The sequence below is a fragment of the Hakea prostrata genome, chromosome 1 (assembly GCF_041222555.1).
Source record: "Hakea prostrata isolate BN-2017 chromosome 1, UWA_Hpros_2, whole genome shotgun sequence".
NCBI classification, from domain to species: domain Eukaryota; kingdom Viridiplantae; phylum Streptophyta; class Magnoliopsida; order Proteales; family Proteaceae; genus Hakea; species Hakea prostrata.
The window spans coordinates 39,823,887-39,895,975 of record NC_142600.1 but is presented as its reverse complement, the minus strand read 5'-3'; the positions used below and the strand labels follow the sequence as shown (position 1 = coordinate 39,895,975).

Genomic DNA, 72,089 nt, shown 5'->3' with positions numbered 1-72,089 from the left:
GTGTTCCTCCCAAATACCACATAATATACACAAGAGTTGCACCCTTTCTGAATTTACATGATCTCGGTTGCTGCATTTCCCCAAAACTCAAGACGAGCTCAGCAGCATCAGTTGTAACTACTATTAATGAAATATAAAAAATAAAAAAACAAAAAGGAGAGAGTGAAGGACATGTGATAAAAGAGAAAACCAACCTACTGTGAGATCTACAGCAATCATGTTACATTCCAACCAACTCTAACGAAGTCACTTTCCTCAAATTTCATGGCCTTCGAGGTGACGGGGTTGACCTCATTTAAACTCACGAGTCAGTCTCAAGATGGAGTGGGTCTTGCTAAGGATGACTCACCCAATGAGACAGAGGTCAGAGACGATGCCCATACACGGGCATTCTTCGCACCATTCTGGAAGTTCCTAGTCTTGGATAGCCTCAGCTTGCTGAAAACCCTCTTCACATCAATCATATGTAGAGCACGACCCAATAACTGGCTTGTCTCACCAAAGATGCCCAAGTTCAGGTGGGGGATGTATGAAATCCAGAAAGCCTTGAAACGAGACAACATTGCTGGGAAGACGTGGATCAATCCTTTTAAGCAGAGGAATAACACACCTAACAACACATAGGGCTCCCTCTTCAGGATTTCCTTCACTGAAAATCCTTCCTGAAGTTGAAGGATTGTTTCATCACCTCCAGATCGACTTGGTTGATCAACAGTGAAATATCCTACTGGTTTAATTCCTGATTTTGAGGCAGCAAATTAAGGATTCCTCCAATATAAACTGAATTAAATACAAAATAAACATTCATTTCAGAAGATCCCAACCTGTTGTTCTCATACAGAACTCTATGAGAGAGGACAAATCTTTTGGACCACCATATCGTACCCTCATGGTCTGGTTTACTAAAATTATTGCAGGCAAGCTATGAATTCCATACCTAGAAAACAAACTATAATAACAAAAGCAGATAGTGAATCAGTACAACTTTAAAAGTTTTAATCCAAACCACTAACATAAACAACAATAACTATAAGTGGAAACTCTAGTCTTTCTTGATGGCCCAAATATCAGCCATGTCACAGACCTCAGCTTGCAGGATTGATGGGAATGTTGTCAGAGTCAAACATCTCTGTTTGGTAACTGGTAAATTTCAGCCAAACCATATTTTATCACATTTATTTGTTCTTTTTTGAGGTGTGCATCCTATTTTCCCAAGTGGGAAAATAAACCTTCGCAAATTTAGTATTGCATCTTTAGAGCAAGCATTGTTCAACCATGAAAATACAAAGGCAAAAATTCTAACATGGTGGTACCATAGAGATGAGACCCAAGAGTGCAAGAGAAAGAGGGGGGGGGGGGGGTGAGTTTCCATTCAACTGTTGGTAGACAGAGTTACAGTTCAACAACTTGAGCAGCAGATGCAGAAAGAATCAAAATATCTATGAGTCGCCAATCAAAGTGCCGCTTTATCCAAGTAACTGTTGGATTCGCCCATATCAGCTCTCTATGTGACTCAGGCTTGAACCACTATTGGACTGATCCGCCAGACTAGGAACACTACCATTACTAAGCAATGAACCCTATAATACCCCAGACACACATTTTGGCTTTGGACGCTCAATGAATCCCCCAATAAGTGTTTCCAGTTCAGATTTCTACTCAACAATATGCTGATTTAATTGGGAAAAAAATTTAAAAAGCATTCCTTACCATGAACCAATCAAGATAACCTAATGATTGTAATATTCGTGCAATCAAATAAATTTACCTCAGGTATATTATTAGTGGATCTCATCGAAGAATCAAACTCGACTAAAAACAGAGCATAACAGATTTTGAGGCATAATCCTCTTACCTTGGCGAGGCCGAAGATTGTTCAACTGCCAAGTGTTTAATTTGAGGAAACATGGAACTGAGAGCATCAAATGTGGGTAGCATTTCATGTGAAAAAGGACACCAGGAAGCATAGAAGAGCACAGCAGTATTCAGATTCTTTTGGCTGGAGCTAAGAGCTTTGTCAAGTGATTCTCCATCCACCTTGAAATGGAAACCAGCCATGTTAAATTAAAACAAAAAAAAGTTCCTTTACTAGTAACCGAAAGAAAATTAATTCAACTGCATTGTGAAGCCAACACAAGGAACCTTCACAGTTTTATTACAACAAAAAATTTCTCAAGGGAAGACCTAATGCTGAGTGGATACAACAAATGCAACAGCTAACCTAAATATAAATCCAGATAAAATCTTCAAAGAGCAGAAGAAAAGCAACTAGGTACCGGCAAGGATTTTATGTGTATTACTGTAATTTAGAATACTCTGGCATTTAAAGGAAACCAAATTAGTGCTATTTAAAAGAAATTAGAGCACATGCACAAAGAGTCTAACTCCAATTTCCCGGCATAAGACCAATAAAATTAAAAACCAACCAACACTATTACGAAATGGGATAAATAAAACCCCACAGGACACATAAAACTCACCAGTCACCAGTAAATAAAAAAATAAAAAAAGGACCAAGAACAACAACAAAAGGCAATCGAATCAACCCACTCCCCCCACCCCCCAACAAAAAAAAAAAAAAATTAAAACAAGCAGACAATCACCTCTTATAAGAGTGTGATATGTGATGTATAGATAACAAAAATTCCAATGCAAAATGTCCAAGGACCAATTACACAAGGTTCATAACATAAGCAGCCTTAAACCTACTTTCGCACAAAGGCTATTTCCAAACTCAAACCCATGACCATGTGGTCAAAATAGACCAACCTTCACCCTTGCACCAAGGCCACACCTAATTACATATAAAGCATCCTATAATTAAAAACAGCAATAGAAAATATTTAAATCCAATAACCCATTAAAATAGGGTCATGCTTGGTGTAATCACAGTCAGTTACAGTGAGCATGTAACCATTTTTCAATAATGAAATTGCCCTCCAGACTCCCTGGTTCTACAAGTGGCTGTATTTGTTGATGGTACTAGAGATTAGAGAATTGAGGGAGAAATCTGGAGCAGGGTCTCAAAATATTCCTACTGCTAAGAGTGCTCACAGTTATAACCGAAGAGGATCACTGGGAGAGCCCATCCATGACCAGAGTGACTTCAGTGAAACTGAGTGAAGATTCGAACCAGCTGACGTTGAAAAATTAGCAGATGAATTGTCATTATGGATGAAATGCTACAAGAACCCAAAGACCAGACCTAGCAGCCTCTCCCTGATATGCCCATGATCATACCCCCTGAGCAATGTGCTTTCGTTCAAGGGATGTCAAAATATGACCTATGATGGGGACATCACACCACGACCACCGCCCACCACTCATTACTATCAGAAGTGGAAGTGACAGAACCTTTCATGTGATCGGCTACTAGAGAGGGTCATCTAGACCCTTAGGCTCGTGGTCCTGACCACGTTTATTTTTGCGTATTAGTATTTAATATTTTTGGGTCATTTTGTAAGAGTAGTTTAGTGTTTTCATTCCACAATTTGGAGTCATCAAATTTTATTTTATTTCCTTGTGTTATTGGGGGTATTTTTGGAAGTTCCTTTTTTATTTTATCTTTAAATATGTAACCACCAAAGAAGGGCATGATTTATGAAAGAATTAGAAAGATACAACTGCTGCTGCTGCTCTCTCCCCTGGCGGATCCAGCTCTTCCCTATCACTCACAGGTAAGCTTCTTCGCCCCTTTCACCCTTGTTTCCCAACAGAAAAATTCCCCTTTCTTTCCTCTACAAAGATCTACTGTTATTTTCTTCAAAGAAGCCATATTTTCTTTCCTGGAAATTTTTTTCTTCTTCCCCAAACCTCATGGCTGTTCTGTGTTTCTGCAGAAGTTTTTCTCTCCTTGTTTCTTACTTATCTTCTGCAGTTCTTCCATATGTTACGCTGCATCATATCACAGTCTGTTTTAGCATAATACCTGCTATACTGCCTTGCTGCCTATTGCTCTCATTTCATCTTACACTCTTGCTTTGCTGCTAGTTCTCCTTCCCTCTCTTTCCCCTTGATTTCTATTCTTCTTAAATTTCTACCGCAGTTCAGTGTCTTCTACTGTTAGTGCTGCCATTCATACTTGATTGCTGGTTACATATTTCATATTTATTGTTTTAATCTTATAGATGCTTTCGGATAGGTTTAGTCCTGGTTTGGGTGAGACTATGATTGTCTATGTATCTTGAACCACATTGGATTAATAAAGTGTATCACTTGTTGCTGAAATTTTTATTTTGTTGAATGTAACGCCACACCCCTCCTTGCCTGGTAGTGTGGATTGATCTAGAAAGGACTCCCAATTGTTCTCCTAAGTCTTTGGTATTTGCATGTTACTTACGATCCTACTTGCTGAATTTTAATTCCATTATTGTTCTCGAAGTGTGAGGTCAGATATGTAATGTGCGAACACCTCCCCGCATGATTTAGGATCCTGTACCTTGTAGAATACCCGTCTCTAGGGCTGTCCTACACCAACCTAGGCCCACAAACTGGCAGAGGAGTTTCCCATGTGGCTAGCCTAGTATAATGAGCCCCTATTGAATCTTTTGAACAGTGCAGGAATTTTCAACTTATCAACTGGTTGGGGGGGGGGGCGGTTCCCTGAAATTTTAGGTCAAAATCACTTTTGGGAGGAGAGAACAAAGATAAAAAGGATAAAGTTAGCAAAAGACTGCGGCACTGTGCAATCCCATCATAATTACTTTTGTTTTTTCTAGTCAAATTATGGTGCAGACCCTGCTATGGCGGCCTCACAAAGAGGAAGTAGAGGAATAGAAAGAGGAAAAGGGAAGGGAAAATGCCACTCAGAAGCAACCACACAGGACACAAACTCAACTTATTCCACTTGAATTGAAAATAGATCCAAATGCAAGCTAACAAAGAAAACCTGGTCAATTAAGAAACAAAATTTAACAAGGATCCTCTAAGGTTCCTAAACAACTCCATCTCTTGCACATGTATCCACTACCTAAAATTGACTTGAGGATATATCATCTTCAAAATAAAGTAGATTTCCAAATATCCTATGTTCATCTCTATCTGTACACCCAGGAGGGTTTGCGTTGGTCCAAGGCAGTTTCTCTTGCATCAGTTCCACTGGTGTTGAGGAAAACTTCCCCATGAGTTTTGTAAATCAAGGAATTGAAAGCTCAAGGGGGCTATCAGCTCTATATCTACAAGCTGAAGAAAATCTGAAATATGAAGCTTTGTGGCTGCATTGGATACCGTCATCACTAGATCCATGATCTTCTAGTCTTCTTTGGCCACTGTGTGGTTCTGATTGAGGATGCATCACCAGTGCTGCCCTTTTAAGCTTAGAACAAATGTCACCAACTAACTCGTGAAGAATTTGTGTTTAGGGCATGTGAAAAGGATGTAGTTGCAGATCAATGAAGTTTTTCAGTCTTCTAGCCATTCACGACCCAACTTAATAACACGTCAAGGACAATAAACACTCCACAATGAGCACATATTCAGAACAAAAATTTGACAAATCAATAATCTTGTGAGTGAATAATGATCTAGCCATTCTTTCATAACATCTCTACTACATATTTTTATGATAAAAAACAATAATTTGCCTCTCATCAATTAACAATATAGCATTTTTCCATTGAGCAAACAAACTCTAAATTTGCACACAAAAGAATCCATTCCCATGGTTTGTATTTGGAATCATTATGGACCCCAAAAATGCAAGAACACTCAAAAAAAAAAAAAAAAGGTGGTAAAACAGTAAATAATAGGAATCTAAAAGGGAATGGTACAATGGTTAACAATGGGAAACAGAATAAATGACTTCAATGGGACACATGTTACATAGGGAGGGTATTCTGGTAAGAAAGGAAAAAATAAATAAAACTAAGCAAGTTAGCATAACTGGGGAGGGACAAGGTGGGAAATTGGATTAGAAAAGGAAATAAAAGAAAAGGATAGGGAAGTAAACAGGGAAATAAGTTAAGTGGAGGGACAACGGGACAAGGGAAAAAAGATAAGGCAGTTTAAGAAAAATTATAAAATAAAGGAAAGAAAGGGAACAAATACAGAATCGCGGGTGGCTAAACATAGGATTTAGGGTTCTCTAACTCGAACAAAGGAAGAAGATTGAGAAAATGGCAGAAGTGGGGAAGAAGATGAAGCTGGATTTTGACCTTGCAGTGAAACAAGTAGCACTAGCACCTTCATATAACAAGCTTATAAGGAAAGACAATGAGGCTTCAAACCCTGGAGAGAAATCAAGCTGCAGTCCACATTCGATGGGAATATTGCTCAGTTCAAATGATTTTATTTGTTCACAGTGAATGATGACCAGAAGTGGTGTCAGTTGTAACCAGGTACTAAACCTTTTCTTTTTGGATATACCTCTTGCTTCTCTTCTTCTTCCTCTTCCTCTTCTTCTTTTTTTTCTTTTCTTTCTTTTCTTGGGTGGGTGGGTGGGGGGGGGTCAACACAATGTTCTCAGCCTGAGACCTCCCCAACGATGTTGGAACTTGTTAACTATGACCGGGAACAAACCTTCAGATATCATTTAAGAAATTTCATTTCATCACATCTCTCTGTCTTATTTTTCTTTGGTACAAGATCGACACATTTAATTTTTATTGTAGATCTTTCTGTCTAAAATGATTTAAATTGCATGTCAGAATCTATAGTTTTATCAAGCACGCAAAATCACAACAAATGTGAAACTTAAGAGGCAGAACTAGTGCATAACAAAGGCAAATGCCCTGCTACATATTTGATCTATCTCCATGGGATCTTTCATAACTCCATGGAGACAAAAATAATGACCAATTTCAAAATTAGACTTTCCCATAGCTGTAATATCCCTTGCAGCTACATGAATGCTGTTTATTCTAGCATTTAAAAGCTACAAAATCAAAACCATATTTTCTCGTCAAACAATCAAATCTGAGTCATCTTTGACCTGCTCCTTGTCAGTTGACCACCTTCAGTAGGCACAAGATCACTACTTAACGGTGCACCTTGGCAGTTGAAAAAACACATGCCAAACCAACTCAACAAACATTCCCATTGGTATTGGTGCAAGAACTGACTGGGGTTTTCAGCAGTTTCTCCATTCCAAATTAGGTTTGTGGGTTATTTACGACTAAAAATATAGTCTCACATCACTTGCATCTTTTAACATGTGATTTCAGGAAATAAAGAGCATAGACATACCCTGCCCAATGGCAAAGCCTTTCATCTAATATTATCCCCCACTAAAAGAAAGGGACCTGTTCTCTTCTAAGCTGCATTCATTTTATAACTACAGACCTAACATTTTTCAGTGACTCATTCATCTGATTCATGGACACAAATATTAAGGGGATAGAGTAGGGAGATGATGATGTATATCCCTTCACACATTAAGATTACGATTGTTCCCAACACACATGAGAAATGAATATATTCACACATTATTGGTGTTTTGTATGATGCATACGGTTAGGCCAGTCATGCCCAAGTGGAAGATGTTGACCAGTGTGAATCAGGTTCTCCCAACATCACACCCAACCTGAGCCCCAACGCCACTCTAATGTTTCATCTGATCCTGCACAATCATTTTCTACTAAAACCCAGCAATGATCATTTCCAAGTGACAGTCCAATTATACTCTGAAAAGTATTTAAGTACAACAAGGTAATGCATGTCTAATGCGAAGTAATTAAAGAAACGCCAGTAAATCTATTCACCTAAACAATCAACAAATGAGAAACAACATGATAGTTGAGAGCATCTCTTCTAACCTCGTTCAAAACTATCAAGCGTGCTGTACTTGAAGCCTTGGCTGCAACTTTTGGAGTCTCGTCAACAACTCATGGCATGAGATATTCACTCCTTTTGATGCATCAAGTGAAAAAGTGGGGAGTGATTCTATGATCTTGTGATTTTCTTCATCCGTACAAAGACAATTCAATATAGAAGATATTAATCCCATGTCAAGAGCAACACCCTTAGTTGCCATCTGATTAAGTAAGTTGATGACTTCATCTTTATCACCCTTGGCACTAAATCCATTTAACAGTGAATCATATACAATGGCATCTGGTGACAACCCACGAGCAATCATGTTGCTGAACATATTTTTAGCCTCATCCAAGAACCCTGCCTTTGAAAACCCATTTATCAATGTGGAAAAAGTCACCAAATCAGGAGCTAAACCACTTTGAAGCATTTCCAAAAGCAATTCCTTTGCTGCTTGAAGATCCCCAATTTGAAGCGTTCCATCAATAATGGTATTAAATGAAATCACATCAGGTTCACACTTTGCGTCCCTCATTTCCTGGAGCAAGCTCCTTGCATTCTGTAGATTACCTTCCTTGCACAAAGATGCCATCAACGTGTTGTAATCAAACAAAGTTGGACATAAACCCTGACCTCTCATTTCAGAAAAGAGCCCTTTTGCAGCACCAATCATTCGCATTTTGCATAACCCATTAATCATGATACTATAGGTGAAGGAGTTTGGGGAAAATCCCAAGCCAATCATCTCTTGCCAAAGCTCCATAGCCTTACTGGCATTTTGTACCTTCAAAGACCCGCCAATTAGCAGGTTATAAGTGATCAAGTTACTGAGATTCTTCTTCTCCACCATCTTCTGATGAATCCCGATGGCCTCATCAAAACGGTGTGCATTACATAGCCCCTGTATTAGTAAGTTAAAGGTCATAATCTCTGGCTTAACATTAGGCATACATTCGACCATCTTATTGAGTAGATCCATTGCTTCATCCATCCTCCCTGTATCACAAAGCCCTCCAATTATTGTGTTGCAAGTCACTACATCAGGCATTGTTCCCCTTTGTGTCATTGTGTCAAACAAATTCAATGCATCAGACACCAAGCCTTCTTTGCAAAGTCCATTAATTAAGACATTATATGATACAACGTTGGGCTCTTCACCCTTCTCTATCATGGAAGCCATCACTTCCATAGCTTTGGTAACTCTCCCATCCTTGCATAGGCCATCAATCAAACCAGTATATGTTATGACATCTGGACCAATGCCAGATTCCATCATGGAACCTAACATTGTTGTAGCCTCTTCCCAGAGTCCCATTTTGCTAAGACTATGCACCATGCAACTATAGGTAACAACATTTGGAGAAATTCCTTTGTCCAACATCACATGCAATAGCTTCTTAGCCTCACCCACTTTTCCACTACGACAAAGGCCATTTATAGCTGTAGTATATGCAACAACATCTGCACTGAGACCTTTTTGAAGCATCTCATATAAGAAGGCCACTGCCTCATCAACTCGTCACAACCTTAAATAAACCATTCATTAGAGTGGTATATGTAACCACACCTGGGCAACAGCTCTCTGCCTCCATTTCAACTTTCAACTCCAGAGCTTCTTCCAACTTGCTTGCCTTGCAAAGCCCATTGATAATCGTGTTATAAGAAACCACATCGGGAGACACCCCGATTCTCCCCATTTCCCGGAAGAGTTCTATCGCCCAGGGGACCTCACCACTCCAGCACAGTTCCTTTAGTACGAGGTTCAACAAGTAAACATTTATGGTGTAGCCCAACTTTAGGACTAACCCTAGGACTCCAAAGGCGAGTTTGGGCTTCCGAGCACGAAGAAAACAGTCAATTAACGCATTTAAGGATCGATAGTTCGGCAATATCTCCAAGTTGGTCATCCGCTGATATGCCGAAAAAGTCAGGTCATACTCTCTAGACTTTACGAGGGCATCAACAAGTGAATTACAGGTTGAAGGTGAGGGATTTAAGCCAGAATCAATGGCACGATTGAAAAAGGCAAACACTTCCGCAACCTTGGAATGGGGATTCTCACGTAGGGATCTGATACCAGTCTCCAGCTCGATTCTGGGATCACTGGAATCGAAATGAACGTTCCGTGCCAGACCTGAAATGAATGAAATGCGAACGCCAAGGCCATGGCAGCCATGAGGGGGAAAATGAAGATGACAAAGGATCGATTTTACAATCATTGGTCTCTATAGAATAACCAGCAGAGATTACCCACACACCATCACCCTAGATGGAGAAGAACAGAAGAAAGCATGGAAGTTTTACTGCTGCTTGCTTTCGAACTCGTGTGAATCCAATTTCTGCAAAAGAGCTGTGACACTGTTTGCCGTCGACGCTCTGAAGAACAAGCCAAATTTTAGAATAAAATGAAGAAAGAAAGGGATAATTATTGTTGCCCGCTACTAAAAAGACGTTACTCTTTTATGAATTTACTGTTAGCTTCCCTAAATTCTAACGGTATTAAGGCTCTTTTTTGTATCAATTCTCATTCTCTATTATGACTATTTAAAAGAAATAAGTATACGAATTCATTATTGGTCAAGAATGAAAAATGGTTTGGTGATATTTGTCGACAATAAATTGTGGAATGAAAAATAAGTTTGGTATGTCAAAATGAAAAATTGCTAGAAAATTAATACAAAAAAAATCCAATTGTTAATCAAAACACATCAGTTGGTACTTTTCCAGATTGTTAATCAGCACCTAAATTGTTAGGAAGTTAAAACAATGACCGATGAAAAACTATCAGATCATTATCTTCTGGAAATACAATGAAACAATCGTGAAAAATCACAAAACAGCCACTCTACAAGATGATTCAACTCTAGAATCATAGTTATATTGTCATTGAAATAAAGATTTTTCACGAAGAATAGAATAGCAATAAATCAAACCGCCATGGCAGCATGCTAGGAAAACATCTGTTAGCCAATTAATCCGTTTGAAATTAGAAGTCTAATTGAAAATACCAATCACTATTTCACTTATCATTTAAAGCACATGATTCAGTGTGTCCTTTCTTTCACTTACCTTAGGAACGGTCAACTGAAACTCGAGGCTTTTGCAGGGGAGAAGTCTTTGAGGTCAGTCGATCCTTGAGGCCTGCTTAGTCTGCTAACCGTTGGAATTGCTGATGAGCTTTTGGGCTGTGAAGCTTCAGGTAAACTAAATCTGTTCATTACCCAAACAGTTACAAAATAAGATCAACATCGATTAAGGAAACAGAGCTGAACCAAAAAATTCGAAAACCAAAAGAAGCGATTATCCAAAACGTGAATGACATAAATCGAGCCTGTATCACCATGACCAGACAATCAAAATAAAAGAAGGTTTGAGAAGCCGCCGTAGACTTGAGAAGAATTTTTCCAAGAAATGTAAAACTGCTCAACGATTCCAGTCCAAAAAGAAATGAAATAAAATTTTAAAAAAAATCCTTTCAAAACTCCGAAACAAGAAAATAGAAAGAACTAGAACAGAAATTCATAAATGTAGATCCACCTTCGAAGTTGAGAAAATTTTCTGCACGAATTGAGAGCTTCGAAAGAGGGTTTGAGAAGCAGCCGTAGCCTTGTGAAGAATTTTTCCAAGAAATGAGAGCTTGCGGTAGGGTTTGAGAAGTGCGTTTACAAAATAATGTACTTTTACCGTTATATTTTGAAAGTTTTTCTACTATTTTAAATAAAAATAAAAATGATAATGGATGCCAAACAATTTAAATGAATGAAAAAAATCTCATAACAAACAATAAGAATTGATACCAAAAAGAACCTAAGGGCCTGTTGATTACATGAATCCAGAGAGAAATCTCAGGATTCGTGAATCTGAGAATTATACCCGTTTGGTTGTAAAAATCTCTAGATTGATGAAATCTAGAGATTCACCTTTTTACACTAAGGGCCTGTTTGGTTACATGAATCTAGAGATTTCAAATCTCTGGATTCATGAATCTGAGAATTTTACCTGTTTGGTTGTAAAAATCTCTAGATTCATAAAATCTAGAGATTCACATTTTTACACTAAAAACATGAATCTGTAGATTTATGGGTAAGGGGTGAAATCCAGAGATTTCAAAAAAGCTATACATTTTTACATTCACAAAAATCACGTCGATCAAATATTTTTTTAGGATGAATCCACAAATTTCATTCCACAACCAAACATCTAATTTTATAAATTATAGCTCCATAGACTTGAAATCTATAGATTTGAAATCTCTAGATATTTGAAATCTCCAGACTCATGTAACCAAATAGGCCCTAAAAACGTGAATCTGTAGATTTATGGGTAAGAGGTGAAATCCAAAGATTTCAAAAATACTATACATTTGCACATTCACAAAAATTACGTGGATCAAATAGGTTTTTTATGATGAATCCACAGATTTCATTCCACAACCAAACATTTAATTTTATAAATTATAACTCCATAGATTTGAAATCTATAGATTTGAAATCTATAGATTTGAAATCTCTAGATATTTGAAATCTCCAGACTTGTGTAACCAAACAGGCCCTAAGAGAATGTCTATTTCATTTTTTTAAATTATAAAATTAAAAGATAATAGTATCCTTAATTTTTAAAAAATAAAAAATAAAAAGCAAATGTAATACTAATTTTACACTAGTATTATTATTTTTAGGGAACACTAGCTTAAAAAGTAAATAATAAAACCTAAAAAATAACACCAAATAAAAAATCAATAAATAAAAGTTAAACAACATATATAACTGATATGGAGAGTTTATGATCTGACCGAGTTCATACCTGGTCCGACCCTCGACCCCGGTCGAGACGGAGAAAATAGAATCGCTCCCGAGCGAACCGGAGCCGGAAGATGGCTTGTTGAAGAAGAAAGATTATTCTGCTGCAAGCGTGCCCTAATCTTACTTATGGATTAGGGTAATCACCCTGATGACAGCAGACTCAAACTGACGGCTGCGGATAATCATCATCAAAGGGATAACTATCACATAACCTAACGGTTATCTCAGGAGTCCTCTACTAGCCCAAACTAGTAGAAGTCTATCGCTCAACGGATCTTATTGATAAGATCCAACGACTACCCGAAGAAGGCTCGAGTGCATCCAACGAAGGAGATTCGAAGGTACACTCTATATAAACCTCACTACCATACAAGGTGAGGGACGGATCAATCAATCAAAAAGAATACTATCCGAGACTCGGGTTCGGATACATACCGATAGATCCAAACTATCGGCGTCTCCGTTATCTAGATCACCTTTCCCGTTTCTTCATTCATTAGCTCTGTGCTTCTAGCAGAGCCGTTTGTGATTAAGTTCATCAACCGACTTAGCCTTCGGAGGTGGACTCCCGACCCCGCCGGTCGGGCCACATCCGACGCTTTCGTTTTGTAGGACATCACGTGGAGATCCAAGGGCCGAGCAGATTTTGGACGCATCATTTGGCACCGTCTCGTGGGAAAGACTTGAAAAAGCCATGGTGACTAGATCAGCAGCCGCCGCACAACGCAATTCCGGTGTTCGGATACCCGGGGTGAATAATCCAGATATTCCCAGGAAAGCCAAAATCCTATCGAAGTGGATGATGGCCAGGGAGGACGTAATCCTCCTCCCCGATACAATCCAAGATCAATTGGATCAAGTAAAGATTCAACTCTTGGAGGTGAGCCAAGCACTCCGCATGCTCACCAGACGAGTGGTTTACCACAAGAACCTGATCAACACGATTCAGGGAGACGTGCATTGCCACGTGATCAAATACCACGTGACCAAAGAATGGTCGAAGACCGGAATGTTGATCGAATTTCCGTGAAGGAGACCGAGGACTTCGGAGGATTGATGATCAACCAAGGCGAGGCGATCGGTTCGACAGAACCGCAAGAGAGTACAACCGATTCAAATACAAGGTTGGATACTGGGGTAAGAACTCACTCACCCTATCGTCGAAGAACCGTTCGTGATGATCGAGCGATTCGTGACGAGAGAAACGTTCGTGAAGGACGGGCTGTTCGTGATGATCGAGTAGCACGTGATGATCGTGTTAATCGAGGTCGTGATCGTATTGTTGAAGATCACCCGACCCAGATTGGTCGGAATTGGCCAACATCAATGAGAAGTTAGGGCAATTGGCTAAGGGAAGAATAATCGAGGATATTTACTCGGTCATTCGGAAGACTCCTTTTGCCTGAGCCAATTGCGGGATATCGGTTTCCCCATAACTTCCGTTTGCCTACCTTCTCAACATTCGATGGCTCCGGAGATCCAACAGCTCACATCGGCTATTACCAACGAGACCATGGCGCTTTCGGGTAATTCGATGAAATTTTATGCGGGGTTTTCGGTTCATCTCTAATCGGAGCGGCACAAAAGTGGTTTTCTAACCTCCCCTCGGGAAGGATCGTAAACTTTGACGAATTGGCGCGCCAATTCATAGGGCGATTCCGAGTGGGATACGGGTCAAGAAAACGGAAGAAACCTTGTTTACCGTCAAACAAGGAAAGAACGAATCGATTAGAGAGTTTCTGAAAAGATTCAACAAAGTGACGATGGAGATAGAAAACTTGGATGAACAAGTAGCCGAACCGCTCTATTCACAGGGACTCACAAATCGGAAACTCCCGGAGTTATTACTACAGGATATACCCACGACTTATGCTTGAGTTGGTACAGAGATGCCGAAAGCAGGCTGAAGTCATGGAGATTCTAGATGCGCGCCAAGGAGATAATAAAGTCTCCTATAAGGAACAAAAGGCTCCTCGAGCATAAGCAGAAGCCAAAGAAGAATGTTCGTGATCGGGTTGGAAGATCCCAACCTTGGCGCCAAAGATCCCCCGATAGAAGTGAGTACACTCCATTGAATGCTCCTCGGGCTGATATTTTGAATATCCTCAAAAGAAAAAATATTTTGAAGTGGCCACCTAAAATTCTTTTGAAACCCGGAGAGCAGCAGGATCGGGAAAAGTATTGCCGATTCCACAAGGACTATGGTCATTACACTAATGACTCGTCGTCGTCATCCGAAGGCGGATATTGAGAGATTGATATCTCGGGGACATCTCATCCAGCTTTGTTAGCGAGGAGAAGGGAGGAGCCACATGGGCCACGTGCGGCTGCCCCTAAAAGGAATCGTTCGGTTAGTTCAGAACGATCGAAGGAGGCCCCGAAGTCTAAAAAAGGCAAGGAGGTGATTGAAGCTGCTACTCGGTCACCGATCCTTACCATCATCGGGGGTCCAGAGCCCGAATCATTCCGGAGTTTAAAAACCAAATCCAAATTTGTTGGAGCCGGAGAGGCGCAGAAGCGGAAGAAGCTGAATGGTGAAGATTCTATCACCTTTAGCGAAGAAGACGAAAGAGATGTTTGTTTACCTCATGATGATGCTATAGTCATCAAGGTAGAGATTGCACGGCGGGGAAGTGCATAGAGTTTTGATTGATACGAGGTCTGCAGACTGACCTAATTTCTTACGAAGTGTATCAAAAATTGAAGGTGGATCAAGACTTGATGAAACCTTCATCTACACACCTATATGGCTTTGCAGGGTCATCTGCAGTAGCGGAAGGATCGGTTCAGTTGGATCTTTCCATTGGAAGTTTTCCTAAAGAAACAACTGTCCGAATCAATTTTTTGGTGGTTCGAGAACTACCAGCCTATAATATGATTCTCGGGTGACCATCTTTATCCAAGATAGGTGCTATTGTTTCGACAAAGCACCTAAAGATAAAATTCCCGACCGATATGGGAATCGGTCAAGTCTCCTCTCGACCGTAAGATCTCTCGGCAGTGTTATGTTGCCTATTTAAAAGACAAGGAGGGTCCGAAGAAGGTTACTGCCCTCCCCATAGAAGTTTGAGATGATCGGGAAGAGACAGAGATGCAAAGGCCCGAACCAGTGGAGAAACTGAAGCAAATCCAGCTGTGTACCGAGGATGAGAAAAAGATTACTTATGTCGGGTCTGAACAGCTAGAAGAGTTTAAAGATGAGTTGAAGTTATTTCTTCAACAGAATAAGGATGTATTCGCATGGTCCGCCGAGGACATGCCGGGGATCGATCGGGCCATTGCAGAGCACAAACTCGGATAGACCCTAAGGCGAAACTAGTGATACGTAAAAGAAGAAATTTCTCTATTGAAAAGTATGAAGCCGTTCGGAACGAAGTTGAAAAACTTAAGAATTCTAGTTTCATAGAACCAATCGAGTGCCCAACTTGGTTGGCCAACGTGGTGATGGTGAAAAAGGCGAATGGGAAGTGGAGGATGTGTACAGACTACACAGATCTTAACAAAGCTTGCCCAAAAGATTGCTACCCGTTGCCTCGGATTGACCTCTTGATAGATGCTATCTGCAGGATATGAAACTTTAAGTTTCATGGATGCCTACTCAGTGGTATAATCAGATCCTTATGAATAAGGAGGATGAGAAGTATACGGCTTTCATGACTGATCGTGAAAGCTATTATTACAAGGTCATGCCTTTTGGCCCGAAGAATGCAGGAGCAACATATCGAGGGCCGTCAACAAGATTTTCAAAGAGCCGATAGGAAAGAATGTTGAAGCATATGTTGACGACATGCTTGGTGAAAAGCTTTACAAAAGCAAATCACATTGCAGATTTGATCGAGGTTTTCTCGATCGAGGAAACATCAAATGAAGTTGAACCCCGAAAAATGTGCCTTTGGAGTCTCCTCGGGCAAATTCTTGGGTTTCATGGTATCACGAGGGGAATTGAGGCAAATCCTGCCAAAATACAAGCTCCGATTGATATGGAGGCTCCCAAAACCGTTCGGGATGTACAATGTTTGACAGGAGAGTTGCTGCCTTAAATCGATTTATCTCCAAGTCTCAGAGAAAAATGTTTGCCTTTCTTCAAGGCACTTAAAGACCTGAAGGGCAGTAAGGAAGCAAAGTGGATTGAAGAGTGCCGAAAGCTTTCGAGGAATTAAAAGAAGCACTTGGACAACCACCGATCCCGTCCGGACCGCAGAAGGGGGAAATATTACAGCTATATCTAGCGACATCCCTTTCGGCGGTCGGTGCAAGACTTGTTCGGGAGAAAGATAAGAAACAAGTGGCCGATTTACTATGTAAGCCACGTGTTGCTAGATGCGGAGACGAGATATTCGCAGATTGAGAAGCGTGCTCGCTCTCATGATGGCTGCCAGGAAGCTAAGGCCATATTTTCAGGGCTCATCCAATTGAGGTATTTACAACTTTTCCTCTTAGTAAAGTTCTTAACAAACCCGATTTGTCCGGAAGGATGGTATCCTGGTCGGTTGAGCTAAGTGAGTTCCAAGTGAGTTTTAAGCCCGGAACTACAATCAAGGCTCGGGCATTAGCCGACTTTGTAGTAGAAACTACCGCACCAAGTGGAACCCACCATTGAGGATCCCATTATACCAACCACTTGGGAGGTATATGTGGATGGTTCGAGTAATAAAGATGGAGCAAGCGCTGAAATTCTATTAAAAAGTCCAGCAGGATTTATTATTCGATATGCTTTGAGGTTCGCATTTGATGCAAGTAATAACGAAGCGGAATATGAGGCCCTCGATAGCGGGACTTCGGTTGTCAAAGGCATTAGCTATTGCAGATGTTACTATTTATAGTGACTCTCAGCTTATAGTCAACCAAGTCCAGGGGGAGTATGGCATTAAAGAACCCCGCTTGCAAAAATATCGGGAGATAGTGCAGGCATTTCAGAACCAATTTCGGAATTTGAAGATATCTCGATTTCGAGGAATGAAAATTCAAGGGCGATGAGCTATCCCGACTAGCCAATGCCAAGGAAAAGAATCTAGACCCTTCGGTCTACATTGAAGAGGTAACTTTTCCAAGTTATCATGAGAAAGAAATTTCTTATATTGAAGCAGAACGTTCTTTGGATGGATCCAATAATCCAATATCTAAGAGATGACAAGTTACCCGAGGATCCAAGAGAGGCAAGGTTGATCAAGATTCGATCAGCTAGATTTGTCATTCGGAATGGGAGACTATACAAAAGATCTTATGCTGGACCCCTTATGAGATGTATAGGCCCCGAAGGAGCAAAATCAGCTTTGGTTGAGGTTCATGAAGGAATTTGTGGCGCTCACATGGGTGGCAGAGCCCTGGCCCACAAAATTCTAAGACTTGGGTTATATTGGCCTAAGATCCAAGAGGCTGCTATGGACTACGTTCGTCGATGTAGTAACTCACAAATTCATGCTACAAGATCGAAGCGCCCGCGGAAATTATGACTTCAATTCTAAATCCCATTCCCTTTGCAATGTGGGGAATTGATATCATGGGCAAATTCACCAAGGCATCGGGCGGACGGGAATATCCGATAGTAGCAATTGATTACTTCACAAAATGGGTAGAAGCCGCTTACCGGCGACAATTAATGAGAAAAAAGTGGAGAAATTTGTGCTTGAATCAATCATATATCGCTTTGGGATTCCAAAGATAATTGTCACCGACCATGGTACTCAGTTCGACTGTCCACAATTTGAGCAAGTCTGTGGAACATATATGATCGAGCATCGTATGTCCTCAGTGGCATACCCCCAAAGCAATGGGCAGGTAGAGGTTACTAACTGAACACTACTGGAAGGAATAAAGAGAAGACTCGAAGCTGACAAAGCTTCTTGGGTTGAAGAACTACATAATGTACTGTGGGCTTATAGAACTACGGTTCGAACACCTACAGGAGAAACTCCATTCAGGTTGGCATATGGATCCGAAGCATTGGCACCTGTGGAGATAATGGCGGGGACATTACGGGATCGTGAGTTCGAGGAAAAAGCAAATGAGCAAGGACTGCTTGATAGTCTTGATTTGTTGGACAAAGTTCGGGCAAAGGCAATAGCACGAACTCAACATTATCAAAGAAGGATAGCGTCTCATTATAATACTCGAGTGAAGAATCGTCGGTACTTAGCCAGAGATTTGGTGTTGAGAAACACCCTAGCTTCCGACCCGCGTCACCAAAGAAAGTTGGACCCTTCCTTGGAAGGACCTTATATGGTTGTGAAATCGGTCGGTTCAGGAGCTTACAGGCTGAAGAACATTGATTCCCAGAAAGAGTTGGATCGTTCGTGGAATGCTAGGCATCTCAAAAAGTTTTATCCTTGAAGATGATTTCAATTTTGTTCGCGATGTAATCATTTTCAACTAAATCAATGCAATTTTTGGCTTTCAACAAACTATCTTTTGATTGGGGGGCATCATACACCACATTCAAGAACAAGATCCAACTATAAGGCATCGGATGAAAATTCGTGTGGGTCCTTCAACACTTCAACACTTATGGAAAATCTTTCGAACTTTCTTAAGTCGGGGCATCGGATGAAAATCCGAGTGAGTTCCTTTTGCAAGGCGTCGGTTTGATACCCGAGTGAGTTCCTTCAAGACTTATTGAATTTTTGAATTATCCTTAAGTATAAGGCATCGGTTTAAAACCCGAGTGAGTTCCTTCTCAGACTTATTGTATTTCTCCGGAAATCCTTAAGTATAAGGCATCGGTTTAAAACCCGAGTGAGTTCCTTCTCGGACTTATTGTATTTCTCCGGAAATCCTTAAGTATAAGGCATCGGTTTAAAACCCGAGTGAGTTCCTTCTCAGACTTATTGTATTTCTCCGGAAATCCTTAAGTAAAGGCATTGTTTCAGACAACTAAGACCTAATACAACAGCGATTCAAGTGGCTAGCAAAGTTCAAGATAAAGTAATTTCTTATTTCTTCAGAAGATCCAAAAAGGCCAGTATCAAAATAATTACAAGAGCTGGATACAATCTTTGATCAAAAAAGAAAGTCATTACAGGTGACTATTAACAAGTTATACAAGATCAACGCGACTTTGCTAGAACAAACATATGAGTCAACCATTGGTGGGGAGTCAAGGAGAAGAAGAGAAGAAATGAGGATTACAAAAATATTTCGATATTCAGAAAATCCTCCGCAATTTCATACTCTTTGTCCAGCTTGTCCAGGAGAAGAATGGTCCTTGACCAAACTCGCATTCAGGACAAGCTCGTCATAATTGACTTCTTCCAAATGGAGAATAAACAGAGAATCTTCCGAGATATTGCATAATATCCGGATCGGAAGGTGGAGGATCAATCTTATCCTTGGTCCAATCGGGAGGAGGAATACCCGTGTCGGTAAATACTTCGGATGGCAAACAAGACTGTAGGGAGTCGTATCAAAATGAGGATCTTTCCTTAATATTGATTCCCATACTTCGTTCTCACCATCCCGGTACGCCCGCAAGTTATAAGCATTCAGCATATCAACAAAAGGCTTACCGTGTAAATACTTGAAGACGCAGGCTCTGCGAACATCGCTTGGAAGGGATTCGGGCAAAGGAACGACAGCTTGCCTTTCGGGTAATGTTTCGGATCCTTTAGCTCCCGACTTTCCAACTGTCCGCTCCAAGTCACCGGATCTTCTCCCCGGCATCATCCAAGTCCGACCGAAGACGACCAATCATCGAATTCTTTTCTCCCCGCCACCTCCCAAGCTAGATTCCGAAGGCGAGCAATCTCAACATCTTTAGCTTCAGAGATTTCCCGAAGCCTAGAAACTTCATTGCTTAACCTCTCGAGTCTAGTAACCGCTTCCACTTGGTTGTGGAAGTTACCGCAAAGACTCCCGCAAACAACTTTCGAGTTAGCGAGGAGCAGAAAAGTAATTTTTCAGAATCGGAGGATAATGAAGAAAGACTTACATCACCAAGTGACTTCGTAAAGACTTCATCCGGAAGTTTGGAAAGAACCGCACTCTCGAAGTCATTCGAGCAGCGAGTACACCATTCCAACGCTCTGTCAAACTCGTTTGACACTAATTCAGGCGAAGGATGAGAAGGATGAACTACACCAAGCAAAGGCCGAGCTTCATCACTTGTCACCCGACGGCGCTTCCGGGTGGCAAAATCCTCCAACTCGAAGGAGAGGAGGAGGATGCCAAACAAGCACTAGAGTTAGAAATCGGAGCAGCACTGCTGGGACCACACCTTCATCGTACGCCAACATAGTTGCCTCGGATGCCCGAAGAGTCTTCTTCGGGGGTGCACCAACAAGCTCACCAACAAGCTCACCGGCAGGATTGCCGGCAAGCACCATCGGCAACGGAGTGATCAAGATCTTCTTGGGAAAGACGAGCAATCACTTCGGGCAAAGGAGGCGCAGGGACGGCATCAACGAAGTTGCGGGAATCGACTTGAAGATTCACCGCCAGTAGTCGCCTTACGCTTGGAGGATTCACTAGCTGAAACCACCACACTGGCCCCAACCACCACCGACGTGAAGAGGGGAAAGAGATGAGAAATAAAAAAACTCACTTGTTCAGAAATGGATGGAGCTGTCGTTGGAGTACAAGGAATACGGAAGCAGGCCGAAGGACGAAAGGTTGCTTTGGCACTTTAGCAAATCTATCTTGCAGAAGTCAGGATAGAGGGAGAGTACCCACGAAGGCTTTAAATAGCCTCAGGTATAAGACGACGGTTGAAGGCTAAGGACAACCGACGACCCAGATCGAAACGACGCTTCGAAATCCGCAAAAAGCAAGATCAACGGTCGAAGGGATGCCACATGGAAACATGTGGAAGCGAGCACCTGATGCAGAGAAACCTCCAATCGTCGCACTGCCATTAAAATAATGGATGTATTTCGATTCATTGGAAACAAGTGAATGGTACACAAAAAGCGGAAAACGTTTGAACTTCGCAGAAGGGAAACGTGCGGACTTTGCAATAAATGAAGTAGTGGGGAAGATTAACGCATCTTCACAATATTTCTACAAGATCATTATTCGGCGAGGAATGAAGAGTTAAGTGATAAGTTTTATCATTAATACTTTGATATTCAAGGCAATACTTCGGCAAGAGACGGGGAAATTTTGAGGCCAACATGAATAAAGAAATGTCTATTCATTAAATTGAGGGTACGTCTTTACAAAAGAACAACTCCCTAAGCCTTTTATTCATTGTTGCCCGAGGGACCCTGGTTGGGATGACTTTTCTCAGGACCATAAGAAGAGCCTTCCTCAAGAGTGGCATCGGCTGAATCCTCTATAGCAACAACTTGAGACTCGGCTTGTGATTTCTCCTCTGGAAGTGCCGGCTCGTCATCTAGATATGCCTCATATTGAGGGTCAGCTGGAAAAGGATCATCTTCCCCCTGAGCCCAGTCTGGGAGATCCATACCAACTTTCCTGAAGACCTCTGGGTGGCATACCTCACGAAAAGGAGCAAGAGTGTCGAAGTCGTGGATCGTTCCAAGGATCTGCTCCCCAAACGTCATTCTCGCCCCCATGCGATAAGCCCGAATGTTGTAGAAACCTAGCAATTCGGAGAAAGGTACGCTGTTCAGGTATTTCCGAATGCACTCCTTCCGAAGGTCTGGCTTTATATGCTAAGGCTTGCTAGGGATTGCCAACTTCAGATGTTCTTCGAGCTCCCTACTTTTGATTTCAAGGCTGTCACCAAACAACGTGGCAGCTGCCTTTTGCTTCCTGGCCTCGCGCTCGGCAGCAGAGACACGGATTCTCGAAGCTTCAAGAGTTTCCTTGAGGGAGATCACTTCTTCCTCATGCTTTTTCTGCAGCTCCACGGTAGGCTGCAGTCACCGGTCAATTTCGAATTGGCCTTGGCCAATTTCTCTTCACAAGTTTGCAAGCAAGGAGCTGGTGCGACCAACCCGGCTCAATGCTTCCATGTGTTGATAAAAGCTCAACACAAAGCATTCCTAGGAAGACGGAAGATATCGAAGAAGTCATAAGAAATTATGAAAACATAAGTAAGCAAGAAGACCGGTACCTTGTAGATTGACTAACAAGGGAGGTGTCATCCAGGGCTTCAAACTCCCGGCGATCGAAGGAGCAGGACCGAGGGAGCTCCACTCTGCAGCTTTCTCGCAGATCCCGAGTGACCCCGTCGGTCATCTTCGGGGTCCACCGGGGGATGAAGACTTCCTCACCATCCGTCGAAGCTTTGGATTTTTTGTTGGAGGGAGCATCAATTGTGTCATGCCTCCTCTTGGTTCGGACGGAGGAAGAGACGTTAGCCCTCTCCACCATTGGTTTCTTCCCTTTGCCCGAAGCATCGCCTACAAGCCCGATATTCCCGATACCCCCGTAAGAGGGGTCGGGAGAGGGAAGAGAAGCCTCTTGATCTGCAGTCAAGACCCCGGGCGATCGTTGCTCGGCTGTCACAACGGCCCTAGCGGCCTTCACCCGCAGGCTTTCGGGGTTCGTTGCGGGGAGGCACCGCAAAGAAGAAGGACAAGAATCGAATTCAAGACATATCACTTCAGGTCAAATCAAAGGATGATGGTTAGAAACTCACAATGAGCCAAGCCCCAAGATCGAAGGATGGAGTTATACTCCATTTCATTTCCATGTATCTCTTGATACCACGGAATGGATTTGATCTTCCCGATGGCCGCCTCGTCTTCTTTGGATAACGGAAGGCCCCGTAAGCTTTCGGACGAAGAAGTAAACCTCCTCCAGGTGGTCGGGAAGTTAAGATCTGATGGAGGCGCTCGACGAGAAAAAGTATCATTCGCGCCATCTTTTGTGGTTAGAAGGGCAAGTTCCTTTGACAAGGATGCTGCCCCTCCAATCAAGTTCAGCCTTATTGCGTTTGGAAAGAAAGACCCATCCGGGAGGATGGGAGATAGAAAGAACATGAAAATGTACAAAAAGAGAAAGAGATGGCGTGATGCCAAGCTCAAAACACAAACCCAAGAAGCCGACGATGAGACGCCAGCTATTGGGGAGGAGCATTCCGGGACAAATGTTCCAGTGATTCAAAACCACGGAGAATAAAGGATTAAAAAAGGGAAAGCGAACCCCGCTTTCCAAGTGCATCTATGTACGAGAGAAAATTCACCCGAAAGGGATGAATCAACCCTCTCATCGGGGTGGGGAGCCCTAACTCCGATATGAGGAAGGAAGGTCAAAATCTTGGACAGCTGAAAGAAGGGTTTCTCCATTATAAATGGAAGGAACAGAGCCAGTGCCCACCATTGGACCCGGAGGTTTGAGGCTGCCTAGAAGACTCGACAATCTTGGAAGATCCAGACTCGAGAAGGACAGAGAAGTTTCGGTTTTTCTTTCAAAACCTTTTGAGAAACTTCAGCGAACTCCCCGCCGCGAGGACGGTTAGGGTTTTGTTATCACTATCCGACTGTTCGGGAGCAGGAGAAGCAAAAGCATCACTGCTATCACCAACATGGGGTACTAAAGAAGCCCTATCGTCCGCCATTACTCGTTCACAAGAAACTACAAAAAGAAAAGACCAAGAAACTTACCGATTCGGTGGGACGGAAGCTTGAGAGCAGGAAGGCGCGAAGGCACGACAAAGGTTCAAATTCCAGACAGGGAAGAATGAAACCTACGAAGACAACGAACCGCTTTTAAAACTCCCGCACGAGTGTTCGGGAATCGAACGATCGAGATTGATTCAAAATCAACGATCAAGATTCAAAGACGTTTTGAAAGTTTGAACTCACGAATCCGAAATAGGCGTTCGGAAACCGTCGCTTGGATGACGTGAGCCACGACAGATCAACCGCAACGAAGACATGTGGCCTTACACTCACAACGCTCGAGGAAAAGTGACCACCGCATTAAATGTGATATGACATTTAATGAAGCACGCAGAGATCATCACCCGACGACGAACCCGGCTTAAAAACCAAGCCCTCGGGATCGACCGAACGCTTGGTCTGGGGGGCTCGTGATATGGAGAGTTTATGATTTGACCGGGTTCATACCTGGTCCGACCCTCGACCCCGGTCGAGACGGAGAAAACCGAATCGCTCCCGAGCGAACCGGAGCCGGAAGATGGCTTGTCGAAGAAGAAAGATTATTCTCGCAGCAAGCGTGCCCTAATCTTACTTATGGATTAGGGTAATCACCCCGATGACAACCAGACTCAAACCGACGGCCGCGGATAATCATCATCAAAGGGATAACTATCACATAACCTAACGGTTATCTCAGGAGTCCTCTACTAGCCCAAACTAGTAGAAGTCTATCGCTCAACGGATCTTATTGATAAGATCCAACGACTACCCGAAGAAGGCTCGAGTGCATCCAACGAAGGAGATTCGAAGGTACACTCTATATAAACCTCACTACCATACAAGGTGAGGGACGGATCAATCGATCAAAAAGAATACTATCTGAGACTCAGGTTCAGATACATACTGATAGATCCAAACTATCAGCGTCCTGTTATCTAGATCACCTTTCCCGTTTCTTCATTCATTAGCTCTGTGCTTCTAGCAGAGCCGTTTGTGATTAAGTTCATCAACTGACTTAGCCTTCGGAGGTGGACTCCCGACCCCAGCGGTCGGGCCACATCTGACGCTTTCGTTTTGCAGGACATCACGTGGAGATCCAAGGGCTGAGCAGATTTTGGACGCATCAATAACAAAAAAAAAAACCACCAAATAAGAGGTTAATTTCCATGGTCAGATACTGAAGCTTTTCCTTGGAACCAAAATCTGATATCACGAGCTAGACAAGAAGACCCTGAGTTGCTACTATTAAAAATCTCTAATATAAGGCAACGATCAAGATCTCATGTATGTGTCGACAAGGAGTAATTTCCTTTGCAGAGACAAATGCAGGCACCTTGCTATCCTATGGAATGGTAGAGTATAGAGATACTATATGGCATGATTTATTTAATTTGGGACAATTTGTAAATACTCCATGGCTAGTTCTTGGTGATTTTAATGACATATTAAATTTTCATGAAAAAATAAGAGACATACTTAAACCACAAACACAACTAGATAGATTTAGAGATGTTATTCATCATTGTCATTTACATGAGGTGAAATGTTTTTGAGTGAAATTTTCATTGTCAAACAAGAGTTAGGGTACAACTCTTATTAAATAATGTCTTGACAAGGTATTTGTGATCATAATTTTTTTTTTCTATTATTTGGCAATATGCATGGTCACAGGTATGCTACAGTGGACTCTAACCATACACCTGTTGAGGTCACTCTTGAACCTTCTAGAAGAAGACCTATGAGATTTCAATATGAAATAAAATGCAACAATCACCATGACTTTCATAATTAGCTTCAATTAGGTTGGCAAACCTTAGCAAATGGCTCCCCAACTTTTAAGCTCTACAGGAAAATTAAATATTGTTCAGTCTCTCTTAAATGTTGGAGCAAGGCTACCTTTCAAGCCAATCTTAAAAAAATCCCAGATTAAGTTGCAAATTAGGCTTGGATATTGGATTGAGGTAGGAGAGACCATGGCTGTTGCAAAAAATTATTAAAGTCTGGGTGGAGATACAAGCATTTTGGAAATGAAAGATTTTGATTTTTGGGGGTGGTGGAGGTTGTAATTGGAAGCAAAGGGGATTGTGATCCGATTCAATTGCTATAAATTTTGTTGCCAAATAATTTTGGAAAAGAGAAAACCAATTTGGGTGACAAAAATTTTGTCCAAGCCTTCTAGAACCTTTTGGGGTGGTTTTCTTTTATTCGACCACATAAAAGATTTTCATTCCATGTAAAGGATCGAGGTGATATTTTTTATTTAGGTTAAGGAAGGCATAAGAGGCTTGGTTGAGGGAAAAAGGGTGCTACCAATTTTTTCATTTGGGTTTAGAACCTGAAGTCACCAATGATGAAGAAAAGTTATTGAAGAGTATCAATGAAGTCATTCAGGGTATTCCAAAAGGAATATCTACCTTCAATTTTCGGGGAGCATACACAAAAATGCAAGCTAATCCCATAGTATTGATTGTAGCATTATGTTGATCTGTATTTTTATTCACTTTTCTTTGCATGCTCAGTTCAGCAAGCTAATCCCTAAACGGAGTGATGCGTCCAAAATCTGCTCAGCCCTTGGATCTCCACGTAATGTCCTGCAAAACAAAAGCGTCAGATGTGGCCCGACCGCTGGGGTCGGGAGTCCACCTCCGAAGGCTAAGTCAGTTGATGAACTTAATAAAAAACGGCTCTGCTAGAAGTACAGAGCTAATGAATGAAGAAACGGGAAAGGTGATCTAGATAGCAGGATGCTGATAGTTGAGGTCTATCAGTATGTATCTGAACCTGAGTTTCAGATAGTATTCTCCTTGATCAATCGATCCGTCCCTCACCATGTATAGTAGTGAGGTTTATATAGAGTGTACCTTCGAATCTCCTTCGTTGGATGCACTCGAGCCTTCTTCGGGTAGTCGTTGGATCTTATCAATAAGACCCGTTGAGCGATAGACTTCTACTAGTTTGAGCTAGTAGAGGACTCCTGAGATAACCGTTAGGTTATGCGATAGTTATCCCTTTGATGATGATTATCCGCAGCCGTCAGTTTGAATCTGCTGTCATCAGGGTGATTACCCTAATCCATAAGTAAGATTAGGGCACGCTTGCAGCAGAATAATCTTTCTTCTTTAGCAAGCCATCTTCTGGATCCGGTTTGCTCGGGAGCGATTCGGTTTTCTCCGTCTCGACCGGGGTCGAGGGTCGGACCAGGTGTGAACCCGGTCTGATCATAAACTCTCCATATCACGAGCCCCCCAGACCAAGCGTTCGGTTGATCCCGAGGGTTTGGTTTTTAACTGGGTTTGTCGTCAAGCGATGATCTCTGCGTGCTTCATTAAATGTCATATCACATTTAATGCGGTGGTCACTTTTCCTCGAGCGTTGTGAGTGTAAGGCCACATGTCTCCGTTGCAGTTGATCTGTCGTGGCTCACGTCATCCAAGCGACGGTTTCCGAACGCCTATTTCGGATTCGTGAGTTCAAACTTTCAAAACGTCTTTTAATCTTGATCGTCAATTTTGAATCAATCTCGATCGCTCAGATTCCCGAACACTCGTGCGGGAGTTTTAAAAGCGGTTCGTTGTCTTCGTAGGTTTCATTCTTCCCGTCCGGAATTTGAACCTTTGTCGTCGCTTCGCGCCTTCCCGCTCTCAAGCTTCCGTCTCACCGAATCAGTAAGTTTACCGATCTTTTCTTTTTGTAGTTTATCGAAACGAGTAATGGCGGACGATAGGGCCTCTTTAGTACCCCATGTTGGTGATAGCGATGATGCTTTTGCTTCTCCCGCCCCCGAACAATCGGATAGTGATAACAAAACCCTAACCGTCCTCCGGTAGGGAGTTCGCTTTGAAGTTTCTCAAAAAGGTTTTGAAAGAAAAACCGAAACTTCTCCTGTCCTTGTCGAGTCTGGATCTTCCAAGATCGTTGATTCCTCTAGGCAACCTCAAACCTCCGGGTGCAATGGTGGGCCGCTTTCCCTTTTTTAATCCTTTATTTTCCGCAGTTTTGAATCACTGGAACATTTGTCCCGGAATGCTCCTCCCCAATAGCTGGTGTCTCATCGTCGGCTTCTTGGGTTTGTGTTTTGAGCTTGGCATCACGCCATCTCTTTCTCTTTTTGTACATTTTCATGTTCTTTCTATCTCCCATCCTCCCGGATGGGTCTTTCTTTCCAAACGCAATAGGGCTGAACTTGATTGGAGGGGCAGCATCCTCGCCAAAGGAACTTGCCCTTCTAACCACAAAAGATGGCGCGAACGATATTTTTTCTGTCGAGCGCCTCCATCAGATCTTAACTTCCCGACCACCTGGAGGAGGTTTACTTCTTCGTCCGAAAGTAACCGGGGCTTTCCCTTATCCAAAGAAGACGAGGCGGCCATCTTGAAGATCAAATCCATTCCGTGGTATCAAGAGATACATGGACATGAAATGGAGTATAACTCCATCCTTCAGTACTGGGGCTTGGCTCATTGTGAGCTTCTAACTATCATCCTTTGATTTGACTCAAGTGATATGTCTTGAATTCTCGATTCTTGTCCTTCTTCTTTGCAAGTGCCTCCCCGTAACGAACCCCGAAAGCCTGCGGGTGAAGGCCGCTAGAGCCGTTGTGACAGCCGAACAACGATCGCCCAGGGTCTTGACTGCAAATCAAGAGGCTTCTCTTCCCTCTCCCGACCCCTCTTACAGGGGTATCAGGAATATCAGGCATGTAGCTGATGCTTCGGGCAAAGGGAAGAAACCAATGGTGGAGAGGGCCACCATCTCCTCCTCCGTCCGAACCAAGAGGAGGCATGACACAATTGATGCTCCCTCCAACAAAAAATCCAAAGCTTCGACGGATGGTGAGGAAGTCTTCCTCCCCCAGTGGACCCTGAAGATGACCGACAGGGTCACTCGGGATCCTGAGAAAGCTGCAGAGTGGAGCTCTCTCAGTCTTGCTCCTTCTGATCGCCAGGAGTTTGAAGCCCTGGATGACACCTTCCTTGTGAGTCAATCTACAAGGTAACGGTCTTCTCGCTTATTTATGTTCTCATAATTTCTTATGACTTCTTCTGATATCTTCTGTCTTCCCAGGAATGCTGTGTTGAGCTTTTATCAACACATGGAAGCTTTGAGCCGTGTTGGTCGCACCAGCTCCTTGCTGCAAACTTGTGAAGAGAAATTGGCCAAGGCCAATTCTCGAAATAGACCAACTGACCGCAGCCTACCGTGGAGTTGCAGAAAAAGCATGAGGAAGAAGTGACCTCCCTCAAGGAAGCCCTTGATGCTTCAAGAATTCGTGTCTCTGCTGCCGAGCGCTAGGCCAGGAAGCAAAAGGCAGCTGCCACGTTGTTTGGTGACAGCCTTGAGAATAAGAGTAGGGATCTCGAAGAACATCTGAAGTTGGCAATCCCTAGCAAGCCTGAGCATATCAAGCCAAACCTTCGGAAGGAGTGCATCCGGAAATACCTGAACAGCGTACCTTTCTCCGAATTGCTAGGTTTCTACAACATTCAGGCTTACCGCATGGGGCAGAACGACGTTTGGGAGCAGATCCTTGGAACGATCCCTGACTTTGACACTGCTCCTTTTCGTGAGGTATGCCACCCAGAGGTCTTCGGGAAAGTTGGTATGGATCTCCCAGACTGGGCCCAGGGAGTAGATGATCCTTTTCTAGCTGACCCTCAATATGAGGCATATCTAGATGACGAGCCGGCACTTCCAGAGGAGAAATCACAAGCCGAGTCTCAAGTTGGCAAAATGGGACGATCGTGAGTGATTTTTCAATAGGGGGAGGTGGGGAAGGTGGGGACGACGGTCGCCGGCAGGAGGAAGGGTGTGGTTGCCGACATTAGTGGGGTTTCACCCACCAAGGGTTCACTTAGGATGGGTGAAGGCTTCACCCACCAAGGGTTGAGCAATGCGATTGAGAGTGAAGGGGCATTAAAATTATTCTATCATATATAAGGCAAATCAATCATTTCGGTTTCAAACTTAGTGAAAAATGTAACTCTAGGTAATAGGTAATTTTTTAAATTTTTAAAAATAACTATCCAATAATTTTTCCACTTAAATAGGCAATTCATAATTTCACCTCCTCTTAAGTGGATTAAGTGTAAAAACACTTTAAAATCAGTTAACCACAATTTTAACTATATTAAACCACTTAGTCACTTTGATGCCCCTCCCTATTGGTAGAAAAGGGTTTCATTCTAAATTTCACATTGAAAAATGAGCTACAAAAGGCATTACATCTAATTCTATTTTCTTCCTAACCCTGAAAATTACCATTGCCTGTGATGGGCCCTTTGTGGGACCATTGGTTTTCCAAATATTTTTGTTCCGGGGGATTGGTTAAACAAGGCGAGCTAGGAAAAGTAGAAAAAATTGGTCTGACCGATATAGATGTATGGAAGCAAGGGGCAAGTGGGGTTGTCGACCATGAAACCATTCGTCAATGATGGGTTAGTAAAGCGGTTAAAGACTCTACCTCCCACGGGGAGGTCTTGAGTTCGCACCCATTCAACGACATTATTTTTATTTTATTTTATTTTATTTTATTTTTTTTTTTTTTGGATGAGGTTCATCCGGGCCAGCTTACGCGCACCATGATTACTTCCTCAAGGGAGATTTTATATATATATAATTAATGCCGCCGAACAGGTGCGAACCCAAGACCTCCCCTAGGGAAGTTGAGCCTTTAACCGCTTTAGTAACCTGTCATTCAGCGACATTAATTTGAGGATGTAATCGTGGTGCGCGCAAGCTGGGCTCGGATGAACCTCATAAAAAAAATAAAAAAATAAAAATAAATTTGGCCAAAAAAAAGATCATGAAACCGTTCGTGATCCCTTCACGCACGTCCAGGCTTACATCGCCACCGCCCTACGGGCTTGGGGTCTCCGCCGATCCGTTACCCATTTTGCTTGCTATGCTCCATTCAGATTTGAGGCTTCAACTTCTGAGTGAGACGAGTTGATACGTGATAGTAACAAGGTCTCTAAGGTCTCTAGGGAGGGAGTCCGACTGGGTCTTTGGTGTAATCTGCGAATAAGCTGATGGAGACTATTGAAAAGAAAGAAGGCGATAACAGGGGCTTCAGTGTTCCTCCGCATGTCGTTGATCCGTCCCTCTCTGCTGATAAAATGCCGAAGACCATGAAAGGCAAGCCCGCGAGCTCAAAAGCGGTTTGCATCCATTGAAGGTAGACTCCTGCTTCCCCATTCGTTGTTTATTTTTGTTGCTGTAAGAGCTTCTAGGTTCCTTTTCCCTGATTCTCAGATTTCTTCCTTCCAGTATTTACGGGTGCTTGTAAATTTCTAACGTGGGGGGGCATGGTTTTGTATAAAATTGTTATTTTCGAGCAAATTTCTGGTGATCTACGAGATATACCTGTGAGAAAATCTCTCTCTGAGCACAACGGATTGATTCTGCTTCGTGTCGAAGGATGTAATCATCTCTTGGTTGAATCGGTGAAGTAGCAAATAGGTAAAGATTGATAAAATGTAGAATTAGAATGGTTCTTAAGATTGTTGTAAATATAATAGAAATTTGGGATGCAAAACTCAAAATTAAAATAAATCAACTTACAAAAAAAAATGAAGAGAGGTACGAATCATACTGAATCCCGATTAGTTCTTGTCTATGGTGCTTAGCAAATTGATTAACTCCGCTTCGCAAGATACAACTCGTCGAACCAATTTGAGTAGCACTCCAACAAATTGGACTCAATCGAACTTGATATGACTCACCACACTTAGAAATTAAATAAAATAATTGATTTCTAGACTTTAACTAAAGGAAACTAAAAATCAAAATATTGAAGAGAAGTAATGTCAACCTCAAAAGTCACTGTACTTCCCACAAGTCTTTCATCCTATTTATAAGGGATGAAAAGACAATGTGCCTCTTTAAAATAATATGTCCTATGAGTGGAAAGGCACTTGAATCAATGTATTTTTTTGAATCAACATGTCTATTCAATCAACGTACCTATTGAAGAAGAGACATATTGAACCAATGTGACTATTTGATCAAAAAAATAATTTATAATTTAAAAAAAATAAAATTCAAACCATTAATACAGCAATCACATTTAAAAAAATGACTCGAAATGACCTAAATGTGGGGGATTGTTGTATTAAAAGCGAAAGCTAATTATCTTGATGCGTTGTTTTTCTGTCACCACATTTAGGTTTCTTCAAGTCATTTTTCTAAATGTGGGGGATTGTTGTATTAATGGTTTGATTTAAAAAAATAATAATAATTATAAATTACTTTTTGGATCAAATAGTCGCATTGGTTCAATATGCCTCTTCTTCAATAGGTACATTGATTGGAATAAACATGTTGATTCAAAAAGCTATATTGATTCAAGTGTCTTTCCACTCATTGGACATATTGTTTCAAAGAGACACATTGTTACAAATGAACACATTGGTGCATTTGTGTCTTTTAATCCTGTATAAATAGGATGAGAGACTTGTGGGAAGTACAGTGACTTTTGAAGTTGACATTTCTTCTCTTCAAAAATCTGATTTTTGATTTCCTTTAGTTAAAGTCTAGAAATCAATTATTTTCTTTAGTTTCTAAGTGTGGTAAGTTCTATCAAGTTTGATTGTGTCCAATTTGTTGGAGTGCTACTCAAATTGGTTTGAAGAGTTGTATCTTGGGAGGCGAAGTTCATCAATTTGCTAAGCACCGTAGGCAATAACTAATTGTCTTAAGGAGATTAGGTTTGATCTATAACCTTTCTTCATTTCTTTGTAAGTTAATTTATTTTAATTTCGAGTTTTGTATCTCTATCAAGTACAAATTTCTATTATATTTACAACATGGTGGCGCACAGCGTCCTCGGTCATTGTATTTTTTCGCAGGTGGGTTATTTTCTCTCTTCCTAGTCCTCCATACTCCTCTGTTCCGTTTATTTTCTGTTCCTCACTCATTTGCAACCTGCGACTGCCCTATTTTTCTCTGGTTACTTTTTGCGTTTGCTTGGAACCACTATATTCCTTGCAAAGCTCTAACAAGCTGAAGTTTTGGGTTACTTGTGTATCCTGCTATCATAGTTGTTTAGTTTCTGTTCTTGAAAATTTTTTCTTTATATTTTATTACTAAAGGGTTTTTATTTCGCAAATCTCACCTCTGCCTCTGTTTTCCTGTTAATGCTAGAACTCCTCCATTGCACTTTCTTGTCCGTTGCTGAGTTCTGCATATTTTCTGTTATTAGCCTTCCCTATGAAAATCACATGACCAGTGTTTCAGGGCTATCTGACCTGTCATTCTTTCATCTGTCGTTTTTTTTATTTTTTTTAAAAATTAGTTCTCCAATTTTATTCTGCATGTTTCTACTTATTCTTTTGTATTTTCTGTTGTCAGAGTCCCATATAACAGATACAATCCCTTGAATTATTACTCTTAAGACTTAAGAAGTCATATTTTCCATTGTCACTGCAACAAACTTAATTATCTTGTCGGCCTCTGTGTTACTATAGTGTTTTTCTTTTTTCTTATAAATTAGGGATGGCCAACAAGTTGGACAAAAGAAAAAATGTTGGTTTATGCTATTTCCTCCCGTGAGATTTAGTTTCAATGTGTGAGAATTTGCATGGTTGGTACAATGCTGATCATTTTAAAGGTTGATGCCATATTCATCTTCTTTTTTATTTATTTTTAACTTTCTTTTGTAAAAAAAAAAAAAAGAAGAAGAAAAGAAAAATAATTATTATATATTTGTTTTATTTTATTCATCTCTCTGTCATCAGTCATGTTGCAATTTATATCCTACTAGTTCTTTCTCTGTTTCAAGATTGGTTTTTTATTCAACTTGCAAGGAAGATTCAGCATACCTTCAATAAAAGAAAAACTTTTGATCCATGTCTTCCATTGTATCCATAGGAAAGTAGCGAAGCCAGCCATAAAAGATCTCTTCTTTTATATGAAATTCAAAGTTCAAACAGGAGAGGCTATGCAAAATATGAGCAGCAAGAGCTGCATTAAACAGTCACAGGAAACACAAGACTTAAAACTGAAGAATAAACCACAGCTGATGCTTAATGGTCCCCTGATACCATTTCACAATGTTTGAACAAGGCTAATTAGCAACTACAACATATAGAAACGAAGGAAAAACGAACCGTGAGGAATACGCTCACAATTAAGGGTGACAAGTTACCTTAATTACCCTTAATTGTGAGCCCTTAATAGATATTTGTCACTGCTTAAAAGGTGCAATTACAAGTATGTCCAAACCACTTACACACTAAGACCAATGTACCTTCCTGTGATTTAATAGCAAATACCTAATTCAGTTGAGTAAGAACAGTTGAGTATCACGTAGTCACTAAACAACACCAATGCTATGACTTACGCAGCGGCTTTCTTGTTCTATGCAAATTATTGATTTGCAGACTATCCTTTGGAGTTGTCTCCTATCAAGATCATTGAGGTTAAAAAAGCTCACAAGGAAATGCTCTTATTGTTGCTCAATTTCCTCTTTTTTCCCCACTTCTTCATATTTCTTTTGTTCATTTCTATTTTTGTCTTGACTTTTATTTCACTTATTGCGACTCCATTCTCTGGTTCGAATTTCAGCACAAGTTTGCATTTTGGTACACTCGTAGAACACCTGGTGTTAGGTCACAAGCATATGAGGACAATATAAAGAAAATTGTGGAATTTAGTACGGTAAGTTACTCTTGAAGCTTCATAGTGCTATATTGTGATTACCACGATAGCTATCCTTCATGTAAGACATTCTATCCTTTACGTGCCAAGCTTGGATTTAGCAGTTGCAGAATTGTGAATATATTTTTTGCACCAATATCCATTTACAGGTTGAAGGATTTTGGGTCTGCTACTGCCACCTGGCCCGTCCTTCATCTTTGCCTAGCCCAACAGATTTACATCTTTTCAAGGAAGGGATTCGCCCACTTTGGGAGGTAGGCAAATCCTATTCATTCTTGTTTAGATTTGCTTTTGTTAGAAATGATAAGGTGACGGTTTGATTTCTTTCTATATTATTTTATTTTTTGTTTAAAATTCTTCAGTTAATAAGGGATTCTTTTAAACTATTTAATATAAAGTTCTAGTTAGTCAAAAGTTGTACAAACATGAGAAAAGTAGATGTGTTTTTTTCTCAACAAAAAGCAGTAAATAATAAATATATATATATATATATATATATATATATATATATATATATATATATATATATATATATATATATATATTTTTTTTTTTTTTTTCTAAAAAGAGAAAAACAAAGGAAGAGCAAATATTTAATCAGTATAGTATTTTACGGTTTCTTTTCCCTTTGATTGGTCTAACCTTACATTGGATGTTGGACATATTAGATAACTTAAAATTATCGCATGATCAGGATGCTGCCAATTGTAATTGGCGGGAAGTGGATAATTCGATTCAGAAAGGTTGTCTCAGGTCGTTTTTGGGAGGATCTGGTAAGGAAACAATCTTTGCTTACCTAGGTTATATGTGTATTTGTGGTATATCTTGCAACTTGCTCCTAAAAGTCTGTTATTATTATTTGGTCTTCAAGATTGTTTATTCCCTTCTGTTGCTTTGCAAATTGCCACACTTAAAGTAAATGGTAATTTGCAAATTGCACTCTTAAGATAAAATTCATGGTATTTTGCTAATTGCCCTACTTAAATTCTTGTTATCAAATATAGTCATGCTGCATTCACTTTAGACCAGTATTGAAACAATTTGGGCAAGGAAATAACTGCTTAGTTGGATAATTTTAACACGTGATTTGATGCTTGAGTGGCTGCATTTCTCAGCAATGTGTTTCTTTTTGGCAATATATGTCAGGGATAACCCTCTATTCATTCCATGGGCTACTGGCCTGCATAAGTTGGGTTTTATTTTCCCCAGTAATATGTCTGGTTGATGTAGACAATTGCCTAGCCCAATTGGTGAATTGGTGCGGTATGCCCAGGCTCACTGGGAGGTTTCAAGTTCGTGCCTGCTGACCTTCACCTTCCCCTCCTCATTTCCTCAGCCTTCTTCCATAGAGCATGTACCGATCAATGTATAAAATATTTGCAAAATTTATTTGTGTTTTATTTAAACTTCCAAAAAATAGCTGCAGTCCCTTGAAATGTAGCTGCAAGCCTGGTTGTCAAGGTGATAGAGGGCAACGAAAACCAAGGTGACAAGGCATCGCCTAGGCGACAACGCGACACTAGGTCGCCTTGCCCCAAAATGGGCCTAGGCGGCCACTTAGGTGCGCCTGGGCAGACACTTTGACAACCATGGTTGCAAGTTGAGATTTGTCTGTGCATTCTATAATGATTTTTAAGGGAGTAAAAATGGAAACCCCCTATGTACTCAAAAACAAGGGGAAACTCGCATGGTGAGCTGCCTGGTTTTAGAGGGAGTGAGATTGAAACTCATATGGTAAACTATCTGATCTAGAAATTCATGCTTTTTTGAAATCCAAAGATCATCAACATCTCTTCTTTATAAACCTCCATTCCATTTAGTAAAACAATGAAAATAATAGGTTTCCTACATGGTTCCCAGGGATTCTCAGATGATGGCTTCTCTGTGGCTCTATATAAATGACACATAGAGGGCTCATTTACATATATAAACAGCAACCCCCCAAGGGTGGGGGGGGGGGTTTACCTAGAGAGAGAGAAGGCCCTATTGATTTATTTAAGATGCAAAGAACTTTTATACAGAGGTGTGTGCCATAGGAGTTGGACAATACTACACGCATAGAGGGTTTATTTTACCTACAAATAGGGGTGTAAATGGATAACCAAAATCCACTCCTGAATTCGCATCCGCATCAACTTAGCAGTGTCCGAATCTGTCTGATTACTAATAGGATGCGGATATGGTATATCCCTTTCTTACCGGTTATTATCCGTATGATAAAATTATCTGATTAAGTTACTTATTTGGATTTATTTTTCTTGACTTTATAATTTTTTACTTGAGATCTATGACTATTTTTATAGACTTTCTACTAAAATAACTACCAAAGTTGCTAAATTCTTAAATTTCAAACTTGGCCTCACAAATAAAATGGTAAAGATGTCAAAAGGTAGTCGAAAACTTATATTCAATTTGTATACATGCCCATTTAGAAGAATCTACTTAAGAAAATAATTTTCCAGTTATCATCTGAATCTGACTGAATCCGTCTGAAAACTGATAGGATATTATTTGAATCCGTCCGAATATAATAGGATGTGTTACACCCCTACCTACAAACACAACAAACAATCCCCCCCCCCACCACCAAAAAAAAAAAAAAAAAAAAAGAACTAAGAAGAGACGAAAAAGTACAGAGAGAGAGAGAGAGGCTCATTGGTTTATTTAAGGTTTAAAGGGTTTTTATGCAGAGGGATCTGCCATACCCAGGGGTAGGACTTTTGGACAATGCTGTGTGTACCTCTTCAGCATAAATCTATATATATGATATATGCTGTTGAAACCCAAGAATCCATCTTTTAAAAGAAATTTCTTCATATGTTTTTTTTTTTTTTGGGGGGGGGGTGGGGGGGGGGGTTGGGCTGCATAAAAAAGGAGTGAGAGCCCATCTACTTAGCCCAAATGGCCGTTGAATGATTGAACAAGCAAAATTTTGCTTTAAAGCTCATCAAAATGGAGACTGAAGATCAAAGACTCAAATTTGATATTTTTCTTTCTGGGCCTTGAATCATTGTTTTTTCTTTTTGCTAAGTATCACATCTGAGCTGAAACAACTGACCAACACATTATGCATTCATTCTTGAAAAGACCGTGGGTTTGTGCATCTATCTTTAGAGTTTCTCCAAATAAAAATTGTGAAAATTTTAGCCTGCTCTTGCTCTAATTGCAATATTCTTTTGAATAGTAATGCAGTATCTTTATGGTTTCCATTTTTAATTTTTGTAATTTCAGGAAACAAAATAGTATAATTAGGGTTTGCCTCCACCCCACCCTTGCCTTGTTTTTGAAATTATCCATGTTTGTTTGAATGAATATGTCAAGAAGTAGTTTTGTATGTCAATGATCTGTTACTGTTCAGTTGATCTTGATATTTTGAACTTCTATATTTTTCTGCTTTTTGATATACTTGATATTGCACTTATTAATCAATATTTGAATTAAATGGATGCTAACAAGAATTAAATAAATGAATATCTGTTGGGTATCATTATTTATTGCTTATGTGGGGCTTGTAATGCTTAAGAGCACGAATTTTGTATATATCATAAGGATATACATGATATCAAAACATGGTTTAAGTGTCTAGTGTATCTTAGCGTCTCTCTAGTACATCCCTTAAAACCAGCTTTCAGTTTGTTGTGTGATACTGGTACCTTAAACTTATATGTCTCAGCTTCTCCAATATCAAAATCATGTGGCGTTGCTGTAAACCAGAGATAAAGTGCTAATGGAGATGATAGGCTGAATCCACAACCTAAAACAGATTCGTGGGATCTATCCACCATGATTCTTTCCTACTTGGACTTGAAGTACCTAGCATCTCAGGGCTGGATTTCAAACACCATCTAAATCAGTTATGGATTTCAAGCACCGGGAGAATTAACAGCCAAGCTGAATTGGGTAAACAAAAACCTACCTTATCTGTATTCTTCCACGATGGGGTTTTACTTAAATAGAAAAATTACTAGTCAAAATAAGACTAAAAATAGTTGATTCCTTGTGGGAGGTGCCTAAAACTGAGCTAACTTAGGAGTCCCTAACAACCTTCTAACTATTATCTAGGAAGTTCTAAAAACACATAACACTTACCTTTTACACACTAAAACAAAGTAAAAGGCTCGAGTTCTTGACTTAAATTGGACCTAAGAGTTAATTAATTAAAACAATTGAACCCATTGAACCATGGTCCATTTTATTAAACCCTAAGGATGAGGGTTTTCCTTACTCATCTCATATATGCGTGTTAGGTTAAGTTGGCCAATTACTCGAGGAACCCATCCATTGAAGGCCCACTGCCTAGGTGATCCAACCCTTGGCCTATTCCTAGAAAAAGAAGAATCCAATCCGGTGCCGGATATACATCACAAAAAGGAAAGAGGGGGGGGGGTGTATTATCCTAGTTTTCTTGGGATTTATTGGCGTTGGAGATTTGGTGGCAGCAGATACACCATTTTATATGCAACCCAAGTGTTAATAGTGTTCACATCTGAATAGAGGCACAACCAAATAATTTGGGCCTTATCCTATAGTGTAGCTTGCTTCTTCAGGATTGCCCTTTAGGCTTTTGGGGGTGATTATGCTCTCTTTGCTCCCCTTCCTTTAAGGTTGTCCAAAAAACATCTCCATCTTTTTTCAAGAATTAACTTTTGCCAACGATATGAAGAAAATGATATAGCTGCTCCTTGGAATACATTTGTATTTTGAAAAGTCTGATCTCTGCTCATACTCTCTCCCCACACCATAGCTTCTCTCTTGGCATTTGTTTCGTTGAGAGCCCAACACGTAGGAGTGTGTAGCAGTTACTGAGCAAAACAGCATGTATTGAAGCCTTAAATAGACTATTCTTGCTGCAGCTCTGTCATATACAATTGTTTCTTTTTGCAAATGTAATTAATGAGTTGCTTTGGATTTTTACCAAATTTTTTAATAACTGACCATAGCTTGCAGGGAAAACATGTTCTCTACCAAAGCTGTGGATCCTTTCAATCATGGATGAGCGATGAAGATAATTCTTTTTATTGAACTGAACATTAAACTTATTGTCTTTGCTCTTAAAAACTGATGCCAGTCCTACCAGTGGTTGCCATACATTTAGTGATCTGAACTTGTGGCCATGATACAATATTAATCAGATTTGTTTCTTAGCTAAAGGCTGCTAAGGATGATTTTCTTTAAACCGGAAGGTGACTCCCCTCATCTCTCCTGTCTTGCCAGGTTCTAGCCTTGGTTGGTGACCAACTTGATCAGGGGCAAAACATATGTGGTGCAGTACTGTACTGAGTGTACGCTTTAATGAAGATATACTGAGTATCTGGAACCGTAATGCATCTGATCACACCAGGTTAGTACCGCTTAACCTACTGTTGTATAGTCGTGTCATATCTGCGCTTTTGTTCACTTCTGATTCTAATATGTTGGTTGGTATACCATCATAATAGGCTGTGATGGCTCTAAGGGATGCTGCAATCAAACGGCAGTTGAAACTTCCTCATGGCTATGTGATGGAATACAAGGCCCATGATGCTTCTTTGCGTGACAATTCGTCATATAGGAACACATGGTTGAGAGGATAATGATAGATATCCCGGTTCACTCGTACTTAATGCATTCACAGGGCTCAACATTATCCGATGCTTTTCTGATCGTTCTTGTATTCTCCTGGTTTGTGTGGAAGCAGATGGACGTATTAAGCTTGGGCCTTGGAGAAACTGATCCTGATTTTTGGTATCGGTATTTGGGCATCCTTAGTTGCTGAAAAGGAATGCTTGAGTTTCATCATTATCTATTTTACTTCTTGTGAACCTTTCTTTATATTGGATCGGCAAAGTTTAGTCTTGTTAATTAGCCAACTCTCCTCTCCGCGGATTGAAACTTGACGCGTGAGGCAAGGAACCTTGGAACCTTGCGTTTGATTACTCCAAAATTTTACAGCTGCCAGCCGGTTTTCCTTGGAGCCAGGTAACCGTGTTTCCTTCCATGTTAAGGGCACAAAGCAGGTGACGCGTTCTATCCTAGTTTCTTCTAGAGCGTTTTCATTATACAGATAAAATCGTAAAACCATAGCTTGCATAAACATGTACGTGTTGTGTTATAGGAAGCCTGAAATTTGAATACTTATGCATACCTTTCTTTAAAAGAACACCAAAACTGAAATAGAGTTTAGAAAGTTCGCCTGGATTTTTAACATAAATCATGTTAACTTGTTATTTTATTTGAGGTGTTCGTAATTATGATCGGTTTACCTAAGCAGGCATGTACCCCCATCGGTTCGGTTAGTTCAGCAAGTGGTTCGTGGTGTAATTTATGAATTTCTGAACATGGTACCTTAAATCCGGTTGGGTTACTGTATAATACTTGTGTTTTTGGTCGAGGGTTACTGGATACTTCAGAGCCTAGGAAGTTCTTTTAGTTTTTAGACGGGATGGCCTCTTCTTGCAATTGTAAGTAGGGATCACTGTGGAGTAAGTAGGTCACTTCTTATCTTTCGTAAAGTCAACGATCAACCCAATGGGTCTGATGTGTCCCTTGCAATTTGGAGAGTTGGAACCAACCATAGTATGAGTCCTATTTGCATGGGTTGCTGGGTTGGTCCATAGGTCCATATCTTGACGAATAGGTTGCTTAGTAGAAAGAGCTCCATCTTGAGTGACTCCCGGACTCATATCAGGTCCATTTCTTTATCATAAATGGACCATCCATTTCTATTTCCTTGTCAGAAATGGACTATCCGTTTTCTTATAGAAACCCTAAGTCCCAGCAATACATGGGACCTTCAAAGGCTAACACAATGTGAAGCATGAGCCATACTCAACATATGGGCTAGCTATTTCTCTTATCACGATGAACTTCAATTGAAAATTCAAGCTTTTTCTCGTCTCCTCCATTGTTTGATCATCTGAAGGACCAAACTTGGATTTCATCACCAACTTGAAAGTGGTGTGCTTCCAACAACTGCCACCATCACATACGTAGTACGAAAATGCGAGTGTTGTTCATACTCCACCGAATGAATTGCAATTTCCATTTCTAAGGGTCAGGCTCATCGTCTCCAGTGACCCATAACAAGACTTCTACTTCTATAGAGATGCCATTGCAAACTTTAGCCTTCTCTTCTTCTATTAAGGTTTCTGCAAATAACTTTGCTTGGTTTTCTAGGATAGATAGATGATCATGAGACTTACTCAAATCAGTTTTAAGTAGTTGTTTCCTTATCACCAATCCCACATCTTCACCACCAAGCATTGTAATCTCATTCATAAGCTCTACAGGGATATATAACGGGTGGAACTAGTGGTGGTAGAGGTGCAAGTGCCATTGAAGTTGGATTCATCTTTACCCTTTTGGGTTCCAACCTTCCAGAATATGAAGACTCTTTCCTCTTATTTCCCTTTGCTCCTTGCTGGCTGCTTTCATGATGATCAGCCGTATCAAATAGATTTGTAGCACCATTAAACTCTACTATCAGTTTATTTGTTATTGATGGAAGACAATCTTAAGCAGCTTTCCTCTTCTCATACTCAATCTCATCCAACCTAGAACGTGACTTGTTGATGAATTCTAGAAGTTCTGCCTCGTCGCACAGAAGATCATAATTGATACCCTTTGCTTTAAACGCCATAATTACACTCTCTTGCAACCTCCCTACAATATCTTTGGTTCTGCGATCATAACCATTCTTCTCTTATTCAATCTCACTAGCTTTCACTGAAAATCAACGATGAAAACAACAATGCTGAGAAGGAAATGGGGCATCATCTACTTATAGCTCAGGTTCTAGTTTAGTAGTTCAGTTCAATTCCATCTCTAACAAATAAACAATTGAGTTCAATTCCAAGTCTAACAACCTTTATTTGATTCATGTAGTTTCTAATTTGGGTTGTAAGACAAATCCTATTTTGATTTATTCGCATAGGAAACTTATTGAAACTCGAACTGCTCCCAAATTTCTATTTAATTTAGATTTTCATTTAACGACTCAGATTTGAAACCAAATCCGCTCATGACTCTGTCTCTCTTACGGTTTCATGCTAGTTTCAGATTTCCATTTAATTCAAATTTGGAAACTCTGCTTTGTTTTGACCTCATTTTTCAAATTCTTTCCAAATCCTATTTGATTCAAATTAGGAAATTCAGCTTTGTTATGGCTTCATTATTAGATTCTCTTTTAACGGATCGTAGAAACACATTGGCATAATCAAGGTTTAAAGTATCGATATCGAGTATCGTATTGGTCAGGTGATTTAAAGAGACGTATCATTCTGTATCGAGTATTGTATCGCTCTAGCTAATGTATTTTAGTGTAATTCAATAGAGAGACGTATCGAGATCGTATCGAGATCGTATCGGTTGGGTCAAATATGGATACGTATCGGCTAGTATCATGAGATATTTTAAACCTTGGGCATAATACACTACATACTAAGTTTAGAAGCTTATCTTCTCGCTTGATCAACTTATATCTGGGTGATAATTCAAAGGTGTCATTGATTGATTAGGAAATCCCAAACAGAAGTTTTCGAAGGTTATTCAAATACGAATACTTATGAATTTCAAAATAACTTTTGTCAAAGAAAATTTTGCATTTACATCCCTCAAATTGGGGTGAAACCATAATCCATTTCACTAGAAAATGTTCATTTCTTTGAAACTTTGCTCGAAAAATATCGTTCTGGAGTCTGATACCAATGAAATGGGAGGGAAACGCCGAAACAAAATAGGAGTAGTCACTTCTTATCTTCTGCAAAGTCAACGATCAACCTAATGGGTCTGATGAGTCCCATGCCATTTGGAGCATTAGAACCAACCATAGTAAGAGTCCTATCAGCATGGGTTGCTGGGTTGGTCCATAGGTCTATATCTTGACGAATAGGCTGCTTAGTAGAAAGAGCTCCATCTTTAGTGACTCCCAAACTCATATCAAGTGCATTTCCTTATCAGAAATGGACCATCCATTTTGTTATAGATGTGTGACATGTGTCCCAACATCACATCAAATGATTGAAATCCATTTATAGGTCACATTAATCACTCGTTTAATGTGACTTATAAATAGTTTTCAACTATTTGATGTGATGTTGGGACACATGACACACATCTATAAGGAAATGAATGGTCTATTTCTAACAAAAAAAATTTCCAGTGACTCCCATAGTCCCATCCTTCCAATCTTCCTTGAATGACTTTACTCGCTGTTTCCGAGTAGGTGCCATTTTTCCTTGTCTTACTTAGTGCCCATGGGGCGAAATTTGGAATTATGGGCAAAACTAGGGTGTGATCTCTATTACTCATATATTACATCTAGGTTTCCTCAAACTAGCACCTTAGTACTTAGTAGGGTGTTAGCATAAATGACCATAATACCCTCAACTAAAACTCCAAAAGAAATTAAATTAACAGCTTACCCTTGGTCATACTATTGAAAATTACAACTATATCCTCTCATACCTTCTTCTCAAAGAGCCATATAGGTGGGTACCCCCTTACCCCTTTTCTTCTTTCTTCTTGCCGGTAACCTTCCACCTAGAAAAAATCTCATTGAACTTGTGTAGATTTCAAAAGGGCTGAAAGGGGAAGGTGGTGAAGAACCATCCTTGAGGAACTTCATTGGGTACTTGATCGCACTAAGCTTGCCCTTGCGGTGGGAAACTTTACCAAGATCAACTTTGGGGATGTTAGAGTGTCTGACTAGGTAGAGAAGAACATCTGAAAGCTCTTCGCCTAAGTGTTCTTCGTCTTCTTCTTCCTAGTGTAGCATTTCTTTTGATACTTTTCATTTCCATTGGAAAATCTCAGATAACTCTCTTACCTCTCTGGAGAAAAAAATCCTCTGTTGTGGGTTGGAACATAGATAATCCTAGTTCAATGCTACTTGCTTCCTTTTGGCGAAGCTTTAACCAACAACTAGAATTTCTAGATTTTTTTCATTAAAATTCTAAATGAGTGGTAGAAACATAAATTCCTTGTGAAGAAGACAAAGGGGTTGAAGGTGGTCATAGAGGAATTTGATGAGTGCATGTTTTCTGGAAAAACATTTCTTATGCAACCAATCTCATTTCCTCTCAAGTTTCAAAGGGATTCCTTTGCAACGATTCTCATTTCCTACAACCAATCTATTATCCACTATGATTCTCTATATCACCAAGATCTACCATGATTCTCCACATCACCACCCTCATTACATTATCTTCACACCTCATCCTTCCCTACCTATCGAGATTCTCCAATCACCACCCTCATCACATCATTATCCTCCCAATGCACCTTTTCTATCTTGTATTGTTCTGTAATATTTTGTAAATTATGTTTTATTGTACATTCCTATCTAGTAGGAGTAGATTAGGAAACATTCATGTTTTATTAAAACTCTTATTGTAAAGTGAATACAATCATACACACACATGTCATTTTGATTATTTTGCGTTTAACATTATAATGAGTTCTATGAATATGCATTCCAGCATTCCATATTGCATGATATTTTTGGGATGGAATTATATGTGCTAAGATAGCTCAACTTTTGAACAGGAAGTTTGTAGTAGATCCTGGTACCCTAGCTTTAGATAAGAGACTATTTCTAGATATTTTTCTAGCAGTCCTTTTGCTTCTTGTTGTATTCTGTATTATGTAGCTGAATTTATTACTTTTTAGAATATGAAATTTCCATTGTGTCAGTAATTTTTTTTTAAAATATTAATTTTGAGTAACTAAGGGAAAGAGAAAGGAAAGGGGGGGGGGGGCGCTTATGTGTAGGTAGTGAAAGATTTTGGATAATTTTTGGTGTTCCACTATTCCAACAGAAAACAGGGATTTTTTGTTACTCAGATCAGTGCTGAATGATTGCACATTTACACCCAATTCAAGTCGTAGTTGGGTGTTCATAAAGGAGATAACTTTATCTTTCTATAATACCTTCCCCCGCCCCTGACCACCCAAAAACAAATGTATAAATTATAATTCCAGGGAATGCTGAATATCTAAGCTAGCCACATGGATTTTGTCCAGTCCATATTAAAGCGTGTTAGACTGAGGAGTGTGTTGGTTATTTGAGAACCTTAGTAAATTTGCATAATCCCTTGATGATAGTTTGGGTGAATATATAATTTAAAGAAGGTGCTTTTTATATATTATCTGGGGGGAAGTATTACATATACCCAAAGAGAGTTGAACTCTTGACCTCTTTAATAAGAGGTGTTGGTATTTGCCCGCTGACCTAACCCCATGGTACCTCAATGATGTGTTTGTTTAACTTGATCAAGTACAGATACTTGATTCATTATTGGAAATTGCAAATTTCAATTGAGCTGTCTTCTCAGTTTCTGTTATGAAAAACCTTTATGTTAGGTTCACATGATGTCAGTTTTTCTTGTCCACGTACAGGGGCTACTCCTAAAGGTGTGCTTAGAGTCATGGGTGTACAAGGTTTGACTATTTACCAGTTAAAAGCCACTTGCAGGCAAATATTTATGGAAACCAGAACCTTCCTTACATTCTTTCCTTCACTGTACTTTTTCTTTTTTGTAATTTTACTAATTATGGTGTTGTGGTGCACTCAAAAATATCGGCTTGCAAACTATGTCCCAGAGTCAACATCTGATGGTCAGTACATCGATCTTGCATTTCAGTGATATATGGCTGATGTGTCCAAAATCTGCTCAGCCCTTGGATCTCCACGTAATGTCCTGCAAAACAAAAGCGTCAGATGTGGCCCGACCGCTGGGGTCGGGAGTCCACCTCCGAAGGCTAAGTCAGTTGATGAACTTAATCACAAACGGCTCTGCTAGAAGTACAGAGCTAATGAATGAAGAAACGGGAAAGGTGATCTAGATAGCAGGACGCTGATAGTTGAGGTCTATCAGTATGTATCTGAACCTGAGTTTCAGATAGTATTCTCCTTGATCAATTGATCCGTCCCTCACCATGTATAGTAGTGAGGTTTATATAGAGTGTACCTTCGAATATCCTTCGTTGGATGCACTCGAGCCATCTTCGGGTAGTCGTTGGATCTCATCAATAAGACCCGTTGAGCGATAGACTTCTACTAGTTTGGGCTAGTAGAGGACTCCTGAGATAACCGTTAGGTTATGCGATAGTTATCCCTTTGATGATGATTATCCGCAGCCGTCAGTTTGAGTCTGCTGTCATCAGGGTGATTACCCCCCTAATCCATAAGTAAGATTAGGGCACGCTTGCAGCAGAATAATCTTTCTTCTTCAGCAAGCCATCTTCTGGATCCGGTTCGCTCGGGAGCGATTCGGTTTTCTCCGTCTCGACCGGGGTCGAGGGTTGGACCAGGTGTGAACCCGGTCTGATCATAAACTCTCCATATCAATGGCTGTATTCTTCTTTAGTTTGTTTGAGAAGTGACATTAGTTTGTCTACAGTTCGGACTAGTTTGAAATACTTACGGAGTATTTTTCCTTTTCTGATGAAGCTTTTCAGATATCAATCTTATGACGTTTTGCAAATGCAGGTAAGAAGGTTGACAAGAAAGAATCAGGGGACTTGTCTACTGGCTTGGATGGTTCTTCGTAAGTGAACTTTTTTTTTCGCACATTTTTTGTATTCTTTTGTTTGGGGGGGGGAGGGGGTTGGTTTGTATGATCTAAATGTTGCTGTCAAATAAATCATGATGGATTTAGGCATCCTCATTGTAGCCATGAAAATGTCCAGGGTGTCAATTAACCTTTACCTTCCAACCTCTACTTGCTGGAAACATGAACAACCTGACTAGTTATCTATTTTGCTGCATCATGAGTTTGGCTCTGTATACTTCAACCTGATCATGATCGGGCTAGACGTTTGTGCAGCTGGTAAGGCCTATCGATCAGGACCATTCTTCCTATCCATGCAAAAAGCATGCATGTGATGGCCCCATTTAGGATAGGGAAACTTTCCAAGATCTACTGATTTTGAAAAAGATTTACTTGATAAGATGTTTTAAAAAATGTTTTACTCTAAAAGATTTTATTTTTGAAAAGAATTACCAAATCCCTAATTTAGTGTTACTTCTTCCCGCCCAACCAATATTTTACTCTAAACTATCCAAATTACTTTTTTACTAGAGTCTTTTTAATATATACAAATTTTAAACCTGAGGATTGTTAACTAACTTTAAGGAATTAAATTAAAAAATAAAGTTTTCTATGAAGGTGGAAAATAGTAAGTAAATTGTATAAAAAAAGAATTTATTAGAAGGATAATTTGGGTAGTTTAAGTAAAATATTGGTTGGACTGGAGTAAGCACTAAATTAAGGACTTGATAATTCTTTTGAAAAATAAAATCTGTTAAAACTTTTTCAAAAGCATCTTATCAGGTAAATCTTTTTCAAAATCAGTAGATCTAAGAAATTTTCTCTTTAAAATATGTACTAACAATTAAAGATGAGGATGTTAACCATTGAATCTCTTTTATTTTCTTTTGGATGGTCATAAAACTTAAGACCTTCAAACAAAGAATAGGGGAAAAAGCATCACCGGTAGATTGTTTGTCGACAAGGTTTTCTTCCACCATCCTAGCTAGGCTCACGTGCCCATATTAGTTTTTAGTTGTGTTCCCCAAAACACCCTCTTGGTACTCCCCAAGAACATCTTAACCTACCCCAGTGAGTGAATGAGAGTACTGTGGTTGGATAAAAATTGGTCCATTCTTCATCGTGAAACATATAATTGTGGGATACTTGATCCCTTTGTTTTTTTTCTTCGGTGAAAGGATAATTGTGGGATACTTTATTTCTTTTTTTAAATAAATATGAAAGGATACTTGATCTTATTAGTGTGAATCTCCATGTATGTAGTGGTATACAAATAACAGAAGCACTCAGGCTGCAGATGGAAGTGCAAAAGTGGTTGCATGAGCAGCTAGAGGGGAGGACCATGTCACTTTCCAAGTTTCATGATATCTTTACAAGTCAAAGTGGGTCATTTATCTTTTTAAATTGTGTTGGTATGGCAGAGGTGAGGCAGATCAGATGTGCGTTTTCTCCATGTTTTATTATGTCACTTGCCTTTTAAACTGGCTTAAGAGTAATACTAGAGGTAAATATGTGCTCCTTGCTTTTCACTTCAAAGAATCATGGCACCGCTCACTAATAAATCAATTAAAATAAGGCTATGTCTTGTGGTACAAGGCTCCTGCATGCAGTAGGGTATGGGGAGAATTTGCATGCAGCCTTTAGCCCTGTTGCCGGACAGGCTGGTTCTAGAACCTGTGACCAAATTGTTCAGTAGTGATCAAATCCATGAAGGAAGACATGGCCACGCCCTTTAAGTTGGCCTTGTTGTCTAGGTTTAAATATTGTCTTAGCAGATGTGAACCAGGAAGGTTGAATCTTAGACCTCTTCGTAGCGATGGGCTTCTTAAGCACCACAGTCTACCTAGTGCTCCAAGCACTTTTATGCAGATTTCTATACTATTTTATGATACAAGTTCAAATAATTTGTGCTTTTTGGACCTAAGGACCGTCTGAGTCTACATTAATGCATGTGTGCTTGTGTGGGAAGGCAGACTTATCATTCTATGACTTACTATCTTGAGATGAAAATAATGGACTGAATTGCCATTATCATCTGAGGCAGCAGACTCTGTTGTCTAGTGATAGAATTAGTGTGGTGAATCTAGGTACTGCTTGCTGGAGTAAGCATCTTCACTAAATAAACCATGTCCAATGTGGTCACAGGCTTTACAGCTTGAAGAGGAAATGATCCTCTCCTTTTGGTTTACATAACCAACTGAGGCCATCTGTCATTTAAGTTTTCAGGGAAATGGAAGAGAATAAAATTCCTTGAACCTCAGGGATTATATTGGTTTTTTTTGTGTGGTGGTTTTTGGGGGTAGGAGATATGAAGCCTTATCCAACCTCTGTGACATTCATCCCAGGTAGGTACATGGTAGATCAATTGACTCAATACCCTTTTAGAATGCACTATATTTCTTTATTTTTGGGTAGTGTCCAAATGTTATATGGCATATATGTGTCTAATGAGGACCTGGGTTGGGAGTTTTAACTCGATCTTTGTTGTGACTAAAATATCTCAATCCCGGTTCAAGTTGGTTCACTCCGATCTTATAACAATTTGGTTAGTTTTAATTAATCAAGTAAAACAATCTATGGGTCCGCCCAAGAACTTTAAGGAAGGCCTAATCATGGCCATTCAATCCTATGCTATAATCCGACGGTCATAGTTAAAAGCAGAATAGGCGGAAAATCTATGGATAAAAGGGATGATGAACTCGTCAAGGGTAAGTTTCTCAGATCAATCTGAACACCAGCACTTTTTGATTTTACTCCATTAGAACACCTCAGAAGCTCCTTCAAGCTCTGAAGCATTGTCTTCATCATTTCTGACTAGACGATCGGCTCCGTTTCTCACTCGTGTTCTATTTTTCAGGAACAAGAGATTGATTGACTGTGGAGCAAACCAGATCGATTGAGATCTGAGTGGTTTGGTGCGAATATTACGGTTCAAAGCCTCCGGCAAATTTAGCACCAACAATCTTGAATGAATTCATGACAGATGCAGAGGCAGCTACAGTTAAGAATAGAAGCCCAAGGCAATTACCTGAAGAAGATAATGGAAGAGCAACAACGGCTTGGTTGGTTTCTTGGGGAGCCTAGTTCTGAGCTTCCTGCCCTTCCCTCTAGACACAGCTGTCCACAATCTGACAACAAGACTGACCCATCAACACCTGCTTCAACCTCTGACTCTCCCCTACAAGACAAGGCTTCTAAGGAAGGTGCACCAGCAAAGAGTCTCTCCTAAGATGAGTCTTTCTCATCCCACCAGGAACCGTCGAAGCCAGATTCTGGCTGCCACATCAGTTCACCAGCTGAGCCCAAAAGCCAAGAGGTCAGCTAAACAACACCCCTTGAGCATGGGTTCAGTAGGAGTAACACCAGAGATCATCCTCACACACCAGATACAAGAATCGAGCTTGAGTTCTGGTGTCCGGCAACCGTGTTCGGTATCATCAATTGGAGATCCTTTAGATCCCTCATCTGGGACTGGGAAACTCTTTGGTAATGAAGATAAGAGTTGAAATGTTCAGGGATGTGATGTATGATCGGTTCCAATGTTTTATAGAGTACAGGACTCGTCTTCACCACCCTGCATATGAAAAATTAGAATGTCTGTAATTTTCAGAAGATATCATTGATTAGGAGTAAGAAAAACTGGGTGTATAAATTCCACGTTGATAGGGTGTATAAAAACTGGGTGTAATTTTCATCTTATTAGGATGAAGGATACTTTTGGGCTTCCAGACGTTCCTTATTCCCTTTGCCTCACTGTGTTGTAATTTGTTGTATGCAAATCTTCTCTGACATAAAACAGAATTCCAAGCAATGTTAGATGCCATCCGTTTAGTTCATACGCTACCCTTGACAGACCGTAGCCAATAAATCTGTGAGTGAGATCATGAGCACTACACCTGCAATTAGATATACGTAAACTTGCAGACCCAGGAGACTCTTGGTGCCTGTATTCATTAACCTATACTCTCACATTCAATCACTTTAACTTATTGTGTTAGGACTAGAGCGATCAATCACACACACTTGAATAGGAAAAAAGGAAGGAGACATGGATTTTACCCTGGTTCACCTCAATGTGAATGTGAGGCTGCGTCCAACATTAGGTTTTCAATGTATGCTTTTGTATATCATACTACTATTATAAAAGCATGAACTCAATTGGAGATGCCTACATTTAGTTTTTCATTATTACCCCTCTGAATTCACACAATTAGATTTTTGTATTTCTTTGCATTAATTGTAAAGTATGTCTATAATTGTAAATGCAAATTATTGAATTCATTTTAATTTTTAATTTTTCCTATTTGATTTTCCAATAAATCATTCATTGCTTGATACATTATTTGAAATAATTCTGGAAAGCAAATACCAAGAACAAGAATTTAGTATTAACTCGATCGTTTCAATTATTATATTATCATTCAATTATGGAGATGATCCTCATATGGAATTAAATTATGAATGAAATCACTCAACGAAGACTGACCACTTAATAACCCTGACAACCCTTAGGGATAACTTGCTTCACTGGATTTCTGAGTTTTTACATTTCCCATGTAATTAAATTCAATTATCATTCAATTATGGAGATGATCCTCGGATGGAATTAAATTATGTATGAAATCACTCAACGAAGACTGACCGCTTGATAACCTTGATAACCCTTATGGATAACTTGCTTCACTGGATTTCTGAGCTTTTACATTCCCCATGTAATTAAATTCAATTATCATTCAATTATGGATATAATCCTCAAATGGAATTAAATTATGTATGAAATCACTCAATGAAGACTGGCCCGCTTGATAACCCTTATGGATATCATATAATTTACAAACACGACTGTTCAGTTGGCCAAATAAGCCCATACATATTGAAGAATTCGTCCAACAGTTCTATTGTCAGTTTAACCAAGCCCATTCTGAGAAATCTTCACTCGACAAGGACCTACAACAATTGTAGAGGTATGTTAAAATCACCATTAACATAAAAATTCTTCAAAATTGTTTAATTTCATCCTCCTCCCTACAACTCTCTGCCATCGAAGGGAACATTTGTGGATCTAAAATTATTGAAGAATTGTAGCCAAGAAGGTGTGGCAGGGTCCTTTCAAGTGGGGCCTTGTGGTTATCAAGAGTTCTGTTATCTTCGTCAGTTCTCTCCTACAATTCCAGCAAAATTCAGGAATCTTACTCCTCATTCTGCCCAGAACTAAGTAGCATCACCTCCCATACCCATTGCATAACCCTCCCTGCCCATTCCCCTGTCTGTGGCAAACCGAAACCCCTTCCCCTTGTTGTCGCACCCTTCACAGCACCATCCCCAACCAAATTCTCGAACTCACGTGTATCATTTTCCACTGTGTGTTTTTGGAATCTTTTAGTATGTCATTTTCCCATTATTCTCCCCATATAATTGTTGATACTTTTTACTTTGTGCTTTCAGCAGCCCAGTGGGAAAACAGGACCAAGTGCTGGAACATCTACGGAAAGACTAGAGAGGACCATGGGTATGTTATGGTACAATTAATATTCTTCAGTTTGGTTAGGAAGACTTCGTTTTAACCCATATGTAAAATTATGCCTTATTGGTTTGATACAACTAAGAATTGTCTACATAGGTTCTATGGCTTATTGGTTTTATACAACTAAGATTCTTCAATTGTGGTTAGGAAAACCTCGCTTTATTAATGGATGAGTTTTGTGGGTGTTAGGCATTCCACATATTTTAGTATTCTTTTTGTAACAGTTGTAAGACATTTGAACTCACATATTTTAGTATTGTTTCTGTAATAGCTGTAAGACATTCTTTACTTCTGAATCAACTACACCAGTTCAAAAGGTATGTTAAAACTCTTGCCATTCTAAGAAATTATTTTCGACTGATTCGCCTACACCACTTTTAAGGTATGTTTAAATTCATTTCAGTATCGTTATCTATACATTTCATTATGCTACGGTTGAGCCCTTATGAATAGAAAATATGTTGATTGAAAACTCTTTGTAACAACAAAAACAATTTCCCCATTTAATCTATTATTACTTTGCATGTTGTGAACACCAGTTTAGGTATGAAAAATCAAATGGAATTAAACTTGTGGATCTTCTAAGGATGTTTATGTTATTCTGCTGTTCTCAAAAAGCAGCTGAATTAGAATTAGAATTAGAATTAGAATTAGTGATTGGAAGGCATTAGCCAAATCCAATGATAGGGAACCAACAAAAATTGCACTAGTGCCCCAAAAGTTTGGTACTTATGTTGTTTGTTAGCCTTAGGGTTGTTTCCCCTCCATATTTCAAACCTAGCCCCTTAACCCTACTTTTGTTCTGCCTTAGGTCACACCACCCTTTAGGCTTTAAAACTGCAGTGAATCTCTTACTTAGGGATGAGGTCGGTCAAGTGCTAGAGGGAGTGATTTACAAGGGCGGTGATGAAAAATTGATGAAAGAAGGCTGACCAACCAAGCTGCTGCAAGAGATTTCTGCAATTGAAAACCTTAAGAACCCTTCTTCATCCTTGATCTCTGCTGTAACTCTCTTCTTAATAATTTTCTTCATCCAGTTGTCTTTGTTACAACTTATAAGTATAGGTTGTCTATTTATGGCCTTTATTACTGACTCCTAACATGTCTTAACATCCAATAGAATTGTAATAGGAATTCTATCTTAGATAGGACTCTTACTTATGTCAACATAGACTAACTCAATAAAAAAAAAAAAAAAAAAAAAAACATTGACAGCAAGCAAACTGCTGATAATAATTACGGCCAGCTGGCCTCAAGCAGGACTGCCAAAATTACAAAACTACCTCTGAAGACGAACCATGCTTCTTAAGTTCTTATGTTGCTGTGCAGTCACCTAGGCTACTGGCAGCAAACCTAAAACTTGTATAACAGTTCCTGTATATTGAAGTAATCTATGTTCCCCAATCTACATAAACCTCTCATAACTCAGAACTTAAAGGTTGACTTTAAAACCCTGAAACCCCTGTAACTCATATGGCTGTTGCCAAACTCCTATGTCACACTGTCCTCTCTTTTCCATACAAAATAAATAAAGGATCTGAATCATGCATAATGGTTGTAAATGGAGAAAGCAAGCATATTTACAGTAAAAGGTTTCCAATTTAATCCGAAGAAAAACAAACATTCCACTTTTCAAGGTTATAGCACAAACAAGAAACATATAACCATCCATAAGAAATTCTCAAGAGATTAACCAGGATAACTCCTGGAGGGCAAGTATCGCAAAAAAATTTAACTACAAAAAGTACCATCCTTCCAAGCATAAAGCACTAACAAGGAACATATAACCATCAATCAGGAGTCCCCAAGTGATGAAATAGAATAACACCTGGAGGGCAAGCTTAGGAAAAAGACGAACTACAAAAGCTAGAAAAGTACCAAGCAAAAACGACAAAGAACCAATTATTACTAGATAGTTCAGGTTATCCAAATATTGAAATGATTGTTTAGATCAGTGTGGTACCTTGAAGGAGTTCGGGCTTATAAATCACAAAATTACATCTTAGAAATTAACATAGGGCAAAACAGGCATATGGACAAAGTAAATGGAACACTTGTGAATAATCAAGCTGTGCTATTGTAAAGCTTGCACATAGCAAAACAAAAGCCGCCCACTGAATCTCACTTAACCTGAAAGAAAAATTAATATGAACTATTGGTGACTAAGTTCAATTTTTTCATTCCACATTTAGATGATGGATTCCATTTTTCATTTACCTTCCTTGTATTGACAAAAATAACAATCCTTTCTTTTAGACCTCTCACAAGACTCAGAATCACATTTTCCCCAAACTATTGTCTCCAAAGCAGCTATGCTTGAAGATAAGTTTTGCACTTTTTTCCATTCACTCTCGATCCAATTGGGAAATGGGTTTTGGTTTCAAAACCTCCTCACTTAAATAAAAGAACATACTTCCATGCCTAAAAAAAAAATTCTATGATGGTCAAGAACCTTGAATTGAAGGTGGGCCTTTTGGTAAAGGACACTCCATTGTGACCAAGCCACTGAACTGAGTCTGGAAACAGCCCCTTTGCAAAAGCAAGGTAAGGCTGCATACATTATGACCCTCCCAAACCCCACAAGCAACAACCTCATGCACTGGGCATGCCTTTTGGTCAAGGACCCTGATTCAATGGCATTCATAGGTTCAACATCAATTAAGATATCAGCCCAAAAATTACTAGAGGGACTACAATAAAAAAAATTTATGCAGTCAAGGTAGAAACTAAATATTAGATGGAAAGGTACGAAATCCTTACTTTGTCTTTAGTATGATGCAGTATAACACTCCAGTACTGATAAGATCCAGGTTCTTCAATATCTGGTAATCAGGAGCATCCACATATGCAAAAATATACTACTGTAACAAGATACAGAAAATAGATCTAATCAAGTTTTCCCTCTAGAAAAATATGACTTAGTTATTCAAAAAAATAGAAAGCAATGAAAAATACAGAGCTGAGACTAAAAAAGAAAAGAAGGGAAGTCCATATGCTACCTGGAGTAAGTTCTTAGTAAGATAGAGTGCCGCAGGAATAGGGTAAATAGAAACTTCATTGAATGATGTACTTAGCATGAGAGACAACATAATGAGACATATAAGAAAACAAAGTACCTCATCTCTAATCCCAATCTACGAAAAGTCCACAAAATCATGACACCAAGTCAAGAAATAAATCAGTTAACCAGACTTGTTCCTATCCATTTTCTTCTTGCTTCACCTTTGCATAGTTTTTTCACCTTTATATTTACCAATTTGGTCAATCAAGCCTCTGAAGACTTTATTAAGCCCATTGTTTGGTTTTATGGATATTAGGCATCTTATATTTTAGTTTATATTCATTGGCCTCTTAAATAAACTCATATAGATGTCTCACTCTGTAAAAGGGATAGAAGTATATCAATAAAATTGTGGAGTCCAAAACCTGATTTTGACAGTTTCGAGTCCAAAATCTGTATAATTGTTCCTGTATATTGAAGTAATCTATGTTCCCCAGTTAGATTAACTTGTATATTGAAGTAATCTATTTTGAATAGAACCCGACCAAGGTATTCCAGGCTAACTTGTACATAAAGACAAAAATGATAACATTAGCATGAATGACACAACACTATTTGAAGATTTCATATTCTCTACTTCTCAATTGCCGAAGGAATACTCCAGAGAGGAGAGGAGAGGGGGAGATGCTATCTAAAAGTAGAAACCATATCAGGTAACATTTCTTTTTTTGAGGAGAAAACTCCCTAACATGATGCAATATACCAGAGCCTATAGGAACAACAACCATGTTGTGAAAAGCAGTAGATACCCAATTAAGAAAAGCAAATCTCTCCTCCTTCCTCTGGAATTCAAGATCCATAATTGCCTTCACTGCATTTTCTGATCCTTACATTATAAATCAAATACAACCTCTATAATATAACATAGAAAGAAGAATAGAAGTAGCTCACTTCCCACCACTTCAGCAATTTTTACGTCATTGCTGTTTTTTCCGCTATGGGGCAGATTTTTATGTCTGGCCCGAAACAACGTCAAGGGAGAAGAAAAAAATCTGATAGAAAATAAAATTTTACTATTGCTAGAATCACTACCAAGATTGTTCATCGCATATCTCATGCAACCAAGGTTAACCACAGCTGGTATAGTGTTGGAAATATAATACCACAAGCAATCATATAAGACAAATAAAGCAGAATTAGAAAACTTATCTTGATTCAAATGGCATGAACAAAACCCTTTTCGAAAGCTTTGTTACGTACATCCATCTTGATGAACAAAAATTGACAGAGTTGAAACGTGCCGGTAACGGCACTTTCTTTAAGGTATTTAAACGCCCCGAATAGTGCACACGGGTCTAAGTGCATTTTCACCCCTAAGGTCAGTCAACCCTTCCATCATAGACGGTGCACCCCGTAGTTGACGGACTAAGGGGTCCATAAAGCTATATTCACCAATTCGCTTTCTATGACACAACTTAAAGAAAACCAATGCTTCTCAAAAACGTTTTTGCACGATAAAAACAAAACATCTTCCACCTTTATATAGAAGAGTAAGAGACACCACCAAAGGTTGTCTCCTAAAGAACAAACCTCTCCCCTTAAGGCATGTTTGTTAGCAAAGATACCTATTGGCCATTTAAGTGTCTTTTAGGAAAAGACCCAACCTTTAGGAAAATAAATTGTTTGAATTTTCAAATAAAATTACGAAAATTACAAGAATCCCCCACAAAATTAAAAAATTTTGGGAAAACAAAACACTAAACTGGTGAACATATTAGACACAATAGGACACGTCGTTATAGGTGTCTTTCAGACTTGAACCTATACTAGGTCTAATGAACCTCGTTACAGAGTATGAGTGAAGTCAGACTTCTTGAACCTTTCCTCAGTGCATAGCTGACAAGCTAATCAGCCATATCCTATCAGTCGACTTTACGTGATAAACCCTTTCATAATTTTTTTTCTTCTTTTTTGGACTTTTTTCCTCTAAAAGAGAACAGGACATGTCCTAGATCTTAGTCTCATGGATGTCAAGAGAATTTGCCTATATAATTCTCATTGAAAAGCGACCTTATTTCCTACATCCACTTAGGTTAGCCAGTGTGCACCATAATTAACACACCCCCACATTTTGTAGGCTTTAGCTAATTAAGAACCTCTTGTTCAACCTCTTTCCTTGTGATAGTACTACTTTACCATAATATTGGAATGAAATTAGTAGTACTCTTCAGGTCATCCCGTGACTTCGTTGTTTACCCTTTGAACCTAATTCAGGATTGAAACTTCTTCACATAGGTTGGGTGTCCATCACATGACCTTGGATAGGCTTTCATAGCTCATTCCTCTAAACAATATCACATTAGTGATTTTGAGGCTTTACACAACTTTCAATCAAACTATGTCATTGACTATACATAGCGCTATTTATTAGCCTCACTAGACATATATGTAAAATATAATGTCCCTTCTATTTATAGATACATGCTCCTAAGACTCAATGTCTTATTTTCTCTATTGATCACGTCATTTACCATTAATGTAAATGCTTATTCTAGTGGTCACCATCATGTATCTTTCATTGTCACCTTAGCCTTGCGGTGTTGGATTCGATCAATCTATAAAGCCATACACTAAGTAGGGACTTACACAACAATTCATAGTAATCACTTACCAATGCATGTTTTATATATTACCCCTTCGAAGTTTCCAAGCTTCTTGCAAGGGCATAATCTAGTGGGCGAAATTTGGTGAAAATTATATTTTAATTTAAAAAACATGCTCCACCACGAGTCTATACATATCACCTTTAAATATGGTGCCCAAATGCATATGAAGCACATTCCATTTTCTTATTAAGTAAAATCAACCATACCATAACTGTCTCTTGAGAAGAGACTCAACATGCAAGTTTATATGCATCTCATGATAAATATAAACCCCCACAATCCAGGTTTACTATAAGTAAAAATCGATGGCCTTGTACCATTGTTATGTCGTTTGTGGTAAATCATAATCACCATAACCATAATACATAGAATTAGATTACTTGTGCAGTATTATGTGATTAACAGCCACTTAGGCCTAGCCATCTTTGATTTTTAACATAAATCAAATGTATTAGGGTCACTTGAAAGGTTTGCATGGCATAACCTCATGTACGTGCTTGCAACGACGGTTTTGACACACTAGTGCCAAGTTGTCATATACTTTATGTAAATCATTAGCCTCATAGTTTCAATCTACCTTTATTACACCTGCACTTGGAGTAACCTGACATATAGTACCACAATGAGGTATACTGCCCTCATGGTGCATCTGGAATATAATATTACCAATGTTTGGTTGTTGTTCCTCACTGTTTTATTTTATTGTAACAACAGTGACCCATTTGTTAAAAGTTTCTTGAAAACCTAGGTTTTCCTCCTTTTAACAATGGTGAAAACATGGAATTATGATCCCCTTCATTTGTCCAAAGATTCCCATCATCATGGATTTTCTTGCCCTCATTTTAATTACAAGATGATGCACATGCTTGTAAAGCACCACTCATGATAACTGCATGGGGTTCAAAAACCCCTCAATAGCATCTCTTTTGAAAGACTTAAGGCAATAGTAGCCTTAGAATTCTACTTAGTTCCATAGTTTCCATGCTGAGATGCAACAACCAAAGTAGTATATTCTAGAACTCCTCAGTTGTTTGGGATCCTCTCAACAAACCAGGAAAATCTCCGACTCAAGATTTCATATTTATCCTCAAGCGGGATATCAAGTACATAGTAGGTGGTAACCCCTGGCTTGATATGAGGAAAATGAGATGTGAAGGCTTTGTTCGTCTCTCCCAACTTGTGCCTAACATAAATCTATCACCTCTTGCTCAATGTTGATCCCTTCGTCCAACAAAGAGTTGAGTGCTCAATGCATTGCGATTCATTCATAGCTTAGACTCCTTTATTGTTTAGGCACTCAAAGCATCCAAGCACTATGGATTGCAAGCTACTGTTTTAGCATAACCATAAACACATGAATCATAGCATTTGAAGGGCTTTAGGAACCTGGCAGTTCCTAAAATTCTCTTTCCAAACAATCTAGAATAATTGTACAACCCATAATAATCACTGCCAGCCACTTAGTTTTGACTATATATATCCATCCCTTGTTAGAACAACATTTAAATGGATTTTGCTTGGGAGCAGTGCCTACGTGGCACTGTTCCAAGCAGCAAACAGTTAGATTAAAAGAATTTTCGAATAATTGAATCTTGATTGTTAAATATTCCCACATGCAAAATTCATCCACTTAAGTGAATCTACAGGTAGTTTTACAGGTTAACCCAAACATATGAATTGAACCGAACATAATTGGTTTTCCTTTTCATTCCAATCTCTTTCCCCTTCGGTAACCACTACTGTCGTTGGCGTGACTTCTTTGGCACCCTCGGGCGTCGCCGATGATGCTACCATTACCGGATTCCTGAGTTTGGGATTCGGGTTCCCAAGAGGAGTCTTTGAAAGTGAGAGAAACATAGAGAAGATGGCGGAGGGAATAATCGTGGGTGCATTGGCTGGTACAGTAGCTGGAGAACTGCTGTCTATGGTATTAAAAACTAAGAATAAGGCTATCAATTTCAGAAAAGACCTTGAACAAATCCAAAGTACTCTGGAACATGTGGTTCCTATTTTTGAAGAAGGGAGGCTATTGGATTTAGAGTTAAACAATCGTAAACAAGAAGGTCTAGAGAACTTGATCAAGAAGTTGCAGAAGGGAAAAGATCTTGTCCTCAAGTGCGACGAGGTCTCGTCTTTGAACATCGTTCAAAGGCTTCGTTACTCCACCAAGATCCTCAATTTGGATGAAACTATTCAGAGGTTTTGCCAGCGGGAGATGTTGGTTGAAATCTGGTGAGACACCAAAGTGGTTCAACGTGAGACCCAACTGGTTAAACGCGACATTAACCAAGTTATAGAGGAGATGGTAGAACTGAACCTGACTCTGCAGCAGGGATGGAACGTTGGTGTAATGGGTTCTTCAAAGGGCTTCGATGGTCTATGTTTGGCTTGAAAATAAAAGAGAACTGTCATGCTTTACACAATTAGACTGTATTTTATCAGAGTAGCTTCTTGGTTCAAATTGGCAACTCAAGGATAACGCACAAAGGGGAAAACTGAGTTCTCATTTGTCATGTTCCAGCTCCGACAATCAAACTTGCGAAATCCAATCTGGGCAGGTGCAATATGGTCTCCTTTTATCTGCTATATTACGTTAGCATCGTCTTCTCAAGAATCAACAACTGAAGCTCAACAGATGCTTCAAATCCAATTTTAGTGTTAGTGGTATCTCTTTCGTCTCGCTCTTTTTTCTGTCTATTACTCCAAAGTAAATATGCACAACACTTACCTGAGCTCTATGTCCCTTTGGAGGAAAGGTTCTCTTTCTTTTTTCCTTCAATGATAGTAGTTACTTATTGAGTGAAAGAACTAAGAACTTCGATTCACCATCTTCTCATTGTACTAACTGTGCGTTATCCAACCATGGGTTGCCTGTGTATCCTAGATTTTTTTTTATGGGTTTAGGCATGCTTCCCTGATTCAATCGTCAGTTTCTAGAAGGCTGATTTTAATTGGTTTCGAGCGTTATTGCCAGTTGCCCCTTTATGATCTTGAGCAGGGATGCTATAGAGTGTCCTGCTTTCTCAAGGAGAATAATGCTTTTAGGAGGAGGAAGAGGTGAAAGGGGAAATTTGGTTGAGTGGTTTGGGAGGAGAAGAGTAAGGCTGGTGATTCAGGTATTGATGAAAGTGCTGAAGCGATGCTCAGCTTGTTGACTGAAGAACTCAGTGATACCTTTGATGGTCGATCAGCACCGACAATGGTAGCGGAACGCCAGAGGATGCCAAGGAAGTCACACCAACGACAGTGGTGGTTACCGAAGGGGAAAGAGATTGGAATGAAAAGAAAACCGATTCGGTTCGGTTCATTTCATATGTTTGGGTTTAACCTATAAAAAACTAGCTGTAGATTCACTTAAGTGGATGGATTTTGCATGTAGTAATATTTAACGATCAAGATTCAATTATTCGAAAATTCTTTTAATCTAACTGTTCACTGCTTGGAGCAGTGCCACGTAGGTACTGCTCTCAAGCAAAATCCCATTTAAACATCATAAAGATCCAAGCAATACGGGTAGAACGCATGAACATGAATTTAACTGTCGCCACAAAACAAGTTAATGTTTTTTCTTTCTTTCTTTAGTCTGCTCAAGTCTCAAAGCCAAAACTCCTGCACAAAAATGTTCCTGCAGAGATCTTTTAAAGCCTTTGGTTAGGTGTTTGTGACCCGGTACTAATGAGTAGATTAATAGCCGGTCAATTCCATGCATGTAAAACCCACCACATCCAATTATGTTTGTCAAAATTGTTAGTGGATTTAAGGAGGTCACCAATGGAGGGCTCTTTATTATTCTCCTTAAAGAACAGAACCTCTTCTGTAACTTTTGGCTATGCCTCTGTTGTCAAAAGAAAATCACAAAAGCAAAAACAACACTAATCAGAAAGAGTGTTTCAGCCAACAACCTTGTTATATGGCACCAGATGAATCCGAAGAGTTCGAATCAAAGACAATGAGGCATACAAAAGGGAGATCGAAAAGAAGATAGTGATTCCTCGGAAAGATACAGACGAAAAGAGAAGAAGTGGGTTTGATCTCACAACCTCATTCCTCTCCTTTCCTGGAAAATTTTCAAAATCTGATGATACAATCAGAAAACTCTTAAGTGCACCATAATGGTTTTTAATGCTTCAAGAAGTATTAGGATGTCTGCAAAAGGTTCTAAGTGGAGAGATGGCCATAAAATATTAATAAGAATCATAAGGATTTCTATACGCCTCCATCTTCAATTAGAGATGGATTTGCAGTCCTCTTAAAAACCTCTCAGACCCTCAGCCAGCAGTAAAGGAACCAAGACGCAACTTGCCCAATAATCAAATCCAACATTTGTTTGTTTTACACGAGGTTTAAATACCTTAAAATTGTTGGAAATATAATACCACAGGCAATCATATAAGACAAATAAAGCAGAATTAGAAAACTTATCTTGATTCAAATGGCATGAACAAAACCCTTTTCGAAAGCTTTGTTACGTACATCCATCTTGATAAACAAAAATTGACGGAGTTGAAATGTGCCGGTAACAACACTTTCTTTAAGGTATTTAAACGCCCCAAATAGTGCACACGGGTCTAAGTGCATTTTCACCCCTAAGACCAGTCAACCCCTCCATCATAGACGGTGCACCCCGTAGTTGATGGACTAAGGGATCCATAAAGCTATATTCACCAATTCGCTTTCTATGACACAACTTAAAGAAAACCAATGCTTCTCAAAAACATTTTTGCCCGATAAAAACAAAACATATCCCACCTTTATATAAAAAAGTAAGAGACACCACCAAAGGTTGTCTCCTAAAGAACAAACCTCTCCCCTTAAGGCATGTTTGTTAGCAAAGACACCTATTGGCCATTTAGGTGTCTTTTAGGAAAAGACTTAACCTTTAGGAAAATAAATTGTTTGAATTTTCAAATAAAATTACAAAAATTACAACATACAACAGTAAAATCCTAACCAACAAATGTGAGTCATCAAAATTTAGCCAAAAAGTAACAAGTTAAAACTACTCATCAATCTTAGAAAAACAACCTCCACATACATCCATTCAACTCAAATAGAAAAGGTAAACCAAACAAAAAAAAATGTCTCACTGTTGAAGCGTTGATTAACAAGTATAAAAATCAAGGTTTGAAATTTGTGGACGTTGCTCTGGCATTATATCATCAAGCACCCTGAATCCAACCAACGATAAACATAGATTGAAAAAGGGAGATAAATGGTAAACACTGGTTTCCAGTTGCGACGAAATAACTTAAAAAGGTAAAACAAAAGAAGCTAAAATTACCAATTAGTGCAAGGAAGAAAAAAATAGAGGCAAAGGTTAAACCGCCATGCCTCACTCACTTCCAAACCCCCAAAGCCAAACGAAAGAGAACATAAAGGTAAACCGATAAACAACTCATGAAAAAACCCCATCTCAAATCGAGATGTGACTCCCAAACGAGTACCTCCACACAGCAACGACAAAACCCATTAACAAAGAGGGTACTAAAACAAGAATCAAAACACAACATATTGAGTCTTCTACCTTGATGAACTCATGGAGTGCTGAACAGGAAACTGAAGAAGAGGAGGAGGAAGCATCTCTGTATACGATACAATTGTGATTGCTGTCCTTATGTTGAAAACAATTGTATGAGTCAGATTTGCTCCATTGTGGCTGCTGCCTAGGATTTTGTCAAAGAAGCGGGATCCTTACACGCATGTCTTCTACCTTGATGAAGTCATGGAGTGCTGAAGAGGAAGACCAAGAAGAGGAGGTGGTTGGGCTCAGATCTACGCTTCCAAGATCTCACTTCACTTTCCCATTCAAAACCTAGATGCTCCAGTGATGAATGACCGAATCCTACGTCCCTCTTCACCTATTGCATCCTCAACTGCTCCCAAACCAGCCTTGACAACGACATCGAATGCCGTGTGCAGCGCCTCTCACCCCGGTCGCTAGGGTTCACATAAAAAGCAAATATGACACTATCTCTGTTGCTCCAACCCACTTGTAGGAGTTTTTTACTTACATTTATTTATTTAAATTAGATGTTAATCAAGAGAAGCTGCTGATGGAGAACTGGTATGTTACTGAAGGACACATGTATCACGAGTATAGCACATATGTGCCAAAATAATAGTCATAGGGAAAATACTAAACACATAAAATATTTATCTTCTTTTTGGTTAAACATAAAATATTTATCAACACATAAACATACAAAAATCAAAATTTCATAAATATCAAAAATAGTGTTTTCAGGATTACTATAAACATAACTACATATTACTCATCACACTCATCAAATAATTGTTTGCAAGATTACTGACCAATCATTATCAACTTAGTCAAAAGAAGCAATAAAATAGCCAAAGAAGGTAAAAAAAATATACTACATTAATTTCCCTACCTAAATATAAACAAATATATTTCATCACTTACATACATACTGACTTACATAAAAACTTCTTACGGAACATAAAAACCAGCTGGTTGGGCTCAACCGAAAGGGTAATCCAGCACAAGGACTCTGCCACTCTAATGCTAAATCGACATGAATAAACCACACATGCATCTGCACGTGCGTCCTTACTAGTATTCATGAGCCCTCCAAAGGCTAACACAATGTGAAGCATAAGCCATACTCAACGTATGAACTAGCTATTTCTCCCATCACGACGGACATTAATTGCAGAACAAAGCTTTTTCTCATCTCCTCCATTGTTTAATCCTCTGAAGGACCAAACTTGGATTTCATCACCAACTTGAAAGTGGTGCGCTTCCACCAACTGCCACCATCGCGTACGTAGTACGAAAATGCAAGTGTTGTTCATACTCCACCGAAGGAATTGCAATTTCTATTTCCATTTCTGAGGCTCAGGCTCATCGTCTCTGATGACCCATACCAAGACTTCTACTTCTATAGGGATTCCATTGCAAACTTTACCCTTCTCTTCTTCTATTAAGGTTTCTGCAAATAGCTTTGCTTGGTTTTCTAGGATAGATAGACGATCATGAGACCTACTTAAATCAGTTTAAAGTAGTCGTTTCCTTATCACCAATCCCACATCTTCACCGCCAAGCCTTGTAATCTCATTCATAAGCTCTGGAGGGATCATGGGTGGAACTAGTGGTGGTAGAGGTGCAAGTGCCATTGAAGCTGAATTCAATTTTACCCTTTTGGGTTCCAACCTTCAAAAATATGAAGACTCTTTCCTCTTATTTCCCCTAGCTCCTTGCTGGCTACTTTTAGGATGATCAGCCGTATCAAACAGCTTTGTAGCACCATTAAACTCTACTATCAGCTTCTTTGTCGTTGATGGAAGACAATCTTGAGCAGCTTTTCTCTTCTCATACTCAATCTCGTCCAACCTAGAATGATAGAAGCATGGAAATACAAGGCTCGAATAGAAACCTTCGAAACCAAGGAGTGAAATTCGACAAAACTGTCACACATGCTATAGACAGGGTCATTCAAGCTAAGGTATAGGTCAAACCCAATCAAACCTTCGAAATAAAGCTATAAATACAATGCAACTAATAAGCTTAAAAGATGTGAAAAACACATCTTCAATCACAAACACCCAAATAGGTAAAAACACGCCACAGGGGTGGAGAGATAACACACCACAAAGGGCAGAGCAGCTACATCTTGAACAACTAATAGATCAAGTGGGTAGTCAGACGTGCAAGGAAGTTCTGCCACTTGACTTCGTGATTCAACAGCGATGACTTTTCCTTTGCTAGATCTGTGGCACGATGATGTTGGGGTAGAGGCTTTGGCTAAGTAAGTCACAAAAGCTACGATGGTGACAACAAGCAGCAGTACAAAGGCTACAGTAGGGGCACGCAACATAAAAACTTCCAGTTCAAGGGAGTTGCTTCCAAAGCAGGCATCTACAAGAAATAGGGAAAAGGAAAAGGAAAACAGTTGAGAAAGTAGAAAGAGGAAGAAGGAGAAAGGAGAAAGAGTTCAGAGAAGTGAAGAGGAGATAGGAGAAATGAGGAAGATAAAGAAGAAGAAGAAAAGGCGGAGAGAGGAGGAGAAGAAGAGGCGGAAAGAGAGAGGCTCTCTGCCTCAAAAAGCAACTTGGTCCTTAGGGTTTCATACAGTAGTGAGAGAGTGAGCTTGGATCGAAGTTCCCCTTCCTTCGCCTTTTGAAATGCTTTCGCATAAGTTCCCATTGGTCCCTTGCACACTTTCAGGGGCAAGCACCGGGCACAAGAAAGGGAAATAATGCTTTCGTGACAAGTACAGAAATATCATTAGACTTTCTTTGGTTTTAACCCTTGGGTCAAAAATATACCCTCTCATACCATCCCATTAGATTTCATTCTCAACCCAAGACCCTAGTTTCTTTGTTAATAACCAATTTGAGATGGGATATCTCATCCCTTTCCCCCAATCTCCCTCACTTTGTGGACAAAGTTCAAAAATCTATCTCTCAAAACCCTAATAGTTGGTGGTTCTCTCTCTATCTAAAATTGGGAAGTTTTCGACAAAGAAAGCAACTCATTTGCTTTTCCTTCCTTGTCCGCCTATTTCCAAACTTGTTTAAAAATGGTGGCGACATTTTTGGAAATTTATAACTCTTTCTTGGTATAAAGTCTTCTTTTGGTGCCTTTTAAATAATGGTCTCTCTGTAAAATTTGTCATTGCCAGATGGGCACCTATCAACCCATCTTGTGATTTTTGTTCTCTTAAGATGAATAAATCACCCACCTATTTTTCCTTTGCGATTGAACAAATCGCCTATGGGTAGGAAGACCTTTAGGCCTAGAATAAACCTTATCCCGCGTGTCTACCTTGGCTCTTTGCATCCATACCTGCAACATGTTCAACTGGGATTTCTATTATTTGAAGATGGTTTTCTAATATAATTTTTGTTACTTGTTTCATTTAGCAAACCTGAAATGCTATGACCATATCTGAGACTACATCTAAACCACTCAGGTAATGCAAACAATATCTTATTTGCTAACCAACTTGGAATGTGTGTTTATTGACCAATCTCATTTGTATAATATTTCCAAACTGGTCAAGATTCCCTAATAATACCCTAGTGCCTATAGGATGTGTCGTGCAGGATATGAGGCCGAGTATGGGAGTTGTGCCTTCATTCATCATGGACAATGTCAATTTTTTTGGAAGGGAGACAGCTTGTTTGCAACAATTAGACATTTTAATCATTGCAAAAACAACTGATGTTTTGGGACTCTCAATCCTTTTTTATATTTAATTTATCTTTCTTGGGCTAAACTGGTCACACCACACCCAGTCGAATCCAATCATACCCGAATACCATTGGAGGTGATACACTATAGGACAAAAGTTCAGTGACAAATCCATACAATCATATGACATAGTATAATCAAGAACAAGAATAAATCAACTTTAAATACTAAAGTTATAAAATCTGAATTATCAATGAGGTTACAAATATCCACTAACTAAAGTTAATCAAAACTAAATATTAGAGTTCAAAAGAAAGAATGGTCTGCAGCGGAAATAATCTAATTGTCTTGATAGAAGATAACATCTCCCCTAGCTATGAGAGACACTATCGACTCTCAAAGTGTCGCCAGTTTCCTCCTAGAACCCAGCTCCATATGAGCAATCTTGGTACGAGCACAAAGCTCCATGACCTATGAAATTAGGCTTCACAAAAGAGTAAGACTTATGAAATTAGGCTTCACAAAAGAGTAAGACCTATGAAATTGGGTTTCACAAAAGAGTAAAAACTTATGAAAATAGGCTTCATAAAAGAGTAAGACCTATGAAATTAGGCTTTACAAAAATAGTAAAACGTATGAAATTGGCTTCACAAAAGAGTAAGACATATGAAATTTGGCTTCACAAAAGAGTAAGACCTATGAAATTGGGCTTCACAAAAGAGTACCTATGAAATTAGGCTTCACAAAAGAGTAAGACTTATGAAAATGGGCTTCACAAAAGAGTAAGACCTATGAAATTAGACTTCACAAAAGAGTACTAAGACCTATGAAAATGGGTTTCACAAAAGAGTAAGACCTATGAAAATAGGCTTCATAAAATAGTACGACCTATGAAATTAGGCTTCACAAAAGAGTAAGACCTATGAAATTAGACTTCACATAAGAGTACTAAGACCTATGAAAGTGGGCTTCACAAAAGAGTAGGACCTATGAAAATAGGCTTCATAAAAGAGTACGACCTATGAAAATAGGCTTCACAAAAGAGTAAGACCTATGAAATTGGGTTTCACAAAAGAGTAAGACCTATGAAAATCGGCTTCACAAAAGAATAAGATCTATGAAATTAGGCTTCGCAAAAAAGTAAACCTATGAAATTGGGCTTCACAAAAGAGTAAGACCTATGAAAATGGGCTTCACAAAAGAGTAAGACCTATGAAATTAAGCTTCACAAAGGAATAAGACCAATGAAAATGGGATTCACAAAAGAGTAAGACCTATGAAAATAAGCTTCACAAAGGAGTAAGACCTATGAAAATGGGCTTTACAAAAGAGTAGACATATGAAAATGGGCTTCACAAAAAATATGACCTATGAAAATAGGCTTCACAAAAGAGTAAGACCTATGAAATTAGGCTTCACAAAAGAGTAAGACCTATGAAAATGGGCTTCACAAAAGAGTAAGACCTATGAAATTAGGCTTCACAAAAGAGTAAGACCTATGAAAATAGGCTTTACAAAAGAGTAAGATCTATGAAAATAAGCTTCACAAAAGAGTAAGACCTATGAAAGGGCAAAGCGATATCCTAAGGGAATTCCCCTTGCTTGAGAAGAGAGCAAGGCAGTACCCTAAGGGATCTCCCCTCTCTCGAGAAAGAAAAAGCTGGGTAATATCCTAAGGGAACTCCCTTTACTTGAGATATATCTAGAAAGAGAAAGTAGGGCAGTATCCTAAGGGAACTCCCCTTGCTTGAGAAAGAAAGAGTATGGTAGTATTCTAAGGAAACTCCCTTTGCTCGAGAAGAGAGTAGAGCGGTATCTTATGGGAACTCCCCCTTGATCGAGAAGAGAGCATGACAGTATCCTAAGGGAACTCCCCTTACTCGAGAAGAGAGTAGAGCAGTATCCTAAGGGAACTCCCCTTGCAATCAATGCTATCATACTCGAATCAGTAGAGCAAATAATTGATGATAAAGACTTAAGCATCAAGTACAAAAGGATTCTGCCCAATTAGCAGAAAAGTAAGACCCACTAAAAATTGGGCTTTGCAAAAGAACAAAATCTTGATATTTAGCATCAATTCGCTCTTTGAGCAATTCCCAGGTTACCATGCTCTAGGGAAGTGGTCGAATATATATCTATATATACCGAACAAGTAACCATGACAACTTGACAAAGTCACGAACAACATTCTATGTCAACTTGGCAAAATCATTGTTCAAAGAGGAGGATGATCAATGATAATTCAATAGCCAAAGAGGCAATGAAGAAGACTAAGGATTTATGAAAGGATTAACATAATGCTTGACCAATACAGGGTTAACCAAACAACTTCGAAAGCTCAAGAGCTTGACCAATTTGAATTTTCGCTCGACCACAACTAGTTTGACCATATCAATGGTTTGAGCACTATAAAAATTCAGATGCATTTGACTAGAACATTGGCTTAAACGGAAATGATAAAAAAGATCTTATCCCCATAAATGCACCGCTTGCAGCATTGGTCAAGCAAAATCATCAAGATCAAACTCGTCCGACCAAATCAAAGCTTGATTAAGAGGAAACCCTAGTCCCTTGGTCTGAGCATGGAGCCATAGTGACCAAATGACTTATGGTCAACCTCACATAGATCATCCAAGGTTGAGAAGACAAAGCAAAGAAGTATCTAAAAAAGTTGTAAAAAGGTGAAAATCATGCTCGACCAAGATCAAGGTTGATCAAGGAATTTTACTATATAACCTATAGTCAATTGAGGGCAAGATCAACCAACAAAAGTGGCTCATCCAACAAAAACATTAATGCATTTTGCTCATTAATGCAAATATTTTGCTCACTGAGCAACTCTTCGCCTCGCTATTTAGCATATGACTTCTCAGCCACAGAAACACAGTGACTTCTCGAACAAGTATAGAACACTTTTCGACCACAGAAAATGGTGGTTGATGAACCAAATCGAAATATTCAAGCACTACAACTGATGGACTCGTAAAGGTATAAAGCAAACAATGTATACAAGTGACTTTTGTCCATCTCTGCATGAATAGTTCAAGCAAATCAAGTACAAAAAATAAAGCGAACAAATACTAGCTCAGGATTGAACTTCCTTTTCTTAACATCTTCAGCACTGCCCTTTAATTCTTCTTCTGGGTTAGGCTCCCAACTGGAGTCTAAAAAAATTATCTACTTCAACAAGAGCTCTACTCTCCGACCAAGAGAAACCCAGAAAACCTCACTTGGATGCTGCATTTCAAATTTTACGCTACTTAAAATCTTGTCCAGGAAAAGGCATTTTGTTATCTTCTGCTAGCGATCTACACCTCAATGCCTATTGTGACTCCGATTGGGCAAGCTGTGCCACTTCTCGTCGTTCTACTACTGGCTATTATGTTTTCATTGGATCAAGTCCTACCTCTTAGAAGAGTAAAAAACAATCAACTGTTTCCCAATCTTCTGCTGAAGCGGAATACAGATCAATGGCCACGACAACTTGTGAATTGACTTGGTTGCGTTATTTACTTAAGGATTTAGGAGTTTTGCATTCGGAACATATGGATCTATTTTGTGACAATAAAGCAGCTATACACATCGCTGCAAATCCAGTCTTCCATGAGCGAACAAAGCATATTGAGATTGATTGTCATGCGATTCGTAAAAAACTTCAGGTTCGACAAATTCAAACAGTTTATGTTCCTTCTAAGCATCAAGTGGCAGATATTTTTACTAAAGCTTTGAGTCAAGAATAATATCATTTTCTTCTTAGCAAGTTGGGCGTTCATGATGTTCATGCTCCAACTTGAGGGGGAGTGTTAAATTGTATTGGGTCGGGTCATAACCCGTACCCAGGGAGAGAGGGTAAAGCGGTGGAAATAAGTCTATAAATTATGGATCATTGTAAAACCCTAAAACTAAATGAAAACAGTAGCCTCCTTTCTCCCGTGGACGTAGGCCTCTGGCCGAACCACGTAATCTCTTCTTGTTCCTTCTAGATCTTACATTTTCTTCATTGATTTTATATTGATTATACAATTAACACAGAATCATGGTGGAATGTTCCACTTTTATTTATGGTTAATGTCACATTGTCACCGATCAAAAACCTGTGGAGATTCCTGAAGCAAACCGCATTTTCCATACATAACTACCTTTATGTATGGTTAGTCACCTTTCCTTTTTTTTTTAAGGCAAAACCGATTGACTTGGACTGTTGGACTCACAATCTGGCCGATTCGTCTCGGTAAGACACGGCTGCTAACTGTTCTGTGCGCGGATGTAGTTTCTCTGGTCTTTCCCGAACCATAATACATGTTAAGGAAATTATCTCTCAGGAGCACTTCCAGCTCTCTTCTTCCTCGCAAAATCAAACAGTGCATGCCAAGCTCATCGTCAGAGTCCAAAATCCTTTACTTGTGCAAGTCAGGAGCCCTTTTAGAAGCTCTTAATCTTCTTAATTCTACAGATTCCAGCCAAATAACCAGAAAAGCTGTCTTATACGCTTCTCTGTTA

The 72,089-nt window shown here is 39.5% G+C and overlaps 4 protein-coding genes and 2 pseudogenes across 5 annotated transcripts in view; 3 read left to right on the top strand and 3 right to left on the bottom strand.

Moving 5' to 3' along the window:
• Positions 1–314: 314 nt before the first annotated feature.
• LOC149028940 (5'-adenylylsulfate reductase-like 5) lies at positions 315–2,058 on the bottom strand. The gene is made up of 3 exons (XM_089136641.1): positions 1,856–2,058; positions 825–937; positions 315–739 (listed from the first exon to the last, which is right to left on the bottom strand). Exons 1-3 carry the CDS (start codon positions 2,056–2,058, stop codon positions 315–317), a joined length of 741 nt encoding a protein of 246 aa, XP_088992767.1.
• On the bottom strand, positions 1,952–11,404 carry LOC149028939 (uncharacterized). The gene is given in 5 exon segments (XM_089139526.1): positions 1,952–2,037; positions 7,752–9,268; positions 9,270–10,125; positions 10,819–10,959; positions 11,287–11,404. Coding segments are annotated over 2 exon segments (2,202 nt in total). The 5' UTR covers positions 9,969–10,125; positions 10,819–10,959; positions 11,287–11,404; the 3' UTR covers positions 1,952–2,037; positions 7,752–7,765.
• Positions 11,405–31,002: 19,598 nt separating this feature from the next.
• On the top strand, positions 31,003–40,618 carry LOC149028938 (eukaryotic translation initiation factor NCBP-like; annotated as a pseudogene). Its single transcript, XR_016172302.1, has 6 exons — positions 31,003–31,229; positions 34,619–34,711; positions 34,861–34,965; positions 35,406–35,484; positions 39,926–40,056; positions 40,150–40,618. The product of XR_016172302.1 is annotated as a eukaryotic translation initiation factor NCBP-like (transcript).
• A 514-nt stretch (positions 40,619–41,132) lies between these two features.
• Positions 41,133–50,747, top strand: LOC149028937 (myb family transcription factor PHL7-like; annotated as a pseudogene).
• A 14,324-nt stretch (positions 50,748–65,071) lies between these two features.
• LOC149028936 (uncharacterized) lies at positions 65,072–65,569 on the bottom strand. The gene is made up of 2 exons (XM_089136418.1): positions 65,474–65,569; positions 65,072–65,203 (listed from the first exon to the last, which is right to left on the bottom strand). Exons 1-2 carry the CDS (start codon positions 65,567–65,569, stop codon positions 65,072–65,074), a joined length of 228 nt encoding a protein of 75 aa, XP_088992544.1.
• A 6,234-nt stretch (positions 65,570–71,803) lies between these two features.
• Positions 71,804–72,089, top strand: part of LOC149028935 (Pentatricopeptide repeat (PPR-like) superfamily protein) — a 3,086-nt gene continuing 2,800 nt past the window's right edge. Inside the window, exon 1 of the mRNA XM_089139512.1 lies at positions 71,804–72,089. This exon is cut by the window's right edge and continues 2,800 nt beyond it. Coding sequence (XP_088995638.1) covers positions 71,889–72,089 — 201 coding nt within the window. The 5' untranslated portion in view covers positions 71,804–71,888.

What these genes read in the sequence shown, in the direction of transcription:
- LOC149028936 (XM_089136418.1), bottom strand. Translation starts at nt 65,569, where the DNA reads ATGGCACTTGCACCTCTACCACCACTAGTTCCACCCATGATCCCTCCA. An exon ending in GCGGTGAAGATGTGGGATTG is followed by an intron (nt 65,204 to 65,473) that starts GTGATAAGGAAA and finishes CGATGGTGGCAG; the next exon opens with TTGGTGGAAGCGCACCACTT.
- LOC149028940 (XM_089136641.1), bottom strand. Translation starts at nt 2,058, where the DNA reads ATGGCTGGTTTCCATTTCAAGGTGGATGGAGAATCACTTGACAAAGCT. An exon ending in CAATCTTCGGCCTCGCCAAG is followed by an intron (nt 938 to 1,855) that starts GTAAGAGGATTA and finishes TTTGTTTTCTAG; the next exon opens with GTATGGAATTCATAGCTTGC. An exon ending in GTTCTGTATGAGAACAACAG is followed by an intron (nt 740 to 824) that starts GTTGGGATCTTC and finishes CCTCAAAATCAG; the next exon opens with GAATTAAACCAGTAGGATAT.